This window comes from Phoenix dactylifera, chromosome 14 (genome assembly GCF_051530095.1).
Source record: "Phoenix dactylifera cultivar Ajwa chromosome 14, Ajwa_hap1_PhDact_Kaust_v1.1, whole genome shotgun sequence".
NCBI classification, from domain to species: Eukaryota; Viridiplantae; Streptophyta; class Magnoliopsida; order Arecales; family Arecaceae; genus Phoenix; species Phoenix dactylifera.
In genome coordinates, this window is record NC_143203.1 from 13,742,125 (window position 1) to 13,813,405 (window position 71,281).

At 41.1% G+C, this 71,281-nt stretch overlaps 3 protein-coding genes, 2 long non-coding RNA genes, 1 other non-coding gene and 2 pseudogenes across 12 annotated transcripts; 6 read left to right on the forward strand and 2 right to left on the reverse strand.

Annotated features, from left to right (window-relative positions):
* Positions 1-9,888: 9,888 nt before the first annotated feature.
* On the forward strand, positions 9,889-10,934 carry LOC103695522 (putative germin-like protein 2-1). Its single transcript, XM_008776882.6, has 2 exons — positions 9,889-10,085; positions 10,176-10,934. The coding sequence occupies exons 1-2, from the start codon at positions 9,920-9,922 to the stop codon at positions 10,730-10,732; spliced, it is 723 nt and encodes a 240-aa protein (XP_008775104.3). The 5' UTR covers positions 9,889-9,919; the 3' UTR covers positions 10,733-10,934.
* A 6,994-nt stretch (positions 10,935-17,928) lies between these two features.
* On the forward strand, positions 17,929-20,478 carry LOC103697358 (putative germin-like protein 2-1; annotated as a pseudogene).
* An 8,587-nt stretch (positions 20,479-29,065) lies between these two features.
* LOC120111505 (putative germin-like protein 2-1) lies at positions 29,066-30,105 on the forward strand. Its single transcript, XM_039128619.3, has 2 exons — positions 29,066-29,258; positions 29,399-30,105. The coding sequence occupies exons 1-2, from the start codon at positions 29,147-29,149 to the stop codon at positions 29,950-29,952; spliced, it is 666 nt and encodes a 221-aa protein (XP_038984547.1). The 5' UTR covers positions 29,066-29,146; the 3' UTR covers positions 29,953-30,105.
* Positions 30,106-40,816: 10,711 nt separating this feature from the next.
* Positions 40,817-44,986, forward strand: LOC120111504 (E3 ubiquitin-protein ligase RHA2A-like). 5 transcript variants are annotated; one of them, XM_089927271.1, is made up of 5 exons: positions 40,819-41,536; positions 41,610-41,701; positions 41,788-41,846; positions 43,000-43,050; positions 44,731-44,986. In XM_089927271.1, exons 1-4 carry the CDS (start codon positions 41,192-41,194, stop codon positions 43,020-43,022), a joined length of 519 nt encoding a protein of 172 aa, XP_089783397.1. In that variant the 5' UTR covers positions 40,819-41,191; the 3' UTR covers positions 43,023-43,050; positions 44,731-44,986. The 5 variants fall into 5 exon arrangements, with proteins under 5 accessions (XP_089783394.1, XP_089783397.1, XP_089783396.1 ...); XM_089927270.1 differs by lacking the exon at positions 44,731-44,986 and adding an exon at positions 43,709-44,165; XM_089927268.1 differs by lacking the exon at positions 44,731-44,986 and adding an exon at positions 43,709-44,165 and having other exon boundaries at positions 40,817-41,536; positions 41,610-41,846.
* Positions 44,987-46,373: 1,387 nt separating this feature from the next.
* LOC120111455 (putative germin-like protein 2-1) lies at positions 46,374-47,190 on the forward strand (annotated as a pseudogene).
* A 2,628-nt stretch (positions 47,191-49,818) lies between these two features.
* LOC103705771 (uncharacterized) lies at positions 49,819-56,457 on the forward strand. Its single transcript, XR_005512667.3, has 4 exons — positions 49,819-49,994; positions 56,065-56,124; positions 56,223-56,291; positions 56,376-56,457. It is a non-coding gene; the product is annotated as an uncharacterized LOC103705771 (long non-coding RNA).
* Positions 50,280-56,023, reverse strand: LOC148700052 (uncharacterized). 3 transcript variants are annotated; one of them, XR_016398347.1, is made up of 3 exons: positions 54,989-55,220; positions 51,865-54,299; positions 50,280-51,213 (listed from the first exon to the last, which is right to left on the reverse strand). It is a non-coding gene; the product is annotated as an uncharacterized LOC148700052 (long non-coding RNA). The 3 variants fall into 3 exon arrangements; XR_015973156.2 differs by having other exon boundaries at positions 50,280-50,471; positions 51,161-51,213; positions 51,865-55,212; XR_016398346.1 differs by having other exon boundaries at positions 51,865-56,023.
* Positions 56,458-66,356: 9,899 nt separating the features above from the next.
* On the reverse strand, positions 66,357-66,462 carry LOC120111814 (small nucleolar RNA R71). The gene has a single exon (XR_005513208.2). It is a non-coding gene; the product is annotated as a small nucleolar RNA R71 (small nucleolar RNA).
* Positions 66,463-71,281: the final 4,819 nt, after the last annotated feature.

A 71,281-nucleotide genomic window follows, 5' to 3' on the forward strand; every position in this document is an offset into this window, starting at 1 on the left:
AATAGGGTAAAGAGATCAAGGGTTGAAAACTGGTCTGCACTAGCTGAAGGCTGAAAGTATCATCATTTGAAGGCATAGATGACTAAGAGTCCGAAAACAAAGATGACCGACAATCCAGTAGTTTAGAAGCAAGTCAATCCAACTAATCCCGGAGTTATGACTGTTGTGGTTCAAATTTGGCCCGAGGGAGACCACGCCGGTGGAGTCGAGGGAGCCGCCAATGATTGGAAGGAGAAGACGGGAGCCACCTCCTGTGCGACGGCCGTGGACCTGCACAAAGTTTCATCAGTATTTTCGGTGAGGGCCCTTCGACGATTAAGTTAGAGTGGAGTAGATTTGGTCCAGCCCAAAAGTGCTTTACAAGTTACTTGAACGAGCTATTTATAGTCTCGGTGGAGTGGCCCAGGTGGCAGAGGCACTGTCAGCCCTCATCATGAGAGGTTGGCTTGACGGGTAATGGGAGTAGCTCGGCTTCCCGGGTTCTGAGGCGTGCTCGGTGGAGCGCTCCGAGCTCGAAAGTCGGAGCGTACTGCTGAAGTAGGCGGCTCGAGCTTAGTTGGGGCGGGTCGGCGAATACCAGAGGCACCCCGCACTTGGTCGGGGGAGTCGGCGAATGTCTGAAGTTGGTGGAGCCTTCGGTGGAGTCTCGAAGTCGAGCTGACTCGGGGCAGAAGTGTGGATTCGACTGGTTGGCGTTGACGTTTATTGGGCCGAAACTGGGCGGCCTTTTAGTTGTGGGCTGGACGATCCATTTTTTCCCCTATTATTTGCCCTCCACTTCCGAGGTCGAGCTGCCTTGCAGCTCGGACGATGGAAGTAGGCAAACTTCTAATCGTCCAGTGCTTCAATCACATAGGCAAGAAGAGGTGTGTACCAAACTGGGTATGCCTTGGCATATTTCTTGGCCGAAAGCTCGACGTCGGACTTGGGAGGTTCGAGCTGCTATATTTTCTTGAGTAGAATCTGCCGTGGAAATTTTTCAGTGTTCCACGTGGGCGTTCCTTTCTGGAGGTTTCGATCATTAATTTTCCGTCCCCCGAAGCACTCCGACTGGCGAAACGTGAGAAGCCGGCCATTAATTCTCCCTTCTACGAAGCGTCTCGTCTGGCGAAATGCGAGAGGTCAGCCATCAGTATTTCGAGCTCCGGAGCGCCCTCCATAATGATCAGCATTTAGTGGGGGCGCTTTGGAGAGATTTGTTGAGGCCGTCTTATGGCCCGCCATGTGGCGGATCCCGGGTCGTCGGATCATTTAGATTGCCCGATTTGGAGAGATTTGTTGAGGTCGTCTTATGGCCCTACAGTCCCTCAAGATTTGGCCTTTGATATGATTCTGTCAGCCGAGCGACACTATTTTAGCTGGCCGAAAATAAGATATTTTTGGATATTGCAGCCATGGTAGAGATAGTCTAAGCCTCGTGCATTACCAATTTCAATCTCCAATTGTTTCACGTCCATTCAAGATCTAGAATAATTTGTTGCTTAATATAAATGAATTTTTCAAGTGATCCATTAACTATGATCTCATATATGAGAATTCTAGTGAATGCGTCCGAACACATGTTTAGTAAACTCCCAATGTTGTTATTATAAGCGCAACCAATGCTGATAACCTTGATGAAGAATTCTGTGAGATACTGGGCTGAAGCCGGCAGCCCCAGCCGACTTCAGCCCAACGCCTCTTTTGGAAGGGGCGTAGCAGGGGATCGCAGATGCGATCCCCTCCTTCTTCTTCGGGCGCAGAGACGCCGCGGGCATCCTGCGGCTGCACCGCAGTCGTCCCACGTCCACCTCGCGGCCGCACGCACGGCCGCTGATTTCGCCTACGCCGCAATTCCTGCAGTGGAGAGCCGTTGAAATGGGGTGATAAAACCCCCGTTCCTCCTCCTTCGGAGATCACCCGAGCCCTCCTCCCTCTCCTCCATCTCCTCCTCCTCCTCTTCCCTCCTTTCCTCCTCTTCCTCCTCTCCTTGGTGACCGGCGTGCCCTCCCGGCCGAGCGCTGTCCGAAACCCCGTCGCGAGTCTCCCCTATTTTGAAATCTTCTTCCTGTCGGAGAGCCCCACCGCCGTCGCCGCCACTTGACCGCCGGACTGAGCCACCTGCGGCCGGGATCCGCCGCCTCCATCGTCCACCGGTAGGCCTCTTCTTTGGCTCTTCATTTCGTTGCCATTTACCTTTGATTTCTCCTCTGTTTCGGCCCTACAAACCAAGATCATCTCGGTTGCCCTCCTCCCCGTTAGCCGTCGCAGCGGCCGGCTGGCCGTCAACCGAGGGGTGGCCTTCGGCCACCTAGCCAGCCCTCTCCCCTCTCCCCTCTCCCCTCTCCCTTCTCTTGGTACCCATCTCCCCTGTCCATGGGGAGTTTGGGGAAGATGAAGGCCCATCGTGGGCCGAACTGGGCCAACTTGGGCCTGGTTCACTGTGGGCCCAACTTGGGCCCAGTTCAATAGTGTTGGGACCAGATGGGCCATAATCTTTTGTGGGCCCAAATCGCGCCCAGTTCAGCCTAGTCCGTGCCCTATTTGGGTCGTACCCTTTTGTGGGCCCAGTCCAAATCTAAAACTCAGTCCAAACCAGAAACCCAGTTCAACTCTGAACACGAACCCGGAGCCCGAACCCGAACCCGAAACCCGAACCCAAACCCGAACCCGGAATCCGAACCCATTTGGCCAATAAATGGAATTTTGTAGATAAATATATTATATATATATGCATTCTCAGCATGGCTATGATCTGTTCTGTTCTGTTCTGGCCCTGCCAATGGGGATTATACGTTGGCCCTGTCGACTTGTATCTGTGAGGAACTGGTTTCGACACCATACCACCGGTGATTAGAATAGTGGTATTTGGACACCGTACCACCGGTAATTAGAATAGTGGTATTTGGATACCGTACCACCGATGCTTAATAATAGTGGTGTTTGGCACCTTGTGCAACCCATGCCACTCGGTTACGTGGCCGTAGCTTATCATGTTGAGATTCTGGTATCAGATTTTTTAGAAAAATGATAATAAGTTTTATTAAAATAGTAAAACGATGTTATTTATGATTTATTCCAGACATTATCCTGCATTTTGATCTGATATGCTCTGACCCCACTTTGGGGTATTTTGTTGCTTACTGGGCTAGTGTAGCTCATTATTTTATTTTCTCTATTTTTCAGATCCAGAGGCTTGATCGTGCGGGATTGGGGAGTGCGTTAGATTTTCCGATGATTTTTTAGTTATTGGCATTTTAGTTAGTTTAGTTTGGACATTTGAATTATGTTAGCCAATGTTATTTTGAAATTTTGTAAGACTGCCTTTGAATGACTTTAAGTATTTTTGTCAATTTTAAGCATCTGTGATTTACCCTCAAATAAGTTTTGAACATCCGTATTTACTTTGATGTGATCTGCTGCCTTGCACGCCTGCGCGGCCCGCCGTGCGGGCGTGCGGCATCTGACGCGCCTCGGGCTCGGGGCGTGACATCAAATGTTCTCTCACTTGGGCAAGTGTCTTCTGGTGGTTGGCTTCGATCCTCTCTAGTTCTCGATAGGGCATTTTCCATATGTTTTTTCCTTCCCTATATTTTCATTTTTCGCCTTTTTCCCCCTTGTGTGATCATTTTAATATTTTAAATGAAAGAGTGTGCATTAAAGAACCCTCATCCCCCAAAAGAGATTTCATAAAAGGAAAGAGGAAACAACAAATGATTTTGTTATTTTGCAATTTAGTTCTTTTTTCCCGTTTCCCATAAGTATAAGATTATTAGTGTATACATATATATATATACACACCAAACTAATTAGATTTATGAATATACATAGAAAATTTTTAAAATTTAAAAATTAACTATATTTTTCCTTGCAATTTTGTTTCATCTTTTTCTATAGTAATATCAAATTACCAATAATATAATCATTGTATCTCCGTAATCCATAACATCCTATACTGACTAGCCAACCCTAAGATAACCATAAAACAAATTAGGGAAAAAATGAACAAATAAAAATTCTAATTGCAGAATATATACGACATCAGCTCTTTGAGTCACATGTGTAATTATAAAAAATCATCTGACAATTGGATTGAATTCTCTAGACAAGGAACCTTCAACATCAAATAATAAATCTAGTAAATAATATGTAATTATAAAAGGCAAATAAAGAAAAAAGTTAAAGCGCCAAAGATTTTTCCTATTTGGTGTTGCCTGATCCAACCTGATCAACTATGTCAAAACCCCAATCCCATTGCTCTGCTGCACTAAAGTCAGCACCTTCGCCAACTTCACCAATCTCAAAGACTCTCCATCCTCTTCATGACCTTCATGTCTACTTCGATCCATCCATCCTTATCTGGCTAGAAATCTAGGACCACCGTGTATGCACGTGGCTGGAAGGTGACCAGTAGATATGATCGAAGTTAGAGAAGGAATGGGTATTGCTGCTACACCCACAAGCTGTCGACTATGCTCCGACGGGCAATGTGAAGAAAGAGAGAGAGAAAAGAGATGCAATTAAGGTGCTTGAAAGTAGGCTAGTGTTGGCCGCCGGCCATCCCCTATCCTTATCTGCATCGAAAGATGCCATCGAGGTGGAGAAGGAGGTGGATAGGCATCAAGGGCTTGGGAGGATGCTTCAATCAATTCAATCTCTCAAATCATAATTTTCCTTCTAAAGGAAATTCGTATCAACTAAGAACCGGCTCATTAGGCACTTGGAGTTGTTTGAATGAATTACCAATCTAACTATAGTTTTTAATTGTTTTTCTTGAACAACATAATTTATAGAGCAATCTAGTTGTTCCTCCAAATCTGGTGGATATCTGCTCCACTTGGTGCAAGTTGAAATTCTCATCCATCCTGCGATGCATTATTCTCATGCTTGTAGTAGCTATTTTATGGTCATATTGGTTGGAATGGAGCTCTAGATTCTTCCTCTACAATGTTCAGCAATTAGGTGGATAGGAAAGTTGTGAAGCTCTTCTCTGACTATTCAACCTCATTCAAGGATCGTGAACTTTTGAACTTTGCAATGGTTGTGAAGAAACTTGTCACGCCCCCGACCTAAGATTGTGAGTCAGGGATCGCAGCAGCTGCCGCATACTTATAAAAATCTCTCTCCACAAGCATGCAAGGTATCTCAATATGATATCATATACAACCAGCAGAATAAATTTAAATAATTAACATTCAAATTCTAATTTAAATGATAAAATTAAAAGTCTTACAATAAATAATATTTCAAAATTTTGCATCAAATCAAAAATAAAATCTAGTGTAAATAAAGATTGTCAAAATCTTATCTCTAGTCGCTCTTCCATGATAAATTCCGGAGTCAAGCTAATTGTTCAAATCTTTAAAAATATAAAAAAAATCTATAATGAGCTAGACAGCTCGATAAGTAATGAATACCTTAACTTGAAAATTTATGTAAAAACGTATGTGACAATAGTAAAACAAAAATTATCACAAATCGGTATAAAGACAAGCAATTCCACTCAGCCTAGCTCGACTCTAAGGAAGAGGCTCTGCCCCTCCAAGGAAGAGCTCCGAGAGTCACATAAGGATACAAAGTTCACACTACATCACCGAGATCCATATCTAATATTTGCAACCATAGAAGGATCTTTTGTCAATAAATGACATGAAGACTACTATGACTCGATGTTAGTGGTTTTGCTGGACCTGATTTAAGATGTTGTTCAATTAGGACTATGTGGCCGTATGAAGTGAACTTAGTCCGAGAGTCATTTTCAAGCTATATATGTAATAGTCCAACCCTCAGGCTTGTGGGACAGCCCGAAGAGGCCAGGCCCAAGCTCGGGCATGCCCTGTTGCACATGAAGGAGGAGAAGACTTCCGATCGGAGTCTTCTTTCTCCTCTGATAACGTCGGACTCTGAGAATCCTGAGGCAATCCCAACACTGGCCAGACTCGAGATTCAATCTATTTAAGACTCCTTCCTTCCACTTTGATTGTCATCAACGAAAATCCGAGATATCACTGCCGATTTCCAAGTTCTTCTTCCATATTTTCTTCATCGATTTGTCACCAGAAAGGCCATCGAAACCTCACTTGCCTTCTTCTCTTTTTTTTTCAAGTTTTAGAGTTGTTGCCACGCTGATTTGCACCGAAAAAATCACTAAAATTTGATCCGAAATAGGGGTGCCCTATTTCGGCATCCTTCTTCCATGTTCACCACCACCGGCTGCTTATTTGAGCCAGACTTCGCCATTTCTTGGGATCATCGATTTTGCATGGTCGTCGGTCAAAAAAGAATCCACCACGATCTATGCTGAGTTGTTCACCCCTTGCTCTTCTTGATCTTCTTCTACCCTTCTTCGTGCCGGCCGACCACTGTCGCCGATGGTGCTGCGACCGAATGGCCGCCCGTGGCTATCATCGTTGAGGCTGGGCCGACTAAGTGGCCTGCAATGCTCTGATTCGAGATGAGAGGGGGGGACTGACTCTCCCCTATTTTAAGAAGATAGAAGAGAGTCTTCTCTCTTCTTTCTCTCTCCTCTTTTCCCTCTCTCCTCTCTCTCTTAATTTCTTTTCATTATAGACTAAGGTTGACCCCAGTTAAGTGCTCTGAACTAGTATCGCTGCGACCATCCATCATGCTAGCCTTAACCCGAATATTGCTGAGTATCGTTGGACTCTATTACCATGAATCCCTATAGTGTTTTATGAACCATGGTTTGATTGTCTTTTCATGATTTGACTAGTTGGACTGGCCAGAGCCGATTGACCCAGATCGTCGGACGCTGCATCTAGTCGACCCTATTCATCCAAATTGTTAACCACCATTGGACCTCTAATTGATAACCCTTGATTTATACTCTTGATTTGATATATGATTCTTGATCAAATGAATTGGATTATATTGCACTAACCGATTCAAATAATTGGGCGTTGTTATTTAGTTGGTTTTGTATATCTTTTTATACAATTCTATTTTCATGGTCAGCCTTGGTTTTGTATGAGGTATAGTCATCCAAGCAGAAAGAAGCCCGACAAGATCTTATACTCTAGTTTCTCTGTTTTTCTATTTTTTTCTCTTGGTATTTTCTCTCTCTAGCTTGATCCGAAGAAATTTTGGTTAAAGGGACTCAAAGGGTAGTCTTAGATTACTACATGATGGAGGAGCCTTTAGTGGATCAGTAGGGAGTTCTGGGCTGTCGGATATCTTGGATAATTTTTGATGTTGATTTGGTTCTATAGGATAACAATCTTTTGGGCAAGCAGAAATTGAGCAGGATTTTGCGCACTCCAGTTTATAGATTGTGGTAGTCTGTCTGGGTTCTCAGCAAAGAGGTAAGAATTCTTGTATACTGACCTGCATGATATAGATATTTTTGTACCTATATTTATTTTATGCTAATGATCTAGATAAGTAAGAAGCAAGAATGATTTTATGATTGTTTTGGTATTTAATTTTAATTTGATCATATTTACTTGTGATTGATAGTATGATGGGTGCATATATGTATATAATTTATACTTAAATAATAGGACTAATGGATATGGTGCTTCGGACTAAGCACGTAATATTGATTGCCCCGTTACGGATGAAAAACATGACCATGGTTAGTCTAAAGCCAGAAATAAAGTTTAAAAAAATTGATGGATGGATGTGAACTTGATTAAATGAATAAAGACTTTGGGCTCATCTCTTTATCATTGGTTGCCCTATCACAGGCTGAAAATATGATACTACTATTTATGCCGTGACAGGCTAGAAATGTAAAGCAATTGTTTGTTCCATCACAAGCTATAAATGTGAAACTACTGGTTGCCCCATCAAAAGCTGAAAATGTGATATTATTGGTTGCCCCGTTACAGGCTGAAAACGTGATACTATTGGTTGCCCTGTCATGGGATGGAAACATGATCAGAATTTGGCCCAAAGTAAAAAAGATAATTTATTCACATAAAGTTAAAAAGGAATGGAACAATGTATTAAGTAAAGAAAAAAACATATGTATAAGTATTGTTAACAGACGCAATTACATGTACAATTTAAATACATATTAGACGGCAAACAGAATATTAAGGCATCAAGCAAAATCACCAGCATGGATGTATGCCGGCTGAGATCCGTAGCAGAGAAGGGCGGTCAGCCGGAGGAGGGTGGTCAGCCGGATCAGTAAATGGCTTCGACAAAAGGAGGAGAAGGAGGAGGAAGAGGGAGGGAGGAGGAGAAGGCGATACATCTGCAGGGAAGCTTTGCGGTGGGTAGGGGCAGATGGAAGGAGGAGGAAGAGGGAGAGGAGGAGAAGGAGACCGGCCAGAAGGAGGAGGAGCAGGAAGAGGGGGTGGAGGAGAAGGAGGCCATCTAAGAGAGGGAAAATGAGATGGGGACCAGCGCAGCGAGGAGGAGGCGAAGGCAGAGTTATTTGGGCTGAGAAGGGTCAATTTAGGGCTGAGAAGGGTCAATGGAAGGGGTGATCGGACTATTTGGGGATAAAACTAGCTTCCGATGATGCATAGAAGTGTCGTCCTAAGATTGGCTTTCGACAATGCTTTTAAACCTTGTTGGAAGCCAATATTAGGACGACGCTTCAAAGCGTCGTGGTTTCGACTTGGCTTCCGAAGACGCTTTTAAGCATCATCAGAGTTCAATATTAGCAGGTTGGTTTCGCACGGTGCTAATAAGCGTCGTCTTAGTGTAATTCCTGCCCCGACGCCACTAAAAAGTGTCGGCAAATTTTTGCAGGATGACTAAATTGCTAACGCTTCTTTTTAGCATTGGCGCATGAGAGTCGAATATACTATTTTTCCTGTAGTGTTGTTATTCCATTCCAGCTCTGCTTGTTCTTCCTCCAAGAGTTGTATTTCTTGACGGGTGTTGGTTTGTTCTGCTTTAAGGAATGTGAGTCGGTCCCGATGCACAATTTATCTTTTGAAGCCTTGGAGGGGTAATTGATAGAATTTCTTTTTAAGCCTAAGAAGTGGCTTGTATAAAGCAAGGATTAATGACCTCCCGACTATTTCCAATTTCAAATAATATAATTTTCTTAAAATCCTTTCTTTCTTTATAATAAAGTAGCTAGATTTGTAATAATTTCTTTACTAACGACTGAACTTTAGATCAAAGCAATTTTTTAAATTGCTAATATATAGAAAACTCCTTACTCTTTGGATTCAGAAGAAGCGCCAATGAATAAAATTTCCTCTTGACTCTAAATAAAAAGGCATCACAAATCCGATTAAGTGCTGTTGAACGGTATTTCATGGGTTTATTATGTAGGTGGATAGGGCGGTATAAAAAGGTCGGAAATGAGATAGATGTAAAGGCAAAATGGAATGGTTTCAGGGAGATAAAGAATATCTAATACTTTGAAATCTATTTCTATAGAGATTATTCACTCTTTTATAGTGTTTAATAGACACACACACACACACACACACACACACACACACACATATATATATATATATCATGTGCATGAGTGCGTAATTTTAGATTCTTTATTCTTGCTATCTTTTTCATCAGAATTTTTTAAAAATCTTTAGTTTTTTTTAAATTTATGTGTCTTTGTTTTTAATGGAGATATTCCAGAACTCAGAATTTCTGGCCTTTGTGTCGGAAAATAAAAAATTGTGAAGTATATGAGGACCCAACATGGCTCCGCCTCTAGCGAACGGTTTGTGGTTCTGGGGTCTGCCAGAGGTGGGTATATATTTATATATATTATTAAGTAAACAATGTTGATCGTACATTTTTTTGACCATGTGCTCTAACACCAAGACTATCAAACCTTTTGATCTCTATGACTGGATACACACAATAGACTGCGTCTACGGCCTGCAGAGCAAGTAGTTTGTGTGAAACCTTCATACCTAACCTCATAGACTCTTCTACTGCATTATTAGAGCATGACTGGTTCCATCTCCTGGTCTATATATACCGATCCTCTCCACGCCTTCTTATGCCGCCAAATACCCTCATTTCCTCTAAAGATTTAATTTCGTATAGGAAAGAGATGGCTTGCCATATCCTCCTCTTTGCTCTCCTTGCCCTGGCTTCCTCTCGTGTGATGGCCTCCGATCCCAGCCAACTTCAAGACTTCTGCGTTGTTGACCTCAAGTCCCCTAGTAATTACTCTTCACTCTTATCTTTTACTAGTTTCAACATAATGGTTTACGAGTTACCCTTTGTTGTTTAGCTTCTTCCTTTGGATGCAGTCCTTGTGAATGGTTTTGTTTGCAAGCCACCAATGCACGTGACAGCGGACGACTTCTTCTTCTCCGGCCTCGATATGCCTGGCAACACGTCGAACCAGCTTGGGTCTAAGGTGACGCAGGTGAATGTGAACCAAATTGCAGGGCTCAACACCCTCGGCATCTCCTTGGCTCGAATAGACTATGCACCTTACGGTCTCAACCCACCACACACCCATCCCCGGGCCACCGAGATCCTTACAGTGTTAGAAGGCACGCTCTATGTCGGCTTTGTCACATCCAACACCAACAACGGCAACCTTCTCTTCACTAAGATGCTCAAGAAGGGTGATGTCTTTGTGTTTCCCGAAGGTCTAATCCATTTCCAATTCAACTACGGTCCAACGCCTGCCGTGGCCGTTGCAGCCCTAAGCAGCCAGAACCCTGGAGTGATCACTATAGCCAATGCAGTCTTTGGATCAAACCCACCCATCTCTGATGCGGTTTTGGCCAAGGCCTTCCAAGTGGGCAAGGATACGATCAAGTATCTCCAGGCTCAGTTCTGGGTGGATAACAACTAGTGAAGAAGGCCACAAACGGCGTAGTGCAAGTGTCAGCACATATGGTTCATCTTGTGAATTGCTTCCACAAAGCGATTGTTTGGCATATGGTTAAATAGGTGTCTGTTTAGTCGACCAATAAGAACACCCGCTGGTTTAGAGGTGTTCATTTGTTTGGTGTACGTGTATCGTATTCTATATAATTTAACTTCATAAGGATTAGAAATTTCTCTTTCTTATTATAGAGTTTTTTATATAAACGTATTGTTTCTATTGAAATTTTGTATAAAAAAATAATTGGGCCCTATCGAAAGTGCAGAGCCCAGAGCCGTTATCTTCAAAGGATCACCCATCTTTCAATTCTGCAATGCATCAATTGTTCTCTCTTGCTCTGTTTGCTCGCTGGCAAGTTTGCTAGGTTCTGGCTCCAACCTTTAATGGTAGCTGCTTCCAACATACCCCATAGGGCCATTTTAACTTCTGCAATATGTCCTAGAAAGTTGTCAACTCGGTTGCATCTTGAAGTGATTAATCCAGCTTGAGGTGATAGCTTAATGATCAAAGATTGAACAAGGGAGTTGCTGGATGCTGGTTTACTTTGACTTGGTAGTCTGTTTAGTCGACTGTATCTTGATGCTGGACAATTGGAATCAACACTAGTATATCTATTTTCTAGCCATTACTTGGAGTGCTCCTGTGCCATTGTCTTCTAAAGGAAGCAGGTTGTTTGCTTCTTTCCTAGCCTTTCTCCAAATTAAGTACTATATCAATTAATGTACCATAATTCAGGACACTATCTGGTGTCCCAGTTATTTGAACTCCAAGATCAAGCTTTATTTTGATGTCCCAGTTATCACATAACATCATCTAATTTAACCTTTTATCTATTTTATAATACGAATAAATTAGATAAAGCTATTAGAAAAGTATTTTGCCAATTTTTTTTTTATGGGCCAGCCATCAACAAATTTGACAGGAAAAACTCTGTTTTAATTTGTAGTGAAAGATTCTAGTTTACAAGAAAGTCTCTCTTTTCCCTATTTTTTTCTCTTTTTTATGATAAGAGAGGTAATAACCACCCTACCTTTATTAAGGATTTGAAAAAGGAGATATAATAGATGATGCTCCTGCTGCTACACCTAAGAGGGAGGAGTAACAAAGAGTGGAGATATACAACTTCAGAAAAATCGAGATAGAGTAGGTATTACAAGCTTTCATCAACTGAAGGAAGAGAACCATCTTGACTTATAAAAGGAATAGGGTAAAGAGATCAAGGGTTGAAAACTGGTCTGCACTAGCTGAAGGCTAAAAGTGTCACTGTGAGATATGGGGCTGAAGTCGGCTGGGGTCAGCAGCCCCAGCCGACTTCAGCCCCGTTCCCATTTTTGGGAGGACCGAAACAGAGGATCGCGATTGCGATCCTCTCCGGCTCCTCCAGGGGCAAATGGGGCAAGGGCGCCGCGGGTATCCTGCGGCCCCCCCTCCGGTCACACCGCGGTCGATCACGGCCGCGGATCGCGCTCGACCGCCGCGATTTTCGCGGCGGAGGGCCATCATGATGGGGCGATAAAAACCCCATCTTCCTTCCCCTAGGGCCACCGCCGAGCTCCCTCTCCTCCCTCTTCTTCCCTCCTCCTCCTCTCCTTGGTGACCAGCGTGCCCTCCCGACTGAGCGCCGTTCGGATCCCCCTCGCGGCCATCCCCTGTTCCGAGATCCATCTTCTCAGTTTCAAGCACCGCCGCCGCCGCCGCTTGACACCGGATCAATCTTCCCTTGGCCGAGACCCACCACCTCCGTCGACCGCCGGTGAGCTTTTCTCCTCCTTGCCTTCATTCTCATGCCAAATAACATGATGTCCTCCCTCTGTTTTGGCCCCATCAAGTTAGAGTGGAGTAGATTTGGTCCTGCCCAAAAGTCCTTTACAAGTTACCTGACCGAGCTATTTATAGTGTTGGTGGAGTGGCCCAGATGGCAGAGGCACTGTCAGCCTTCATCATGAGAGGTCGGCTTGACGGGTAATGGGAGTAGCTCGGCTTCCCGGGTTCTGAGGCGTGCTCGGTGGAGCACTCCGAGCTTGAAAGTCGGAGCGTACTGCTGAGATAGGCGGCCCGAGCTTAGTTGGGGTGGATCGGCGAATACTGGAGGCACCCCGAACTTGGTCGGGGCAGTCGGCGAATGTCTGAAGTTGGTGGAGCCTTCGGCGGAGTCTCGAAGTCAAGTTGACTCGGGGCAGAAGTGTGGATTCGACTGGTTGGCGTTGACGTTTATTGGGCCGAAATTGGACGGCCTTTTAGTTATGCGCTGGACGATCCATTTTTCCCTTATCGTTTGCCCCCCACTTTCGAGGTCGAGTTGCCTTGCAGCTCGGACAATGGAAGTAGGCAGACTTCTAATCGTCTAGTGCATCAATCACATAGGCAAGAAGAGGTGTGTACTAAACTGGGTATGCCTTTGAATATTTCTTGGCCGAGAACTTGACGTCGGACTTGGGAGGTTCGAGCTACCAGATTTTCTTGAGTAGAATCCGCCGTGGAAATTTTTCGGTGTTCCACGTGGGCGTTCCTTTCTGGAGGTTTCGATCAATAATTTTTCGTCCCACAAAGCACTCCGTCTGGCGAAACGTGAGAAGCCGGCCATTAATGCTCCTTTCTCTGAAGCTTCTCGTCTGGCGAAATGCGAGAGGTCAGCCATCAGTATTTCGAGCTCCAGAGCGCCCTCCATAATGATCAGCATTTAGTGGGGGCGATTTGGAGAGATTTGTTGAGGCCGTCTTATGGCCCGCCACGTGGCGGATCCCGGGTCGTCTGATCATTTAGGTTGCATGATTGATAAATTGAAAGTAAAATATAAATCCATTGAAGGTTGAAAGATATATTAAGCCTTTAGAACCATAGCTCTAAATTTTTCTCTAACATAGGAAATTAAGAGATGCCTACACACTATGGGTAACATACCTATTATACGGTCAAATATGTTGAGTCCATTATAACAAGTGACTATTGATACTATTTCATGAGAATGATTTGTCTAGAAATGCTTTCCTCATCTTGAGGGGAAAATAAAACTAGCATGGGGGGAATTTGCAAGTCTATAATCCTTCCTTCTAACATATCTGGAACCTTACCCATCGAGAGTCTATTTATTAGCTTAGTCTGAATGCACCATAAAACTACTAGAATTATAAGAAACTCTCTCCACAAGCATGCAATGTATCTCAATATGATATCATATACAACCAGCAGAATAAATTTAAATAATTAACATTCAAATTCTAATTTAAATGATAAAATTAAAAGTCTTACAATAAATAATATTCCAAAATTTTACATCAAATCAAAAATAAAATCTAGTGTAAATAAAGATTGTCAAAATCTTATCTCTAGTCGCTCTCCTATGATAAATTTCGGAGTCAAGCTAATTGTTCAAATCTTTAAAAATATAAAAAAATCTATAATGAGCTAGACAGCTCGATAAGTAATGAATACCCTAACTTCAAAATTTATGTAAAAACGTATGTGACAATTGTAAAACAAAAATTATCACAAATCAGTGTAAAGACAAGCAATTCCATTTCAAAAAACAAATCCATTAAGATCCATTTCTTTCAAAATTCATATACACAATCATAAATCCGATTCGAAACAAATCATATTCAACTCAAGGGCCTTTAACTATGGCCATACTTATACTTGCTCTTGATTGATGGAGGGTTGCAATCTTGTAGGTTGGAGAACATTGCGATGGATGGACAAAATGGTAAGACCCAAAAGTCATTTGTGTTCACTCCCTTGTCTATTGATGTTGGCACAAGTTACTCCAAGAAAGAGGCCTCGATGCAAGCTTAGAATGGGAATCTAGATCCTCAGTCCTCCGACTAATAGCCTCTATTTGGCTTTTGGTTGGTGGGCATTAGAACTAGATTGTTGAGGCCCCTCCATTTAGGGGAAAGGGGAAAAGTTGTAGACCCTGGCCTTGCTTAGGGCACGAGTATTTTCCTATCCCAGACATCCTCCCTAGAGTTCCCCTTGGACTTTGAAGGATAGCAAAATCGGCCAAGTTTTTTAGGCAGTGGATGCTGGATTATCTAATCTCCATTGTTGGTGCATGGTCTAATAGTGGTGAAAGGGCGGGTGTGTTGATCGAATCGGATTTAGGTCAAGCTTGGGCTTGCTACTGGGTCAGACCATAGAAGGAATCGGAAGAGCCCACAATATTTGTGGGCCTTCGCCATGTGGACATCCATATGGTGCAAGCCCAATTTTCCTCGGTCCCTAGCCCTAGCTTGTTTAGGCTAAATGAAATAGATCTCCTAGTCCACAAAGTTGAGGCATGCTCCTCCCAAATCCTAGATACATGATCGGACCCAAGTCGTGGAGCCCATCAGTCCTGACCTATCTTCTCTTGAGTCTGCTTTTGAAAAAACCTCGGCCACTCAGCCTAGCTCGACTCTAAGAAAGAGGCTCTGCCCTCCGAGGAAGAGCTCCGAGAGTCACATAAGGATACAAAGTTCACACTACATGCACTACATCACTGAGATCCATATCTAATATTTGTAACCATAGAAGTATCTTTTGTCAATAAATGACATGAAGAATGCTATGACTCGATGTTAGTGGTTTTGCTGGACCTGATTTAAGATGTTGTTCAATTAGGACTATGTGGCCATATGAAGTGAACTTAGTCTGAGAGTCATTTTCAAGCTATATATGTAATAGTCCAGCCCTCGAGCTTGTGGGACAGCCCGAAGAGGCCAGGCCCAAGCTCGAACAAGACCTGTTGCACATGAAGGAGGAGAAGACTCCCGATTGGAGTCTTCTTTCTCCTCTGATAACGCCGGACTCTGAGAATCCCGAGGCAATCCCAACACTGGCCAGACTCGAGATTCAATCTATTTAAGACTCCTTCCTTCCACTTTGATTGTCATCAACGAAAATCCGAGATATCACTGCCGATTTCCAAGTTCTTCTTCCAGATTTTCTTCATCGATTTGTCACCAGAAAGGCCATCGAAACCTCACTTGCCTTCTTCTCTTTTTTTTTTCAAGTTTTAGAGTTGTTGCCACGCTGATTTGCACTGAAAAAATCACTAAAATTTGATCCAAAATAGGGGTGCCCTATTTCGGCATCCTTCTTCCACGTTCACCACCACCGGCTGCTTATTTGAGCCGGACTTTACCATTTCTTGGGATCATCGATTTTGCATGGCCGTCGGTCAAAAAAGAATCCACCACGATCTATGCCGAGTTGTTCACCCCTTGCTCTTCTGATCTTGTTCTACCCTTCTTCGCGCCGGCCGACCACTGTCGCCGACGGTGCCGCGATCGAAGGGCTGCCCGTGGCTATCATCGTCGAGGCTGGGCCGACTAAGTGACCTGCAATGCTCTGATTCGAGATGAGAGCGGCGATTGACTCTCCCCTATTTTAAGAAGATAGAAGAGAGTCTTCTCTCTTCTTTCTCTCTCCTCTCTTCTCTCTCTCCTCTCTCTCTCTTAATTTCTTTTCATTATAGACTAGGGTTGACCCTAGTTAAGGGCTCTGAACTAGTGTCGCTGCGACCATCCGTCATGCTAGCCTTAATCCGAATATTTCTGAGCACCGTTGGACTCTATTACCATGAATCCGTATTGTGTTTTATGAACCATAGTTTGATTGTCTTTTCATGATTTGACTAGTTGGACTGGCCAGAGCCGATTGACCCAGATCGTCGGACGCTGCATCTAGTCGACCCTATTCATCCAAATTGTTAACCACCGTTGGACCTCTAATTGATAACCCTTGATTTAAACTTTTGATTTGATATATGATTTTTGATCAAATGAATTGGATTTTATTGCACTGACTGATTCAAATAATTAGGCGTTGTTATCTAGTTGGTCTTGTATATTTTTTTATACAATTCTATTTTCATGATCAGCCTTGGTTTTGTATGAGGCTATAGTCATCCAAGCAGAAAGAAGCCCGACAAGATCTTAAACTCTAGTTTCTCTCTTTTTCTATTTTTTTCTCTTAGTATTTTCTCTCTCTAGCTTGATCTGAAGAAATTTTGGTTAAAGGGACTCAAAGGGTTGTCTTAGATTACTACATGATGGTGGAACCTTTAGTGGATCAGTAGGGAGTTCTGGGTTGTCGGATATCTTGGATAATTTTTGATGTTGATTTGGTTCTATAGGATAACAATCTTTTGGGCAAGAAGATATTGAGCAGGATTTTGCGCACTCCGGTTTGGATTGTCGTACTCTGTCTGGGTTCTCAGCAAAGTGGTAAGAATTCTTGTATACTGACCTGCATGATATAGATATTTTTGTACCTATATGTATTTTATGCTAATGATCTAGATAAGTAAGAAGCAAGAATGATTTTATGATCGTTTTGGTATTTAATTGTAATTTGATCATATTACTTGTGATTGATAGTATGATGGGTGCATATATGTATATAATTTATACTTAAATAATAGGACTAATGGATATGGTGCTTTGGACTAATCACGTAATATTGATTGCCCTGTTACGGATGAAAAACATGACCGTGGTTAGTCTAAAGCCAGAAATAAAGTTTAAAAAAATTGATGGATGGATGTGAACTTGATTAAATGAATAAAAACTTTGAGCTCATCTCGTTATCATTGGTTGCCCTGTCACAGGCTGAAAATATGATACTACTATTTATGCCATGACATGCTAGAAATGTAAAGCTATTGTTTGTTCCATCACTGGCTATAAATGTGAAACTACTGGTTACCCCATCAAAAGCTGAAAATGTGATATTATTGGTTGCCCCGTTACAGGCTGAAAACGTGATACTATTGGTTGCCCTGTCATGGGATGGAAACATGATCAGAATTAGGCCCAAAGTAAAAAAGATAATTTATTCAGATAAAGTTAAAAAGGAATGGAACAATGTATTAAGTAAAGAAAAAAACATATGCATAAGCATTGTTAACAGACGCAATTACATGTACAATTTAAATACATATTAGACGGCAAACAGAATATTAAGCATATAGAGCAAGTTTAAATATTAAGCACAAATTAAAGCTATAAACAGAATATTAAAGCATCAAGCAAAATCACCCGCATGGATGTATGCCGGCTGAGATCCGTAGCAGAGAAGGGCGGTCAGCCGGAGGAGGGTGGTCGACCGGATCAGTAAATGGCTTCGACAAAAGGAGGAGAAGGAGGAGGAAGAGGGGGAGGAGGAGGAGAAGGCAAGCGGAGATGGGGATGAGGAGAAGGCGATACATCTGCAGGGAAGCTTTGCGGTGGGTACGGGCAGACGGAAGGAGGAGGAAGAGGGAGAGGAGGAGAAGGAGACCGGCCAGAAGGAGGAGAAGGAGCAGGAAGAGGGGGTGGAGGAGAAGGAGGCCATCTAAGAGAGGGAAAATGAGATGGGGACCAACGCAGCGAGGAGGAGGTGAAGGCAGAGTTATTTGGGCTGAGAAGGGTCAATTTAGGGCTGAGAAGGTTTAATGGAAGGGGTGATCGGGCTATTTGGGGATAAAACTAGCTTCCGATGATGCATAGAAGTGTCATCCTAAGATTGGCTTTCGACGATGCTTTTAAACATTGTTGGAAGCCAATTTTAGGACGACGCTTCAAAGCGTCGTGCTTTCAACTTGGTTTCCGAAGACGCTTTTAAGCATCATCAGAATTCAATATTAACATGTTGGTTTCGCACGGTGCTAATAAGCGTTGTCTTAGTGTAATTCCTGCCCCGACACCACTAAAAAGTGTTGGCAAATTTTTGCAGGGTGATTAAATTGCTTACGCTTCTCTTTAGCATCAGCGCATAAGAGTCGGAATATACTATTTTTCCTGTAGTGTTGTTATTCCATTCCAGCTCTGCTTGTTCTTCCTCTAAGAGTTGTATTTCTCGACGGGTGTTGGTTTGTTCTGCTTTAAGGAATGTGAGTCGGTCCCGATGCGCAATTTATCTTTTGAAGCCTTGGAGGGGCAATTGATAGAATTTCTTTTTAAGCCTAAGAAGTGGCTTGTATAAAGCAAGGATTAATGACCTCCCGACTATTTCCAATTTCAAATAATATAATTTTCTTAGAATCCTTTCTTTCTTTATAATAAAGTAGCTAGATTTGTAGTAATTTCTTTACTAACGACTGAACTTAAGATCAAAGCAATTTTTTAAATTGCTAATATATAGAAAACTCCTTACTCTTTGGATTCAGAAGAAGGGCCAATGAATAAAATTTCCTCTTGACTCTAAATAAAAAGGCATCACAAATCCGATTAAGTGCTGTTGAACGGTATTTCATGGGTTTAATATGTAGGTGGATAGTGCGGTATAAAAAGGTCGGAAATGAGATAGATGTAAAGGCAAAATGGAATGGTTTTAGGGAGATAAAGAATATCTAATACTTTGAAATCTATTTCTATAGAGATTATTCACTCTTTTATAGTGTTTAATAGACACACACACACACACACACACACACACACACATATATATATATCATGTGCATGAGTGCGTAATTTTAGATTCTTTATTCTTGCTATCTTTTTCATCAGAATTTTTTAAAAATCTTCAGTTTTTTTAATTTATGAGTCTTTGTTTTTAATGGAGATATTCCAGAACTCAGAATTTCTGGCCTTTGTGTCGGAAAATAAAAAATCGTGAAGTATATGAGGACCCAACATGGCTCCGCCTCTAGCGAACGGTTTGTTGTTCTGGGGTCTGCCAGAGGTGGGTATATATTTATATATATTGTAAATAAACAATGTTGATCGTAAATTTTTTTGACCATGTGCTCTAACACCAAGACTATCAAACCTTTTGATCTCTATGATTGGATACACACAATAGACTGCGTCTACGGCCTGCAGAGCAAGTAGTTTGTGTGAAACCTTCATACCTAACCTCATAGACTCTTCTACTGCGTTATTAAGCATGACTGGTTCCATGTCCTGGTCTATATATACCGATCCTCTCCACGCCTTCTTATGCCGCCAAATACCCTCATTTCCTCTAAAGATTTAATTTCGTATAGGAAAGAGATGGCTTGCCATATCCTCCTCTTTGCTCTCCTTGCCCTGCCAACTTCAAGACTTCTGCGTTGCTGACCTCAAGTCCCCTGGTAATTACTCTTCACTCTTATCATTAATTGGTTAATTTCACCGTAATCCTTAGTTGCTTAGCTTCTTCTTTTGGATGCAGTCCTTGTGAATGGTTTTGTTTGCAAGCCACCAATGCACGTGACAGCGGACGACTTCTTCTTCTCCGGCCTCGATATGCCAGGCAACACGTCGAACCAGCTTGGGTCCAAGGTGACGCAGGTGAATGTGAACCAAATTGCAGGGCTCAACACCCTCGGCATCTCCTTGGCTCGAATAGACTATGCACCTTAAGGTCTCAACCCACCACACACCCATCCCCGGGCCACCGAGATCCTTACAGTGTTAGAAGGCACGCTCTTTGTCGGCTTTGTCACATCCAACACCAACAACAACAACCTTCTCTTCACTAAGATGCTCAAGAAGGGTGATGTCTTTGTGTTTCCCGAAGGTCTAATCCATTTCCAATTCAACTACGGTCCAATGCCTGCCGTGGCCGTTGCAGCCCTAAGCAGCCAGAACCCTGGAGTGATCACTATAGCCAATGCAGTCTTTGGATCAAACCCACCCATCTCTGATGTGGTTTTGGCCAAGGCCTTCCAAGTGGGCAAGGATACGATCAAGTATCTCCAGGCTCAGTTCTGGGTGGATAACAACTAGTGAAGAAGGCCACAAACGGCGTAGTGCAAGTGTCAGCACATATGGTTCATCTTGTGAATTGCTTCCACAAAGCGATTGTTTGGCATATGGTTAAATAGGTGTCTGTTTAGTCGACCAATAAGAACACCCGCCGGTTTAGAGGTGTTCATTTGTTTGGTGTACGTGTATCGTATTCTATATAATTTAACTTCATAAGGATTAGAAATTTCTCTTTCTTATTGTAGAGTTTTTTATATAAATGTATTGTTTGTAAAGAATATCAGGCAAGAAGAAGTCTGGAGACAGAGGAGAACAGATGCTACTGACTTCCTTTGAATGAATGAATAAAATACATGCCTACAGTTACGATATATATAAGACGATCTGTTACAACAGTTTAACGGAACTGATAACCAACTAACTGTGATGAACAGTATTAACTAACTGCAGAAAACCCGGTTAACCATCAGCTGAAGATCAGTTCGGCAGTATCTTGAAGCTTTGAATCTCAACACTCCCCCTCAAGATGGAGCATACAAATCATGAATGCCCATCTTGCGAATCAGGTTATGGAATCTGGCAGCTCCAAGCGGTTTCGTAAGTAGATCAGCAAGCTGAATTGTGCTGGATACATGAAATGTTTGAATTGTTCTTGATTGAATCTTCTCTCTTACAATATGGCAGTCGATCTCAATGTGTTTCGTCCTCTCGTGAAACACTGGATTAGCGGCTATATGAATCGCTGCTTGATTGTCACAAAATAGTAATGCTGGTTTTGTATGTTCCACATCCAGATCCTTTAGAAGATTTAATAACCATGTAATTTCACAGCAGGTAGATGCCATGGAGCGATACTCTGCTTCGGCTAAAGACCTTGAAACTGTGCGTTGTTTCTTTGACTTCCACGAGATGAGTGATTCACCAAGAAAGACACAGAAGCCTGTGACAGACTTTCGCGTATCCGAGCAAGCTGCCCAGTCTGCATCACAAAAAGCCTTCAAATGAAGTTCAGATGTTGATGGTAAGAATAACCCCTGCCCTGGTGTGGCTTTCAAATATCTTAGTATATGATAAGCAGCTTCTAAATGTGGTTGTTTAGGTGAATCTAGGAATTGACTCAACACTTGCACAGAATAATTCAAATCCGGTCTTGTTATGGTGAGATACAACAATCGCCCTATCAATCTTCTATAAACGGCAGGATCTTTAATCGGTTCTCCCTCGAATCGACTTAATTTCAAGTTTTGCATCATTGGATATCTGGCTAGCTTTGAACCGAGGTATCCTGCATCTTCAAGAACTTCCAATGCATATTTTCGCTGACAGATTGATATGCCATGTGAGCTTCTAGCAATCTCAAGTCCAAGAAAGAATTTTAAGGTCTCCAGATCTTTGAGTTTAAACTGTGCATCAAGAACCTGCTTAAGATGATTTATGTAGACAAGATCATTACCTCCAATTATTATGTCATCCACATACACAAGTATAGCAGTATATAAGCAGCCATTTCTCATTGTAAACAAGGAGTAATCAGCCTTAGACTGAGTGAAACCATGGGAAGTAAAGAATGATGATAATTTTGCAAACCATTGGCGTGAGGCTTGTTTTAATCCGTATATGGATTTATTCAGTCGACAAACCATGCGCTTTCTTTTCTCCCCCTGCTGCTCATAACCAGGAGGCAGATTCATGTATACCTCCTCTTGTAAATCACCATGTAGAAAGGCATTGTTAACATCAAGTTGAAACAAATACCAATTCTTGACTGCTGCAACAGCTAGAAGAGTTTTGACAGTCACTAATTTTGCAACCGGGGAGAATGTGTCATGATAGTCAATACCAGCTTGTTGGGTGTACCCTTTGGCAACTAAACGTGCCTTCTTCCTCTCTTCAGTGCCATCAGCTTTAAACTTACGTTTGTAAACCCATTTACAATCAACTGGTGCTTTTCCTGCTGGTAATTCAATGATGGTCCATGTATTATTGACTAGAAGTGCCTTTATTTCAGCATCCATGGCTTCACGCCACTCGGGAGACATGGAGGCTTCAGCATAATCCTTTGGTTCAGTTGAGGAGGAAATGGACAAGGCAAAAATCCGATGTGGTGAAGAAAGCCTTGCATAACTCAGGAAGTCTGAAATGTCATGAGCTGTTCTTGATTGTGCAGTGGGCATTTGTTGTTGAGTGGACGATTGAGAATAAGGAGTAGATGATGCCAAGCTGCAATGATACTCCTTGAGATAGGTAGGAGGATGCTTTAGTCTAGTGGATTTTCTGACCTGCTGATTTGGAGAATGGAAGAGAGAATGGACTAATGAAGGGTGTAGTCTAGATGACTGTCTAGGTATTTGGGTAGGAGGCTGAGCATGAGGTGGAATTGAAGGTTGATTTGTGGGTATGGTAATTGTAGGAGAGTGTGAAGAGGGAATTGAAGGAGAAGAGTTGATTTGGAATGTGCCATTGGGCGTGCCAGTGGGCGTGCCAGTAGTTGTACCGAGTGCTGAAACAGGGAAACTAGAGGTCTGTGTGTTGTATTGTTGAAGAGCTGCAGGCATATTTGCATTTGATGTAATGAAATGGGGACAAAAAATAGTATCATGAGATGAGGAATGCAGTGTTGAAGGAATGAGGCTGTGCTGAAAGGGAAACACAAACTCATGAAATACAACATCCCGGGAAATGAGCATTGTTTTGGTCTGAATATCATAAACTTTATAGGCCTTCATACCATGAGGATACCCAATGAGTACACATTGTTTGGCTCGAGGATCAAATTTTGATCGATGTCTACGTAGAGTAGAGACATAACACAAGCAACCAAACACTCTTAAATGTGTGTAAGATGGTTTTGAAGAAAACAACACTTCATATGGAGATCGGTTGGAGAGTTTAGGTGTGGGAATTCTGTTTATGAGATAAACAGTAGTGAGGATGCAATCACCCCAAAATTGTAATGGTAAATTTGCTTGAAATCTCAATGCTCTAGCAACATTAAGAATGTGCTTAGGTTTCCTTTCCACTACACTATTTTGTTGTGGGGTTTCAACACAACTAAGTTGATGAGTGATTCCTTTTGTGGCATAAAAATTTATCATGTTAGATTCTTGTCCATTGTTTGACCTGATGACCTTGACTTTGGCAGAAAACTGTACTTCAACTAAAGTGCAAAAGGATTGAATGATGTTTTGGGTTTGGTACTTGGACTGCATAAGATATACCCAAGTAGCTCGACTGAAATCATCCACGATGGTGAGGAAGTATTTGGAACCGTCAAGTGAAGGTGTGGAAAAAGGTCCCCATATGTCACAATGGATCAATTCAAAAGCAACATTTGAAACATGGCTTGTGTGTGGAAAGCTTAGTCTCTGTTGTTTAGCAAGAGGGCAAACGACACAGTGATTATTCATGCCAACATGTATTTCAGGTACAGATTTATTTAGCATGGTAAGGCGAGGAAAAGATAGGTGTCCTAGCCGACGATGCCATAGATCAAAAACATAGGAACTATCAGTCAAACTTGCATAGGAAGATAATGGGGAATACATGGAGGTGTTGGCAACAGGTAAGGATTTCGGTGCTGTTCCAGCAGCAGAAGAAGGAATCGTTGCATGATTGTTGTCTACTTGAAGGTGGTAGAGGCCATCTTCAAGTTTCCCCATTCCAATCGTCGTCCAACTCAACAAGCCCTGTATAAAACAGAGATTCGACAAGAAAATCAGGCAACATTGATGCATTTATGTTAGTTTGCTGGCTGAAATGAGATTGAAAGAGAAGCTTGGAACACAAAGAACATCCTTCAAAGTGAGGAATTTGGAAATCCTGACTGATCCTGTATGAGTTACAGGTACTCTCTCTCCAGTAGGAAGTCTAACAGTAGCACTTACTTGAGATTCGATGGTAGAAAAGAAGGAGGTTGAACACACCATATGATTCGTGGCACCGGTATCAATGATCCAAGGAATATGTGCTTGATTTTGAGCTAAGGTGCTCATCGAACAAGTAGAATTACCTGAGAAACCAGCTGCTGCAGATTTGATCTGTAAATTCCCGACCTGATTTACTGATGGTTGTGATGACTTTTGCACAGCAGTGCTTGGATCATGGGATTGCAGTTGAGGCTGTAGGATGGAAAGAATCTTGTGACACTGCTCCGGGCTAATCGTGACCTTGGAGAGGTCAGGCAGGTATTCTGGCATCGAGGGGTATGAGATCTGGTTTGCCACAGAAGGTGTTCCTCCTTTTCCTTTTGTGAACTTGAAGCCGGGTGGAAATCCATGAACTTGAACAAGGGAGTTGCTGGATGCTGGTTTACTTTGACTTGGTAGTCTGTTTAGTCGACTGTATCTTGATGCTGGACAATTGGAATCAACACTAGTATCTATTTTCTAGCCATTACTGGGAGTGCTCCTGTGTCATTGTCTTCTAAAGAAGGCAGATTGTTTGCTTCTTTCCTAGCCTTTCTCCAAATTAAGTACTATATCAATTAATGTACCATAATTCAGGACACTATCTGGTGTCCCAGTTATTTGAACTCCAAGATCAAGCTTGATTTTGATGTCCCAGTTATCACATAACATCATCTAATTTAACCTTTTATCTATTTTATAATACGAATAAATTAGATAAAGCTATTAGAAAAGTATTTTGCCAAATTTTTTTTTATGGGCCAGCCATCAACAAATTTGACAGGAAAAACTCTATTTTAATTTGTAGTGAAAGATTCTAGTTTACAAGAAAGTCTCTCTTTTTCCTTTTTTTTTTTTTTTATGATAAGAGAGGTAATAACCACCCTACCTTTATTAAGGAATTGAAAAAGGAGATGTAATAGATGATGCTCCTGCTGCTACACCTAAGAGGGAGGAGTAACAAAGAGTGGAGATATACAACTTCAGAAAAACCGAGATAGAGTAGGTATTACAAGCTTTCATCAACTGAAGGAAGAGAACCATCTTGACTTATAAAAGGAATAGGGTAAAGAGATCAAGGGTTGAAAACTGGTCTGCACTAGCTGAAGGCTGAAAGTATCATCATTTGAAGGCATAGATGACTAAGAGTCTGAAAACAAAGATGACCGACAACCCAGTAGTTTAGAAGGAAGTCAATCCAACTAATCCCGGAGTTATGACTGTTGTGGTTCAAATTTGGCCCGAGGGAGACCACGCCGGTGGAGTCGAGGGAGCTGCCAGTGATTGGAAGGAGAAGACGAGAACCACCTCCTGCGCGACGGCCGCGGACCTGTACAAAGTTTCATCAGTATTTCCGGTGAGGGCCCTTCGACGATCAAGTTAGAGTGGAGTAGATTTGGTCCAGCCCAAAAGTCCTTTCCAAGTTACCTGACCGAGCTATTTATAGTCTCGGTGGAGTGGCCCAGGTGGCAGAGGCACTGTCAGCCCTCATCATGAGAGGTCGGCTTGACGGATAATGGGAGTAGCTTGGCTTCCTGGGTTCCGAGGCATGCTCGGTGGAGTGCTCCAAGCTCGAAAGTCGGAGCGTACTGCTGAGGTAGGCGGTCCGAGTTTAGTTGGGGAGGGTCGGCGAATACTGGAGGCACCCCGAACTTGGTTGGGGGAGTCGGCGAATGTCTGAAGTTGGTGGAGCCTTCGGCGGAGTCTCGAAGTCGAGCTGACTCGGGGCAGAAGTGTGGATTCGACTGGTTGGCGTTGACGTTTATTGGGCCGAAACTGGGCGGCCTTTTAGTTGTGGGCTGGACGATCCATTTTTTCCCCTATTCTTTGCCCCCCACTTCCGAGGTCGAGCTGCCTTGCAGCTCGGACGATGGAAGTAGGCAGACTTCTAATCGTCCAGTGCTTCAATCACATAGGCAAGAAGAGGTGTGTACCAAACTGGGTATGCCTTGGCATATTTCTTAGCCGAGAGCTTGACGTCGGACTTGGGAGGTTCGAGCTGCTAGATTTTCTTGAGTAGAATCTGCCGTGGAAATTTTTCAGTGTTCCACGTGAGCATTGCTTTCTGGAGGTTTCGATCATTAATTTTTTGTCCCCCGAAGCACTCCGACTGGCGAAACGTGAGAAGCCGGCCATTAATGCTCCCTTCTCCAAAGCGTCTCGTCTGGCGAAATGCGAGAGGTTAGCCATCAGTATTTCGAGCTCCAGAGCGCCCTCCATAATGATCAGCATTTAGTGGGGGTGATTTGGAGAGATTTGTTGACGCCGTCTTATGGCCTGCCATGTGGCGGATCCCGGGTCATCGGATCATTTAGGTTGCATGATTGCTAAATTGAAAGTAAAATATAAATCCATTGAAGGTTGAAGGATTTATTAAGCCTTTATAACTACAGCTCTAAATTTTTATCTAACATAGGAAATTAAGAGATGCCTATAGCACTATGGGTAACATACCTATTATACGGTCAAATATCTTGAGTCCATTATAACAAGTGACTATTGATACTATTTCATGAGAATGATTTGTCTAGAAATGCTTCCCTCATCTTGAGGGGAAAGTAAAACTGGCATGGGGGGAATTTGCATGTCTATAATCCTTCCTTCTAACATATCTGGAACCTTACCCATCGAGAGTCTATTTATTAGCTTAGTCTGAATGCACCATAAAACTACTAGAATTATCCCTTTGGCAATCTCTTCTTCCACTTGGGTCATGGCCGTGAAAGTTCTCAAATTTTCATCCATGTTGAGATGCTTGTAAATCCAATGTGAGAAGTGGATATCTCACGGATGTTGTCTTCTTGAACTTCAATATTTTTTCTTCCCCCAACCATTTCAAGCGCTATCATCCCATAACTATAAACAATGGATTTGCTAGAGATGCCTCTAAAATTCCTTGAGAAGACCTCAAGGGCAATAAATGTAGCCTACAGTCCCTCAAGATTTGGCTATTGATATGATTCTGTCAGCCGAGTGTGAGGACCCGTGCGGGCGTGTGTTTAGTCCTACATCGGTTATTCGCTGGGTAGATCTTGGTTACTTATACAGGATCACGGAATCCAAATAATACCTTCCGGCTAGCCATTTTGGGTGAGATCCTGGGTTGTTACAAATGGTATCAGAGCGTTCTCGGCCCATAACCTATGTGTACTAGGGGATACTGCAGCACGGATCCATTGGGGCTGACCATGGGCCAATCGTGGTGTTTGTAACTAGATTTGAATAGATTTGAACCCTTAGCCTGACGAGGACGTCAGGGCTTGAATGGGGGGAGTATGTGAGGACCCGTACGGGCGTGTGTTTAGTCCTACATCGGTTATTCGCTGGGTAGATCTTGGGTTCTTATACAGGATCAAGGAACCCAAATAATATCTTCCGGCTAGCCATTTTGGGTGAGGTCCTGGGTTGTTACATCGAGCGACACTATTTTAGCGGGCCGAAAATAAGATATTTTTGGATATTGCAGCCATGGTAGAGATAGTCTAAGCCTCGTGCATTACCAATTTCAATCTCCAATTGTTTCACATCCATTCAAGATCTAGAATAATTTGTTGCTTAATATAAATGAATTTTTCAAGTGATCCATTAACTATGATCTCATATATGAGAATTCTAGTGAATGCGTCCGAACACAAGTTTAGTAAACTCACAATGTTGTTATGATAAGCGCAACCAATGCTGATAACCTCGATGAAGAATTCCCTGTATTTGCATTTAGAACTATTCAAGTTCTTCGCTGCCACCATAACTACATTGACCTTTTCTGTGACGGAAGGAAGAGGTCATCTTGAAGTTGCTAAATCTCATTGTGGCCAAGTATCCGAACAACTTCATGAAGGCTCCCAGCTTTGGATCTTTCTTTGAACTGTTCAATTTTCTATGGCAACAAAAATAAAGTTGGAGGGGGAATGTCTCAATACACAATTGATGACCGTATCTTTAAATTTATTAACTTTTTTCATGTTCATCACATATGTCCATACTAGCATAAAATTAAACAAATAAGTAATTGGTTAAATTATAATAAAAATGGCTGGACTAGTTCGTGATTAGACTACGAAACAAGCCTTATTATCTATTTAGCTGGCCGAACCGTTGTACCGTCAAAGGCGGCGAATATTGATCTATTCCATCTGCTGTTTCTCACCTACCATCAATATGGTTATAGATCAAGTTATACTTCATCTTCTTTTTTTTTTTCCTTTTTTTTTTTTGGTTAAAAATAGGAGGGAGGGGGAGGGACCAGCCCACCCGCATAGCAGCACCCACTGGGGCCCCCTTCCACCCGAAAATGTTCGATACAGGTCGCAGGTTTCGCGTGCCTTCCCCGACCCGTGGGCTCACCCCACTGGGCTCACCGCCTCACGTGTGGGTACGTCAACCCAGCGCCACCTTGGTACAAGTGGAAGGAAAGAATAACGGCCAGCAAGCCATCCGGGCGTGGAGCATCCGGTCCCCTAATTTAATCGACGTCCGTGCGTTTCGAATCCAGGCAACTTGGGCAGAATTATCGCCTCCTTACCACTAGGCTACCATTTTGGTGGCAGTTATACTTGTCTTTGGGAACGTTGCCTTTGGCCACGGTCTACTGGAATTGGTGGACAACTGAAACCATTTTATTACTACTTTATAAAACAATACAAAGCAAATCACGATCACCCTTCCTGACTACTTCAACGGTCTAAGCATCGCATAAACCGGGTCCCTCATCCCTCCACTCTCTCTATATATACCTATCTACTCCAAGCCATCCCAGCGCATCGAGCTTCGATCTAGACTCTCGAGTTCCATTCCTCCTGCACTCTCTCCTGCTTAACCGAACAGACATGGCTTCACGCATCCTCCTCCTTGCTTTCCTTGCGCTGGTTTCTTCTCACGCAATTGCTTCTGATCCTAGTCCCCTCCAGGACTTCTGTGTTGCTGACAAAACGTCCCATGGTAATTATATATATTCTTCCTTTTTTCAAGTTGAGCAAAATTTCTTACTCATCCACAAACTTATAAGTAGGCTTTCGAACGAGGTTCTTCTCAAGTTTTTCTATCAACCTTGGTGAATTATGTTAATTTTTATTGTGCAGTATTTGTCAACGGTCTTGTGTGCAAGAACCCAAACGATGTCAGAGCTGATGATTTCTTCTTCTCCGGCCTCGACAGGCCTGGCGACACTGCAAACAAACTTGGATCGAATGTGACTTTAGTTAATGTGGAGAAAATTGCAGGGCTCAACACCCTTGGCATCTCATTGGCTCGCATAGACTTTGCTCCATATGGCCTGAACCCACCTCACATCCACCCTCGGGCGACAGAGATTTTGACGGTGTTGGAAGGCTCACTCTATGTGGGTTTTGTGACTTCCAACACGGACAACCGTCTCTTTGCCAAAGTCATCAACAAGGGTGATGTGTTCGTGTTCCCCCAAGGTCTTATTCACTTCCAGTTCAACTACGGGACGAAGAATGCTGTTGCTATTGCCGCATTGAGCAGCCAAAACCCTGGTGTGATCACTGTAGCCAATGCGGTGTTTGGGTCGAAGCCACCCATCTCTCGTGACGTTCTTGCAAAGGCCTTTCAGGTGGACAAGAAGACTATTGACTGGCTGCAGGCTCAGTTCTGGATGGACAACAACAACTGATAACTCTTTCTTTGCTACAAGGATTGCTCCGCTGATTCATTTGTATTATTTTGATTGTTACACTTATTCATTTGCATTCTTTAGCACAAATAAGCAAACAATGAGTTGACAATTCTACAGCAATAAAGGCAATTTATTTCCCAGTAGGAGAAAGTGCTTCTTGCTTCTGTTTTTATTTTTCTTTTTGCTGTAACATTAGGTCAAGATGTTTGTTGGACTTGATATCACAAATTGCTTATTCCTTTATTTTTATGTTTGTGAGCGGATAGGATGAATTAAGCCATAGGCATCATAGAGGAAAAGATGGATTTTACTGAATGGAGGACTGAAAAAGGAAAAGTATTTGGATCTGGATTGTCTTTCAGCAGCCATGGCTTCAAAAGTTTGGCAAAAACAGAATAGTGGTGTATGACATCCTCCGCACAGGTTTGAGAAGCACCTACTTCTAAGCTTCTGTCTGGACTCAGGCTACTTCTAATTTTGACTATTAGGAAAACAGCTATTCCTATCTCTCTCTCCTCTATCCCTGGCTGGAGGAAGAACAAAGTTGAAGGGATGCAACAGGCGTAGCAAACCTATATTTTTAATACAAATCAAATTGGATTATTGATCCAATATCTTGGTTAAATCGATCTCCATTTAAGTTTTTAATAATTATATCTTAGACTAGTGGCTGGTTATGGTGCATTATTTGCAATATTTCCGAACCCAAACAACTTCGAATTATTTACCTGAGTTGGCTGATCATGTGACTTGTTCGGTAAGTAGTTCTGGCCAGATAAAGTTGAAAATAACTTGATGAACTCATCAAAAATTGTTAAGTACAACTAGAATACATAATAGTCGATTTGAAACCTTATTACTTCAAAAATTTATTAGATTAATATAATATCTATTTTGAAAATTATTTAAAGACATACTTACTAATGAGATGCTATTGTTGCAGAAAATCCAAATTAATTTACAACCATACTAATTTGTCACACAAATAAATCATAAATAAATATCAATATTGAAAACTATTGGTTATACAATAATGTATAGGTGATATAATTTATCTTATCGATAAATAGCCTGTATTCTATAATAAAACTATATATATTACCAATAAAGTTTTATTTCACTAGTAATTGTTGTACTTATCTGATACCATCGTAACATAAAATTTTTGAAACATTCATTTATAAACATTACAATATTATAGACCTTTTATGATAATATTTGAAACTATTACTATAGAATACAATTTCTTATAGTGGTTATAAGATACCCTCGCTATATAATAACTTTTAATAACTCTCACGATGAAACTTTGTGAAATTATATATCTGTTTTCATATTTCTTAGAATCATTACTAGAGAACATTTATATTGATGGATTTTGCTAAGTGTTACTAAAGTTCTGTCACTAGACATTGTTTGTTGTAGTAGAGGCTGGAATTTCGGTCCTCTACTTTGTTTTGTTTGTTGCTCTATTTCACTATTGCATCTTTGTTCCTAATGTTGTGTTGTCTGTAATATTATTTGCTCTATGGCCCCACTTCCTCACTATTTTCAGCATCGTCAAATGTGAGATAATGCCTCTTTTGGAAAGGGCCAGAGCAGGGGATCGCAAACGCGATCCCCTCCATCTTCTCCGGGCGCAGAGACACCGTGGGCATCCTGCAGCTGCATCGCGGTCGTCCCACGTCCACCCCGCGGCCGCACGAGCGGCCTCTGATTTTGCCCCACCGCCGCAAAAATCGCGGCGGAGAGCCATTACGAGGGGATAATAAAAACCCCTCTTTTTCCTTCCCAGATCACCACCGAGCCCCTCTTCTTCCTCTCCTCCCTCTCCTCTCCCTCTCCTTCCTCTGCTCCTGCTTCCCAAGTCACCGGTGAGCCGCCTCGGCCTACCACCACCACCACCCGAGCCTCCTCTGTTTCGAGATCTCCTTCCTCTTCGGAAAGCACCGCCGCCACCGCCGCTTGACCACCGGATCGAGCACCCGCGGCCAAGATCTTCCTCCCACTGCCTCTGCCACCACCGGTAAGCTTTCTCTGCTCTTCGATCTCAACCTTTATTCCATGTCTTTTTTTTCTCTGTTTCGGCCCCACAAACCGAGATCATCTCTTCGGTTGCTTCTCCTCCCCATCAGCCGCCGCAGCAGCCGGTTGGCCGTCGACCGAGGGGTGGCCTCCGGCCGCCCATGCCAACCACCTAGCCAGCCCTCTCCCCTCTCCCCTCTCCCTTCTCTCGGTTTCCATCTTCCCTGTCCATGGGGAGTTTGGGGAAGATGAAGGCCCATCGTGGGCCGAATTGGGCCAACTTAGGCCCGGTTCACTGTGGGCTCAACTTGGGCCCAGACCCGAATCCAAAATCTGAAATCCAAACCCAAAACCCAGTTCAGACCCGAAACCCGGAACCCGAAACCCAAAGTTGTTTGGCCAATAAATGAAATTTTGCAGTTAAGCCCTTGACAGTATATTATTTCACAAAAGGATCTTCTGTAATTTATGTTTGATCCCTAAAAGAAAAATTTATTACATAAAGATCCTCAAATATAATTATTTGGTCCTTTTACCCAAGTTTTATTATGGAACGGTGCTATGTAATTAGACATTGGTCCCTGAAACGAATTTTTATTGCATAAATGAACAAATTAGAGGCCAACCTTGGGAGGGCCCTATTGGGCCGAGTCTATGCGGGCCCATTGGGCCGTGTCCGATGTGGGCCCTATCGGGCCATGTTCATTATGGACCAACTCTAGGCTCTGTTGGGCCGTGCCCAGTAGTATTATTTCTGGATTTTGCTTAGCTCTAAAATTAACAAGAAATTAATTAAATTTAAACAGGTGAACCTGATCCGCCTATCTGAAGTAGGGACTAAGCGAGAAGAGGTAAGTAACTTAATGCTTCAAAGTGCATTTTTTAAATTATTTGGTAAAATAATTATTAGTGGTTTAAATTTCGAAATATGTTTTGTATTTAGTAAGATGGGTCTGGCATGTTAAATTTTATTTAAAAATTATGCTCTGAAATCCATAAATTATGACTGGGCAATTTATGAAATATATTATATATATATATATATGCATTCTCAGCATGGCTATGATCTGTTCTGTTCTAGCCCTACCAATGGGGATTACACGTTGGCCCTGTCGACTTGTATCTGTGAGGAACCGGTTTCGACACCGTACCACCGGTGCTTAATAATAGTGGTGTTTGGCACCTTGTGCAATCCATGCCACTAGGTTACGTGGTCGTAGCCTATCATGTTGAGATTCTAATATTAGATTTTTTGGAAAAATGATAATAAATTTTATTGAAACAGTAAAACGATGTTATTTATGATTTATTCCAGACATTATTCTGCATTTTGATCTGATATCCTCTGACCCCACTTTGGGGTATTTTGTTGCTTACTGGGCTAGTATAGCTCATTATTTTATTTTCTCTATTTTTCAGATCCAGAGGCTTGATCACACGGGATTGGGGAGTGCGTTAGATTTTTCGATGATTTTTCAGTTATTGTATTTTAGTTAGTTTAGTTTGGACATTTGAATTATGTTAGCCAATGTTATTTTGAAATTTTGTAAGACTGCCTTTGAATGACTTTAAGTATTTTTGTCAATTTTAAGCATCTGTGATTTACCCTCAAATAAGTTTTGAACATCCGTATTTGCTTTGATGTGATCCGCTGCCTTGCACGCCTGCGCGGCCCGCCGTGCGGGCGTGCGGCATCTGACGCGCCTCGGGCTCGGGGCGTGACATCAAATGTTCTCTCACTTGGGCAAGTGTCTTCTGGTGGTTGGCTTCGATCCTCTCCAGTTCCCAATAGGGCATTTTCCATATGTTTTTTCCTTCCCTATATTTTCATTTTTCGCCTTTTTCCCCCTTGTGTGATCATTTTAATATTTTAAATGAAAGAGTGTGCATTAAAGAACCCTCATCCCCCAAAAGAGATTTCATAAAAGGAAGAGGAAACAACAAATGATTTTGTTATTTTGCAATTTAGTTCTTTTTTCCCATTTCCCATAAGTATAAGATTATTAGTGTATACATATATACATATATATATATACACACACACCAAACTAATTAGATTTATGAATATACATAGAAATTTTTAAAATTTAAAAATTAACTATATTTTTCCTTGCAATTTTGTTTCATCTTTTCTATAGTAATATCAAATTACCAATAATATAATCCTTGTATCTCCGTAATCCATAACATCCTATACTGACTAGCCAACCCTAAGATAACCATAAAACAAATTCGGGAAAAAATGAACAAATAAAAATTCTAATTGCAGAATATATACGACATCAGCTCTTTGAGTCACATGTGTAATTATAAAAAACCATCTGACAATTAGATTGAATTCTCTAGACAAGGAACCTTCAATATCAAATAATAAATCTAGTAAATAATATGTAATTATGAAAGGCAAATAAAGAAAAAACTTAAAGCGCCAAAGATTTTCCCTATTTGGTGTTGCCTAATCCAACCTGATCAACTATGTCAAAACCCCAATCCCATTGCTCTGCTGCACTAAAGTCAGCACCTTCGCCAACTTCACCAATCTCAAAGACTCTCCATCCTCTTCATGACCTTCATGTCTACTTCGATCCATCCATCCTTATCTGGCTAGAAATCTAGGACCATAGTCTATGCGCGTGGCTGGAAGGTGACTAGTAGATATGATCGAAGTTAGAGAAGGAATGGGTATTGCTGCTACACCCACAAGCTATCGACTATGCTCCGACGGGCAATGTGAAGAAAGAGAGAGAGAAAAGAGATGCAATTAAGGTACTTGAAAGTAGGCTAGTGTTGGCCGCCGGCCATCCCCTATCCTTATCGGCATCGAAAGAAGCCATCGAGGTGGAGAAGGAGGTGGATAGGCATCAAGGGCATGGGAGGAGGCTTCAATCAATTCAATATCTCAAATCATAATTTTCCTTCTAAAGGAAATTCATATCAACTAAGAACCGGCTAATTAGGCACTTGGAGTTCATTGAATGAATTACCAATCTAACTATAGTTTCTAATTGTTTTGCTTGAACAACATAATTTATAGAGCAATCTAGTTGTTCCTCCAAATCTGGTGGATATCTGCTCCACTTGGTGCAAGTTGAAATTCTCATCCATCCTGCGATGCATTATTCTCATGCTTGTAGTAGCTATTTTATGGTCATGTTGGTTGGAATGGAGCTCTAGATTCTTCCTCTACAATGTTCAGCAATTAGGTGGATAGGAAAGTTGTGAAGCTCTTATCTGACTGTTCAACCTCATTCAAGGATCGTGAACTTTTGAACTTTACAATGGTTGTGAAGAAACTTGTCACGCCCCCGACCTAAGATTGTGAGTCAGGGATCGCAGCAGCTGCCGCATACTTATAAAAACCTCTCTCCACAAGCATGTAAGATATCTCAATATGATATCATATACAACCAGCATAATAAATTTAAATAATTAACATTCAAATTCTAATTTAAATGATAAAATTAAAAGTCTTACAATAAATAATATTCTAAAATTTTACATCAAATCAAAAATAAAATCTAGTGTAAATAAAGATTGTCAAAATCTTATCTCTAGTCGCTCTTCCATGATAAATTCCGGAGTCAAGCTAATTGTTCAAATCTTTAAAAATATAAAAAAAATCTATAATGAGCTAGACAGCTCGATAAGTAATGAATACCTTAACTTGAAAATTTATGTAAAAACGTATGTGACAATAGTAAAATAAAAATGATCACAAATCAGTATAAAGACAAGCAATTCCACTCAGCCTAGCTCGTCTCTAAGGAAGAGGCTCTGCCCCTCCGAGGAAGAGCTCCGAGAGTCACATAAGGATACAAAGTTCACACTACATCACCGAGATCCATATCTAATATTTGCAACCATAGAAGGATCTTTTGTCAATAAATGACATGAAGACTGCTATGACTCGATGTTAGTGGTTTTGCTGGACCTGATTTAAGATGTTGTTCAATTAGGACTATGTGGCCATATGAAGTGAACTTAGTTCGAGAGTCATTTTCAAGCTATATATGTAATAGTCCAGCCCTCAAGCTTGTGGGACAGCCCGAAGAGGCCAGGCCCAAGCTCGGGCATGCCCTGTTGCACATGAAGGAGGAGAAGACTCCTGATCGGAGTCTTCTTTCTCCTCTGATAACGCCGAACTCTGAGAATCCTGAGGCAATCCCAACACTGACCAGACTCGAGATTCAATCTATTTAAGACTCCTTCCTTCCACTTTGATTGTCATCAACGAAAATCCGAGATATCACTGCCGATTTCCAAGTTCTTCTTCCAGATTTTCTTCATCGATTTGTCACCAGAAAGGCCATCGAAACCTCACTTGCCTTCTTCTCTTTTTTTTCAAGTTTTAGAGTTGTTGCCACGCTGATTTGCACCAAAAAAACACTAAAATTTGATCCGAAAATGGGGTGCCTTATTTCGGCATCCTTCTTCCACGTTCACCACCATCGGTTGCTTATTTGAGCCAAACTTCGCCATTTCTTGGGATCATCGATTTTGCATGGCCGTCGGTCAAAAAAGAATCCACCATGATCTATGCCGAGTTGTTCACCCCTTGCTCTTCTTGATCTTCTTCTACCCTTCTTCGTGCCGGCCGACCACTGTCGCCGATGGTGCCGCGACCGAAGGGCCGCCCGTGGCTATCATCGTCGAGGCTGGGCCGACTAAGTGGCCTGCAATGCTCTGATTCGAGATGAGAGGGGGGGATTGACTCTCCCCTATTTTAAGAAGATAGAAGAGAGTCTTCTCTCTTCTTTCTCTCTCCTCTCTTCTCTCTCTCCTCTCTCTCTTAATTTCTTTTCATTATAGACTAAGGTTGACCCTAGTTAAGGGCTCTGAACTAGTATCACTGCGACCATCCGTCATGCTAGCCTTAACCCGAATATTGCTGAGTATCGTTGGACTCTATTACCATGAATCCCTATTGTGCTTTATGAATCATGGTTTGATTGTCTTTTCATGATTTGACTAGTTGGACTGGCCAGAGCCGATTGACCCAGATCGTCGGACGCTGCATCTAGTCGACCCCATTCATCCAAATTGTTAACCACCATTGGACCTCTAATTGATAACCCTTGATTTATACTCTTGATTTGATATATGATTCTTGATCAAATGAATTGGATTATATTGCACTAACCGATTCAAATAATTGGGCGTTGTTATCTAGTTGGTTTTGTATATCTTTTTATACAATTCTATTTTCATGGTCAGCCTTGGTTTTGTATGAGGCTATAGTCATCCAAGCAGAAAGAAGCCCGACAAGATCTTATACTCTAGTTTCTCTCTTTTTCTATTTGTTTCTCTTGGTATTTTCTCTCTCTAGCTTGATCCGAAGAAATTTTGGTTAAAGGGACTCAAGGGGTAGTCTTAGATTACTACATGATGGAGGAGCCTTTAGTGGATCAATAGGGAGTTCTGGGTTGTCGGATATCTTGGATAATTTTTTATGTTGATTTGGTTCTATAGGATAACAATCTTTTGGGCAAGAAGAAATTGAACAGGATTTTGCGCACTCCGGTTTGTAGATTGTGGTAGTCTATCTGGGTTCTCAGCAAAGAGGTAAGAATTCTTGTATACTGACCTGCATGATATAGATATTTTTGTACCTATATGTATTTTATGCTAATGATCTAGATAAGTAAGAAGCAAGAATGATTTTATGATCGTTTTGGTATTTAAATATAATTTGATCATATTTACTTGTGATTGATAGTATGATGGGTGCATATATGTACATAATTTATACTTAAATAATAGGACTAATAGATACGGTGCTTCGGACTAACCACGTAATATTGATTGCCCCGTTATGGATGAAAAACATGACCGTGGTTAGTCGAAAGCCAGAAATAAAGTTTAAAAAAATTGATGGATGGATGTGAACTTGATTAAATGAATAAAGACTTTGGGCTCATCTCGTTATCATTGGTTGCCCTGTCACAGGCTGAAAATATGATACTACTATTTATGCCGTGACAGGCTAGAAATGTAAAGCAATTGTTTTTTCCATCATAGGCTATAAATGTGAAACTACTGGTTGCCCCATCAAAAGCTGAAAATGTGATATTATTGGTTGCCCCATTACAGGCTGAAAACGTGATACTATTAGTTGCCCTGTCATGGGATGGAAACATGATCAGAATTTGGCCCAAAGTAAAAAAGATAATTTATTCACATAAAGTTAAAAAGGAATGGAACAATGTATTAAGTAAAGAAAAAAACATCTGTATAAGCATTGTTAACAGACGCAATTACATGTACAATTTAAATACATATTAGACGGCAAACAGAATATTAAGCATATAGAGCAAGTTTAGATATTAAGCACAAATTAGAGCTATAAACAGAATATTAAGTCATCAAGCAAAATCACCAGCATGGATGTATGCCGGTTGAGATCCGCAGCAGAGGAGGGCGGTCAGCCGGATCAGTAAATGGCTTCGACAAAAGGAGGAGAAGGAGGAGGAAGAGGGGGGGGAGGAGGAGAAGGCAAGCGAAGATGGGGATGAGGAGAAGGCGATACATCTGTAGGAAAGCTTTGCGGTGGGTACGGGCAGATGGAAGGAGGAGGAAGAGGGAGAGGAGGAGAAGGAGACCGGCCAGAAGGAGGAGGAGCAGGAAGAGGGGGTGGAGGAGAAGGAGGCCATCTAAGAGAGAGAAAATGAGATGGGGACCAGCGCGGCGAGGAGGAGGCGAAGGCAGAGTTATTTGGGCTGAGAAGGGTCAATTTAGGGCTGAGAAGGGTCAATGGAAGGGGTGATCGGACTATTTGGGGATAAAACTAGCTTCCGATGATGCATAGAAGTGTCGTCCTAAGATTGGCTTTCGACAATGCTTTTAAACATTGTTGGAAGCCAATATTAGGACGACGCTTCAAAGCGTCGTGGTTTCGACTTGGCTTCCGAAGACGCTTTTAAGCATCCTCAGAATTCAATATTAGCATGTTGGTTTCGCACGGTGCTAATAAGCGTCGTCTTAGTGTAATTCCTGCCCCGACGCCACTAAAAAGTGTTGGCAAATTTTTGCAGGGTGACTAAATTGCTAACGCTTCTTTTTAGCATCGGCGCATGAGAGTCGAATATACTATTTTTCCTGTAGTGTTGTTATTCCATTCCAGCTCTGCTTGTTCTTCCTCCAAGAGTGGTATTTCTTGACGGGTGTTGGTTTGTTCTGCTTTAAGGAATGTAAGTCGGTCCCGATGCGCAATTTATCTTTTGAAGCCTTGGAGGGGTAATTGATAGAATTTCTTTTTAAGCCTAAGAAGTGGCTTGTATAAAGCAAGGATTAATGACCTCCTGACTATTTCCAATTTCAAATAATATAATTTTCTTAGAATCCTTTCTTTCTTTATAATAAAGTAGCTAGATTTGTAATAATTTCTTTACTAACGACTGAACTTTAGATCAAAGCAATTTTTTAAATTGCTAATATATAGAAAACTCCTTACTCTTTGGATTCAGAAGAAGGGCCAATGAATAAAATTTCCTCTTGACTCTAAATAAAAAGGCATCACAAATCCGATTAAGTGCTGTTGAACGATATTTCATGGGTTTAATATGTAGGTGGATAGGGCGGTATAAAAAGGTCTGAAATGAGATAGATGTAAAGGCAAAATGGAATGGTTTCAGGGAGATAAAGAATATCTAATACTTTGAAATCTATTTCAATAGAGATTATTCACTCTTTTATAGTGTTTAATAGACACACACACACACACACACACACACACACACACACATATATATCATGTGCATGAGTGCGTAATTTTAGATTCTTTATTCTTGCTATCTTTTTCGTCATAATTTTTTAAAAATCTTCAGTTTTTTTTTATTTATGAGTCTTCAGAACTTAGAATGTGAGGATCCGTGCGGGCGTGTGTTTAGTCCCACATCGGTTATTCACTGGGTAGATCTTGAATACTTATACAGGATCAAGGAATCCAAATAATAACTTCCGGCTAGGCACTTTGGGTGAGATCCTGGGTTGTTACAAATGGTATCAGAGCGGACCCGGCCCGTAATCTATGTGGACTAGGGGACACTGCAGCACGGATCCATTGGGGTTGACCACGGACCGATCGTGGTGTTTGTGATTAGATTTGAATGGATTTGAACCCTTAGCCTGACGAGGACGTCAGGGCTTAAACGGGGGAAGTATGTGAGGATCCGTGCGGGCGTGTGTTTAGTCCCACATCGGTTATTCACTGGGTAGATCTTGGATACTTATACAGGATCAAGGAACCCAAATAAAATCTTCCGGCTAGGCATTTTGGGTGAGATCCTGAGTTGTTACATAGAATTTCTGGACTTTGTGTCGGAAAATAAAAAATTGTGAAGTATATGAGGACCCAACATGGCTCCGCCTCTTGCGAACGGTTTGTGGTTCTGGGGTCTGCCAGAGGTGGGTATATATTTATATATATTATTAAGTAAACAATGTTGATCGTACATTTTTTTGACCATGTGCTCTAACACCAAGACTATCAAACCTTTTGATCTCTATGACTGGATACACACAATAGACTGCGTCTCCGGCCTGCAGAGCAAGTAGTTTGTGTGAAACCTTCATACCTAACCTCATAGACTCTTCTACTGCCACTACAACAAAAGAGATGTTTGCCGACTCTAAATTGCCGACGCTAGATAAAAGCGTCGGCAATTTTTTTTCTTGCAACAGTAAATGCCGACGCTTTGAGAGAGCGTCGGTAAAAAATCTTTTGCCGACGCTTTGGATGGATTCACCGACGCTAAAAAGCGTTGGCATAAGCGAGAAATGCGACGACGCTTATAAGCGTCGTCGGACTTCATATCTCCCACCACAAAACCCGATCGACCCTCTCCCTCCGCAGCCTTAAATCCCTTATAGCTCACGCCGACCGACTCCCCCCTCCCTCCGCCGATCTCAGCCATTCCCCTCCTTCGAGCGACCCCAAATCGCGTTCCTCCGCCGCATCTCCTTCCCCTCCTCCCCCTCTCCGTTGGCCTCCTCTCTGTGGATATCTCCCGCCTCCTCCGCCGCAGATAAGCCCAAATCCCCTTCCTCCTCCTCCTCAATGCCCCCTTCAAAGCCCTCTCCCTCTCCCCCGCCGCCGCCCCAGACGCCCACTGCCTCTTCTCCCTCTTTCTTTCTCCCGATTCTTCACTCTGTAATAATTATTAAATTAAGAAAGGAATTAAATTAAAAGAAGGAATGGAGAAGGGGGAAAGAAATGGGGCTCCCGAACCGACTCCACGACGCCTCCAGCGACTCCATCCCGATCCTTCTCGTCGTGGCGGCCGCCGGGTGGGTCTCCTACCTCCGCTCCCTCCTCCTCTGCCTCCTCCACTCCCTCGGCCTCCAACGCCTCCACCCCTCCTCCGCCGCGGCCGACGATCCCCTCTTCTCCGCTGCCGCGTCCGGCCTCGCCGGACTCGTCGTCGTGGCCTCCTCCGGACGCCCCTTCGCCTACGAGGCCTTGCCGTCGGCGGCCGCGGAGGGGGAACGAGATGAGCCGGGCTGCGTGGTGTGCCTCTGCGAGCTCGCCGACGGCGACCGGCTTCGGCGGCTGGATTTGGTGAGGGAGTTATTTGATCTAATGGCAGAAAGAGGTGTGGTTTCTTGGAGCTGCATGATTTCGGGCTATGCAGAGTAACAGGTTCATGAAGGCACTGCACCTCTTTAAAGTGATGCAACTGGAGAAGAGTGCAAAGCCCATTGGGTTGGTGGATGAAGGGTGCAGGTACTTTGTGAATATGTCAAAAGTTTATGGGGTTCAGCCTGAGATGAAGCATTATGGTTGCATGGTTGATTTGTTGATTCGAGCAGGGTTGTTGGAAGAGGCAGAAGGGATCGTCAGAAGCATGACAATGAAGCCAGATGTGATGGTATTAAACAATGCTGCTATAGTTTTTGTTAGCTGATGGTGCTTTAATATTAAAGTTTTACTACATTTAAATGCCCTAGTGGTTGCAATTAGATTTATTGTTTGGTGATTGAGTGATTCTATGCCAAATTAATGTCATTCGCTTGAACCTTGGCTGATGCTTTCAGCACAGTCTTTTAATAAATCAAACATGCCACTGATATGCAACCTGGCCTATCTGCTTGGAACTTGCTGGTTTGATCTGTTCATATGGATTACTAGAAGAACCAACCTTGCCAAACAATGTCCTGGTGGTTCCAATCAGACCTGATTTAATCAGCTGGTCTGCCAGCTCCTAAACTATTGATGCTCAGAGAATGTCGTTACACATTCAGTGAGTAGACAGACACAATTTATGTTATGTCAGTGGTTCCATGTTTAAATGATAATTTTACAAGGTTTGCTGCTAATGCTTGTGCCGAACTTTTGATTGCTTATTACCACCAATCAGATATTCTTAGAGTTCTACACTTCTAAACATCGGTGTGGCAATGACTATTCTCATAGGCTGCATTTCACACTCTCATAGCTCCAACGATGGATATTTTTCTCTGTGTTCACCATTTTCATTTAGTAAAATGATTTCCTACTCAAAAGAAAGCAGCACAATTACAAGAACAAAATATCAAAAACATATCATTGTCATAGGCTATACTTTTTTTATTGATGGAAATCTTTTGCTTTCACCTTTTGCACTTTGTGGTGAAGGGCATATTCTAAGATAAAATACCTGGTTTAGCTGGCACTGATAGCACTTTCAAAGTACTTTTCCATCATTTTGAAGGATAAGTCGGCCATCATTGAGACTTCCATTGGATCTAGGTGTCACATTATATGTAGCCTCCCCCATGAGCCTCAAGGCATTTTCAAAGAACTTTGCCTCAAGGCATGAGGCAAGATGAGCTTCCAGCCTACCAAAAAAATGTCTTGACCATGTTATCGTTACAGAATTTAGGATTTATGGTATGGATACCATAAGGAAGCCATGAATTTTGAAGGCTTAATTATATTCCAACGATTACCTTAAATAGGGATTAGTACTATGGATCTATTACCGATCACATTATTGCTCCCAAATTAAAATATGCTGATACATTTTGTTTATCCTTTTTCAGCAGAAGACATTAGAGAATTTTAAGAACATTATCCTATTATCTTCGCCACAGGTATCGTTTCTTTCTCCATTAATAATAATGGCTTCTTCTTTCTCAGATAGTTTTAGTTTGCAGTGAGAGATATGGGATGATTATGCTGTTAACGTACTCTTGAAGGCATGCCATAATACACAGAAATATTGATGCAGACCTGGAAATCTTGTTCTTCTTTCCTTCACCTTTCTAATTATATTTCCTTTCCCCACCGGGATTCTTCAGTTACTTTTTGTAATCAAGGATAAACAAATTTGGATGAGACCTACATGATTTTTCTTTAATTCCTTATTTCCTTTTGAACTGTCTTATAATCTTTTAGTCCTCTATTGCAAATAATCTAAATTGAATTACATATTAACAAATGCATATGATCAGGCAATGGGGCATTAGCTTCTGTAAAAAATTGTATGTCTTTTACTTTCAAGGCTGATCACATTCTCACATGTTCATATTCTAATTAAAATTTCTGCTGTTATTTGATAGTTACTTCTTCTGTAGAGATGGCTATGTCAACAAAAAACAATTGAATGCCTAGATATTGTGATGTTCTAGAACAACTCAAATAGATAAACTTGGAAACTTCTGCTAGAGAAAATGTTTTGATCCATATGAATTTAATGCAGTTCTTAAGTATATCTTTATTTTTACCCATACTTACTGAATTTAATGTTAGCTTGAAGAGTGGGATTTATGCCCAAGTTTCATTCCTCATCATCCACAAATATTCCCAAGATCTCATCAGCACAGCAAGAGGCTAAGATGGCTGCAAGTATGATTCAGATGGTTGTGAAATGGGTCCAACTTTGGTACCATTCTGTTTAGTTCATGTGTAAATCCCTTACTGCATTCTATCCAATATAAATGTCCGGTATTTACACTTGACCTGGTATAAATAATTGAGATGCTTGTTTTTGGTAATTTGGAAATTGTTCCATGCTTGGACTGGTTAATTCTTATGCAGCCTCTGACAGTACACTTACAGGAAAGCACAAGGCACCGTAAGCCTGACTTTCCCACCTCTGAGGCTACTGAGCATCAGTATTTGGCTGCAGAATAAATTTTAAGGGGATAAGAAGAACTCATCCAGATATTGTTGAAATGATGCGACTTATTTAATAGGACAGAATTTTTTTGGCATTGGATTAGAGGGATAAATACAAGAAATAAAGTATATTTAATGCTGCATAGGATGATGATTTGGATTTCTATTACAAGGTTGAATTTATCCTCTCATTCTTTTTGTTGTGTTTAGAGAGTGGTTAAGAATAAAAAAAGTAACTGGAGGGATAACTTTCCCTTTTCTATGTTGTAAGAATAAATTCCCATATGAGGAATTTAATGCAGTTCTTAAGTATGGGTTTGTGATTCATCCACTGTTTTTAATATTTTATGATTTATACATTAGTTACTCTTGCATTTTTAACATTTGGGGATTCTACAGTTATTAATACTTCTTCTAAATTCTCTTTTCTTTCAAAGAATTTGTTATGGCTTTGGCATGTGGTGCATGGGAGAGCATGTCATGCATTACTGTTGTTTGCATCAAGTTTTTGTCGAAAAAAACTTCATTGATCTGGCTCAGTCCCATGGACAGAAATTAGTGTTTAAAAAGAAAATCCTTTCAGACGAACGTATTGCATACTTAACATTGCTTGGGTTGAGTTAAGAAAGTTTGAATGTGTTGTTGTGTTTCAGGTTTAAGACTTGGAGGAAGGATACTTGCCGATGAAACTGGGACAGAGTTAGTATTGAAAGAGAGACCTGGATTTTGACTTCAATCCATTTACAGAAAATAGAATTTTCTTCAGCCATCTTGCTTTCTCTTAGTGCTGGTTATTTTATCCTCCCTTCTTGATCTGGCCATAGCTGTGGACATGTTGTACTCCTAATGTTTATAGTCATCATCTGACCAAAGATATTTATATACTACAAACAAGAGAAGTTCATGGTTCTGTTGGTTCTTCTGGTGGTCCTGATGTGGTGCTGACGGTCCTACTATAGTTCTCAAAAAGTAATTGATCCTTAGGTCTACCTAAACCATCTTTTTAGCTTTATAATTAGCATCTAATTTTGCAATTATCATCTGACACAGGACATTTGTACTAATGCACTATAAAGTAATGTATGAGAGAACTCTCATGTAGCAATGAGTTGTTGATGCTCTGCACATTGCTATTGATGCTTGCAGTGATTGCTGGATTTTTATTACCTGTATGATTCAACAACTGTTTCTTGATCTCTTTATTACCGCTGCTTGCCTCGGCTTTGTTGTTGTTAAGCCTGCGGCCTCTGCGAGTGTGGAGGATGCCTTGCATGTTTGCGGTCTCATGTCCTATTAACATGGTAGCCCCTTTGTTCTCACCTGCTAAGGTTATGATTCTTGTTGTGCCCTCGCTTCCCCAGCTGCTGCAACTTCCCAAGATTCAGCTTTTGGACCAATTTGGGCTCCTGAGTTGTTGCTTCTTGTTGTGGCTCGGAGGTTTCTTGGGGTGGTGAGGGAGATCTTGACCTTGTTGGAGTTGGAGATGGCTCTGAAGATCTTCTAGAAGATGGTGATGGTTGCTGCAGCTATGTTTGTTCTGCTGGCTGCTTCTGAGATGATTTCTGTGACAGCGACGGTGAGGGCGATGGTGGTGGAGCTCGAATCCTCCTGATCGGTATTTCTGTTGGAGTGGCTGATGGGGATCGGGATGGTGATGGACGCCTTGATTGAGGTGGGGATGGGGGCTGAGGCTGGGTTGCGGTGGAGCATGAGCAGCTGGCCATAGCGTAGCCACTGGTGGACGTGGAGGTGGTGTGGGATTCTTCAGGGACTCGTGGTAGTTTGATTTCTAGGCAAGAATTAATATTAAAAGCCTTTTATTTTTTTAAAAAAATTAATATTCTAACGACGCTTTAAAGCGTCGTTAAAATTTCGACCAGAAATCAATTAGCGACGCTTTAAAGCGTCGCTAAAATGTCGACCAGAAATCAATTAGCGACGCTTTAAAGCGTCGTTAGCTACCGACGCTTTAAAGCGTCGTTACATTACAGCTAGCGACGCTTTAAAGCGTCGCTAAGTTTGCAATTGCCGATGCTAAAAAGCGTCGGGAAAGCCTCGACGCTTTTCAATGCGTCGAAAAAAATTTCTCCACTGTAGCATAGGCGACGCTTTGCCGACGCTGACGAAAGGGTCGGGATGGTTTTTAGCGACGCTTAAAAGCGTCGTTAAAGGCCAAAAAAAGCGTCGCTAATGACCATTATTCTTGTAGTGTGCGTTATTAGAGCATGACTGGTTCCATCTCCTGGTCTATATATACCGATCCTCTCCATGCCTTCTTATGCCGCCAAATACCCTCATTTCCTCTAAAGATTTAATTTCGTATAGGAAAGAGATGGCTTGCCATATCCTCCTCTTTGCTCTCCTTGCCCTGGCTTCCTCTCGTGTGATGGCCTCCGATCCCAGCCAACTTCAAGACTTCTGCGTTGCTGACCTCAAGTCCCCTTGTAATTACTCTTCACTCTTATCTTTTACTAGTTTCAACATAATGGTTTACGAGTTACCCTTTGTTGCTTAGCTTCTTCCTTTGGATGCAGTCCTTGTGAATGGTTTTGTTTGCAAGCCACCAATGCACGTGACAGCGGACGACTTCTTCTTCTCCGGCCCCGATATGCCTGGCAACACGTCGTACTAGCTTGGGTCTAAGATGACGCAGGTGAATGTGAACCAAATTGCAGGGCTCAACACCCTCGGCATCTCCTTGGCTCGAATAGACTATGCACCTTACGGTCTCAACCCACCACACACCCATCCCCGGGCCACCGAGATCCTTACAGTGTTAGAAGGCACGCTCTATGTCGGCTTTGTCACATCCAACACCAACAACGGCAACCTTCTCTTCAGTAAGATGCTCAAGAAGGGTGATGTCTTTGTGTTTCCCGAAGGTCTAATCCATTTCTAATTCAACTACGGTCCAACGCCTGCCGTGGCCGTTGCAGCCCTAAGCAGCCAGAACCCTGGAGTGATCACTATAGCCAATGCAGTCTTTGGATCAAACCCACCCATCTCTGATGCGGTTTTGGCCAAGGCCTTCCAAGTGGGCAAGGATATGATCAAGTATCTCCAGGCTCAGTTCTGGGTGGATAACAACTAGTGAAGAAGGCCACAAACGGCGTAGTGCAAGTGTCAGCACATATGGTTCATCTTGTGAATTGCTTCCACAAAGCGATTGTTTGGCATATGGTTAAATAGGTGTCTGTTTAGTCGACCAATAAGAACACCCGCTGGTTTAGAGGTGTTCATTTGTTTGGTGTACGTGTATCATATTCTATATAATTTAACTTCATAAGGATTAGAAATTTCTCTTTCTTATTATAGAGTTTTTTATATAAACATATTGTTTCTATTGAAATTTTGTATAAAAAAATAATTGGGCCCTATCGAAAGTGCAGAGCCCAGAGCTGTTATCTTCAAAGGATCACCCATCTTTCAATTCTGCAATGCATCAATTGTTCTCTCTTGCTCTGTTTGCTCGCTGGCAAGTTTGCTAGGTTCTGGCTCCAACCTTTAATGGTAGCTGCTTCCAACATACCCCATAGGGCCATTTTAACTTCTGCAATATGTCCTAGAAAGTTGTCAACTCGGTTGCATCTTGAAGTGATTAATCCAGCTTGAGGTGATAGCTTAATGATCAAAGATTGAACAAGGGAGTTGCTGGATGCTGGTTTACTTTGACTTGGTAGTCTGTTTAGTCGACTGTATCTTGATGCTGGACAATTGGAATCAACACTAGTATCTATTTTCTAGCCATTACTGGGAGTGCTCCTGTGTCATTGTCTTCTAAAGGAAGCAGGTTGTTTGCTTCTTTCCTAGCCTTTCTCCAAATTAAGTACTATATCAGTTAATGTACCATAATTCAGGACACTATCTGGTGTCCCAGTTATTTGAACTCCAAGATCAAGCTTGATTTTGATGTCCCAGTTATCACATAACATCATCTAATTTAACCTTTTATCTATTTTATAATACGAATAAATTAGATAAAGCTATTAGAAAAGTATTTTGCCAATTTTTTTTTATGGGCCAGCCATCAACAAATTTGACAGGAAAAACTCTGTTTTAATTTGTAGTGAAAGATTCTAGTTTATAAGAAAGTCTCTCTTTCTCCTTTTTTTTTTTTTTTTGTTGATAAGAGAGGTAATAACCACCCTAAGAGGGAGGAGTAACCAAAGAGTGGAGATTTACAACTTCAGAAAAACCAAGATGGAGTAGGTATTACAAGCTTTCATCAACTGAAGGAAGAGAACCATCTTGACTTATAAAAGGTATAGGGTAAAGAGATCACTTCCAGAAAACACGCGCATAGTGACGGAAAATTAGTGACGACCCATTATCAGTCACTATTTGTGACGGATTAGTGACAGAAAGAAATTTGGTCACCATGCTGTGAACTTAGTGACAGATTAGTGACCGACCGGTCACAAAATACGCGGGTAGGGTGGGCGCCAAAACTTAGTGACCACCGTAGTGACGGGATATCTGTCAGAAAACTGGTAACTGAAATTGCAACGAGACAGTGACAAATTCACCCGTCACAAAAATCGTAACCCAAATATTTATAAATCTTTAAAAGATTATTTTTGATAGTGACGGATTATTGACAGAAATTTTCATCACCAAATTTACTTTCTAATTCCAAAAATATTAAAAATAATATTTTTGAGTAATTATAAATTAAAAAAGAAAAAAAGATGAAAGGAGGAAATCTAAAATGAACTAAGTGTGCCGCGCTTAATTTCTAATCCCCCCCCACCCGCCCGCCCGCCCGGCGCCAACACCAAAATTCTAATCCCCCCAAACCCTAGCCCCTGCAGCCGCCCCTCAACCCCCCACACCCCGCCCTCCTATCCTCCCAGTCCCAGTGCCGCTTCTCCGCTGCCGCCTCGAGATCCTCCATCTCGGCCAGGCGGAGCTGCTTCGATGGCCACCGGAGACCTCTCTGGTTCCGCCGCCTAGGGTTCTGCTGCTCTTCTTCTTCTTCGAGGTTTCGCAAACTCGATTCCAGAAGGGGAGAGGTACCGGTTGGTCTAGTTCTCTTCCAACGTAGGCAAATTTCTCCTATTTCTCTCTCTCTCTCTCTCTCTCTCTTAATTTCTGTTACATCATAATTTCCTCATTGTAAAGATTCTTGAGTCACAAAGAGATGCTTTCTTCAAGTAGGTAGTGTAATATTGAAATAAAGAAAAAATTTCTCATATGTTGGATAATTAATGCTATTTGTTTCCTCGCAGGAGGAAATGGGATTATTTTTTTATAATCGTATCATATGTTCTGTGGAAATCACCTTTTGAATAGTCCCATTCGGTAAGAAGGCTGAGATTCTTGGATTGATTTTCTTCTCCACGATGTAAATCAAAAGTGACTGACGTAATTGAAGTATCTGACTTCTTCCATTTTCTTCTACAAGTTGTTAGAAAAGAGATGGGAAAAAAAGAAGGGTTGAAGAGTTACTCTTCTTTTGTTGCAACTCTTGCTAGGAACTCAATTTTCACTCCTTGTAATTTCCCCATGACTTGAAACTAAGGACACAAGAAGTCATCTTATTAATCTGTGGAGGATTCACAAAGCTGACTGCATATGCATGGGTCAACCGAGGCATGCTCTTTGCGCCCAAAAAAAAAAAGTTAAATCTTATGCTGTATGTTAAACATTTGAAAGCTTGCTGCAGACTGTTTCCTCTACTGTAAGAGTTTGATAACTAGGTGTCGTTTAACTTTAATCCAACAGGGGTTTCTCTGGATTTATTTCAGGTCATATACTTTAACACTATAATTGTGCTGAAATTCTTTCATATGCTTACTGCACTCCTTTTGTTCTTGCAGCATTTTGGGATGCTGTTGTAACATGTTTCTTCCTGGATACGGCACATAACATTGTTGAATACATTGAAATAATATCAAAAATTCTCAAAAGTGGAGGAGTAAGTTTTTTTGAAACTGTTTAGAATAAACTTCTGCATTTAGTAACTTTTCAGAGATTCCTGCACCTTACCAACTTTTTCTCAAAATTTGATTTGTAAGCAGATCCAAGTTTTTAATCAATGGTTTTTGTGCCTTATTTCTTGGTAAGTGATAAGTATTATTGTCACGCCCCCGGCCCGAGATCGCGAGCCGGGGGTCCGCGCCAACCGCCGCACACCCATAGGGAACTCTCCCTACAAGCATGCAAGACATCTAAACCAAATATCTCAAATATATAACTAAAATAATTCAGCTGAAATAAATGCAATCTTATTCCATTGACTAACTCAAGTCATAGGGTTTCACAAGTCTAAATACGCAGCGGAACAATAAAGATAAAACATCAATTTAAACAAAGCCTAATCTAGGATAACTTGTGCTTCAGTTCTTCTAGTCGCTCTCCCATTTTAAATCTCCGATAGGTTAGTTCTCAGAATCTGTAAAACAACAAGAAATTGTATAATGAGCTAGACAGCCCAGTAAGTAATAAACACCTTAACTAGTCAATTCATATAATAACATAAAATATAAATACAAATTACGATGAATCAACATAATAACATAATCAATTCCTTTTCAAGCACAAATTCATTAAAATTCGTATTTTTCAAATATCTATATACATAATCATAAATCTGATTCGAAACAAATCATATTCATCTCATCAGCCTTTAGCTACGACCACACTTATACCCTATGGCTAGGCCAGAAACAGAACCGCACTTATACCCTGCGGAGTGGGCCAGAATACCGCACTTATACCCTGTGGAGTGGGCCAGAATACCACACTTATACCCTGTGGTGGGGCTAGAATTGCCAATGCATAACCCCCTATTGGCAGGGTCCAGAACATAGCCAGGCTGAGAGTTCTAAATCTGATGCACATCAAAATTCTTTTGTAACATAATAGATATATCATAATTCGATCTAAATATGCATATACGATAAAAAAAAAGTAATATAACAATAGTCCGAAAAATATTATTCCAATTCACATATCCATTTTTCATTCAAAGCATCATCTCGTAAAATTCATAAATCACATATAATATTCATTAACAATTTATTCGATGCAAAAATAATATTATATAAATGAAGAGTCTAGAGAAGGCAGTTCATTACTTACATTGAACGCGATCCACAACAAATCCAATTAATCTCACAAATTCCTCGCAGAACCTAATATCCAAAAATCATATTTTCTTTTAAAATTAATCACAATATATATAAAACTTAAATTTTAATATTCTTCCAGGGCCGACCCTGCAGAAGTGTCTAGCCCCCCCCAGGTTCAGGTTCGGATTCGGGTTCATACCCGTAAACCACCCTTTCCTTTTATTTGTTTATTTATTTTTTTTTCTTTTCTTTTTCTTGCTTTTCTTTTCTTTTATTTTCTTTTTCTTTTATTTTCTTTTTCTTTCTTTCCTTCCCTTCCCTTTTCTTTTTCTTTTTCTCTTTTTTTTTCTTTTCTTCTCTTCTCCAGAACCTTCTCCCGACTTCTTTCTTCCTTCCCCTCTTTCTTTCTTCTTTCTTTTTCTTTCTCCTCCTCCTCTTCTCCCGACTTCTTCTCCTTCCCCCCCTTTCTTTCTTCTTCTTTCTTCTCCCGCGAAGGGAGGTCGCGAGCTCGGGAGAAGCCAAGTCGAGGCCGGCGGCGCCCGCGACGGCCGGCCCTCTCCTTCTTCCCGCGGAGGAGGCATGCGGACGGGAGAAGAAGAAGATCCCACGACGGTCGGCCTTCTCCTTCTTCCCTCTCTTCTTTCTTTCTTTCTTTCTTTCTTTCTTTCTTTCTTTCAATTGGTATACAAAGAAATGAAGGGTAGAAACCCTTACCTCAGCCCCGGCGAAGATCCGGCGGCTCCTTTCCGGCGGCAAACGGAGGAGGAAAGGGTCGTCCGTGCTGTGGCTGCTCGGCTCTCTCTCTCCCCCTCTCTCTTGGCCGGCAGTCCAAGGAAGAAGGATCCCCCCCTTCTCCCTCTTCTTGGTGTGGCGGCTCTCCTCGGTGGCCTTAAGGAGGAGAGGAAGCCCTAAAAACAGGGCTTCCTTCTTCTTCGGGATGGAACCAGTCCATCCCGTCGCCTCACGTGCGTCGCACGTGAGGCCGGGGTTTTGGGACTGGGCCGGTCATTTGGATCGGGCCCAGTTCCGGGGTCTTACATCCCACCCTCCTAAAAAAAAATTTCGTCCCCGAAATTTGCGTACCTGCAGTTTTAAAAAGTTGAGAATACTTCTTCCAAATCAAGTCATAACACTCTTCAAATCCAAGTCGTCTTGTCTGACCAATGTCAAATAATTCTATTCACCATACTTTCTCTGCACACTCTGATTTAAACCTCAACATACCCGTGTCAAGTCTAGATTTTTTTTTTCTAGAATTACTTGCTTGTTGGTACATTCATTATTATGTCTTATTCCGTGTGAACACTTTCGAAAGTTAAAAGTTTATATTCTTCTTTTGACAATCAATCAAACAAATGTTATGTAACTATTTAATCTTTTCTAGCAGCATAATAAGTTGTCTAACAAAGAGCAGTGGGCATGGCAAAACAATAAATAGAAATAAATATTGGGACTAGATTAATACCTGTCGTCAACACATCAGAAGCCTGTGCATCTTGCTGTGTAAGTGCAAATACTCTTCCTTGAGTCTTTGGCCCCTGGCTTCCTTCCATTGCCTGAGTAGATCTATTCTCGTTTCTTTGTGGGCAGTCTGCAATTTTATGACCTATCTTACCACATCTAAAACAGGCACCGGTGTTCCAATGGCAATCCTTGTCAGCATGAGCCTTACCACATCTGGAACATTTATTGATATTCATCTGCTTAAGGTTGTCACTCGTGGATTTCTTGTTTGAACTTTCGACGTTTTCATTGCTCTGCCCCTGAAATTCATTTGACCTGTTTCTCTTCTTTTGGTTTCTTTCCCTTTCCAACCGTTCATCAATAACTTTCCTTTCAATTATTAAAGCCTTATTTACCACAGCTGCATAGGTAGTCAATTCATAAGGTACCACTTGTTTTCTAATTTCAGTCTTTAGTCCCATCTCAAATTTATGCGTTCGATCTAGTTCATCTTCGACTAACTTTGGAACAAATTTCGCTAGCTCGGTAAATTTAGCTTCATATTCTGCAACAGTCATATTTCTTTGCTTTAGGTGAATAAACTCCTGCTCTTTCTGCGTTCTTACACTCCGAGGAAAATACTTATCATAAAATGCTCCTCGAAATCTTTCCCAAGTGAGTGGCTCCCTATCCTGCTCATATTTATGTTCCAACGTCCGCTACCAGTTGAATGCCTCACCTTGCATCATGTATGATGCAAACAAAATCTTTTCATCATTCTGGCATCTCAAGACAGCAAATGCTTTTTCCATCTCTATAAGCCAATTATCTGCTTCCAACGGTTCTGTAGTCCCCTTGAAAGCTGGAGGAGCCAGCCTCTTAAATTCAGCTATACTGCTGCGTTGTTCACACTGTTCCCCTCGTTCTTGCTGTGGCTGTGTCTGGGGCAACTGTGCTTGTTGTTGGAGCAACTGCTGTTGCACTTGCTGTTGCATCTGCATAAGGCCCACTATGGTCTGCATAACTTGGCCTAGGCCTGGCTCTTGTTGTCCTGTCTGAGTATCACTAGCAGGATTGACGACTCTCTCCTGCTGAGGGGTGTTACCAGCTTGTTGGGGTGTACTGTCATTTTGCGGGTTGGGTGCCTTATTAGTAGCTCTGCGAGTAGTCTTTCTCATCCGACGTGGAGGCATCCTGATCTATGTCTATCAGATAGCAGCATACCAATAATAAGCTTACCAGTTCATTACAAGTACATAGAATGGTTGTTACAATCATCATAAACTAACGTTCCAATGTCCCTAGTGTCTACCCACCTACACTCATGTTATGTCAGAGTTTTTTTTTTTTATCTTAGAATTTATCCATTCATGCTCTGATACCATAAAATTTGTCACGCCCCCGGCCCGAGATCGCGAGCCGGGGGTCCGCGCCAACCGCCGCACACCCATAGGGAACTCTCCCTACAAGCATGCAAGGCATCTAAACCAAATATCTCAAATATATAACTAAAATAATTCAGCTGAAATAAATGCAATCTTATTCCATTGACTAACTCAAGTCATAGGGTTTCACAAGTCTAAATACGCAGCGGAACAATAAAGATAAAACATCAATTTAAACAAAGCCTAATCTAGGATAACTTGTGCTTCAGTTCTTCTAGTCGCTCTCCTATTTTAAATCCCCGATAGGTTAGTTCTCAGAATCTGTAAAACAACAAGAAATTGTATAATGAGCTAGACAGCCCAGTAAGTAATAAACACCTTAACTAGTCAATTCATATAATAACATAAAATATAAATACAAATTACGATGAATCAACATAATAACATAATCAATTCCTTTTCAAGCACAAATTCATTAAAATTCGTATTTTTCAAATATCTATATACATAATCATAAATCTGATTCGAAACAAATCATATTCATCTCATCAGCCTTTAGCTACGACCACACTTATACCCTGTGGCTAGGCCAGAAACAGAACCGTACTTATACCCTGCGGAGTGGGCCAGAATACCGCACTTATACCCTGCGGAGTGGGCCAGAATACCACACTTATACCCTGTGGTGGGGCCAGAATTGCCAATGCATAACCCCCTATTGGCAGGGTCCAGAACATAGCCAGGCTGAGAGTTCTAAATCTGATGCACATCAAAATTCTTTTGTAACATAATAGATATATCATAATTCGATCTAAATATGCATATACGATAAAAAAAAAGTAATATAACAATAGTCCGAAAAATATTATTCCAATTCACATATCCATTTTTCATTCAAAGCATCATCTCGTAAAATTCATAAATCACATATAATATTCATTAACAATTTATTCGATGCAAAAATAATATTATATAAATGAAGAGTCTAGAGAAGGCAGTTCATTACTTACATTGAACGCGATCCACAACAAATCCAATTAATCTCACAAATTCCTCGCAGAACCTAATATCCAAAAATCATATTTTCTTTTAAAATTAATCACAATATATATAAAACTTAAATTTTAATATTCTTCCAGGGCCGACCCTGCAGAAGTGTCTAGCCCCCCCCAGGTTCAGGTTCGGATTCGGGTTCATACCCGTAAACCACCCTTTCCCTTTATTTATTTATTTATTATTTTTTCTTTTTTTTTTCTTGCTTTTCTTTTCTTTTATTTTCTTTTTCTTTTATTTTCTTTTTCTTTCTTTCCTTCCCTTCCCTTTTCTTTTTCTTTTTCTCTTTTTTTTTTCTTTTCTTCTCTTCTCCAGAACCTTCTCCCGACTTCTTTCTTCCTTCCCCTCTTTCTTTCTTCTTTCTTTTTCTTTCTCCTCCTCCTCTTCTCCCGACTTCTTCTCCTTCCCCCCCTTTCTTTCTTCTTCTTTCTTCTCCCGCGAAGGGAGGTCGCGAGCTCGGGAGAAGCCAAGTCGAGGCCGGCGGCGCCCGCGACGGCCGGCCCTCTCCTTCTTCCCGCGGAGGAGGCATGCGGACGGGAGAAGAAGAAGATCCCACGACGGTCGGCCTTCTCCTTCTTCCCTCTCTTCTTTCTTTCTTTCTTTCTTTCTTTCTTTCTTTCTTTCAATTGGTATACAAAGAAATGAAGGGTAGAAACCCTTACCTCAGCCCCGACGAAGATCCGGCGGCTCCTTTCCGGCGGCAAACGGAGGAGGAAAGGGTCGTCCGTGCTGTGGCTGCTCCGCTCTCTCTCTCTCCCTCTCTCTTGGCCGGCAGCCCAAGGAAGAAGGATCCCCCCCTTCTCCCTCTTCTTGGTGTGGCGGCTCTCCTCGGTGGCCTTAAGGAGGAGAGGAAGCCCTAAAAACAGGGCTTCCTTCTTCTTCGGGATGGAACCAGTCCATCCCGTCGCCTCACGTGCGTCGCACGTGAGGCCGGGGTTTTGGGACTGGGCCGGTCATTTGGATCTGGCCCAGTTCCGGGGTCTTACAATTATCTTCTAATGGTATGAACGATTCATACTCGTTATATGAACAGGTCTGGATAAATTTGGGCCCTCTACTTTATCACTTTGCAGACTCATACTCACCTGATGATGTATGTATATATAATTTCAAGCGCAGATAAGATATATAATGGGTTGATTTTTTTTTACTTAATGAGCTAGCTGTAACTTGTTCTCCTCTGACATCTAGGAGATGTCCATTGAACTCAGTTTGGAAGATGTGAAGAAAGTTGCTTTCCACTATGGATTTGAATTGGAGGTATCTACAATTAATTTTTAACCTCATAGATTTTAGAGAAGTTCAGTGATTCATGTTTCCACATATTTGTTCCATGAACCACAGATGGAGAAAATCATTGAGACGACTTACACTGCAAATCCTCGGTCAATGATGCAAGTAAGCTTGTTATCTTTTTGGTTAATTTGCACATGATCGTATATCATCAAAGCCAAGCCTACACTGACTTACACTGACTTCTTCCATTTCTTTGCCCTTTTATTTTTCTGTTCTGACATTCATCTAAGCGTGCCACATGAAACTATATGTCTAACCATCTCCTTATGAAACTTTGAGTTAGTTCAATGTATCACTATTCCATCAATTCTAATGCTTCTTGCTTTAGATGTGTCTTTGCCCTGTTTTCCCCCCTTCTTTCCATGAGAAGCACCTAATGGAGCATGTTATTGCAGGTCCCTTTGGACCAGGGCTATTTGAGGATGAGAGTGGATCTTGAGTTGAATGTTACATCAAATTGGACTATCGATGTTTCAGATGTGAGAGATTTTTTTTTTTTTAACAATCTAATTTACTGATGTTAGTGAAAATAGTGCATAATGTCTCAGCTAACTACTGCTAGATAGTCCATGTAGATCCATCTCTTGTTCCTCAACAAAGCATGGTTATTCAAATTGGCGCCAACGAGTAGGATCTTTTAGTAAGAAGGATATTGTGTCCTTTTTTACTGAAATTTGTATTTGATCTTACATTATATCTATCAGTTCCCTATGACTTCCCGTCACTGTTTTAATAATTTTCCCCAAGAAAGCTCCTTTTCAATAGTTTTTAATTTACCTTTTTGTGTCACTGACACATATAATTTGCCTTTGATAGGATTCCTATGGCACAACCATTCATGGCATGTGCACTTCAATGTGTGCTAAGTTAATTGGTTGTGAGATAAATCAAATTGGTTGTGAGATAAATCAATTGCGTGGTGGATAACTGCAGCGTTCATGAAATATTGTCCTTGTCTCCTATTGCAGGTAAGAACAGTGAAAGTTAGCAACATTTTCCTAGCTGCATCAGAAAGGGACATCAAGGAATTCTTTTTCTTCTCAGGGGACATTCAATATATTGAATTGCGGAGGTCATTGTCCTTCTAATTATGTCTTATGCATTTCTCTTGTGGAAAATCATTATCAAAATCATGTTGTTTTCACTTCGGCAGCGAATCTGAAACGTCTCAGATTGCTTATGTCACTTTCAAGGAGTCATAGGGAGCAGATACAGCAATGCTTCTCTCAGTGAGTTAAATTTTAATAATGCAAATTACTCGCTAACATGTTCCAATCTCAGGAAAAAAATTTTACAAATAACCTTCATGTCCTTCATGTTTTTCTAATATACAATCTGGAAGATTTTGGGTGCACCATTTCAGTTCTTTATGGATGCAGGAAGCAACTATAGCTGATCTTTGTGTCAGCATTACGCCAGTTGAGGATTACCAGCTTCCTCCTGAAGCTTACAAAGAGATACCGGTAAATCTGACTCCTTGATATTTGTGCAGATTATGCTCTCAGGTTTCTGCATGACATGAAAGCCATATTGTGACTTTTTGCTTTTAATTTTGGATACGTGGTGGTTTTCTCCTTGAAAAAAGAATGAATGAAAAAACAAAGCCGCATGGGCCACGTTCATTAGCATTTCATCGTTCGAGTGTTACTTTATAATTGTACCAGTAGGTTGTGGTGATAATTTTCAAAAACAAAAGTTCTGAACTAGTGGACCAAAATTTTTTCTGTGTCTTTCATTTTTGGGATTATAGGTCTTGCTCGCATGTTATGTTTCAACAAGAAGGAACATGTCAGAGATAACAACCTTTTATATATTACTGTCTTACGGATTGGGAACCATTTAGTGAGATTATCAGGCTTGTAATTGTTGGTTCTTTTGTTTTGTTTTGTTTTTCCAGTTCCAGTTTTGTAATTTCAACCTACTTATATTAATTCAAAAGGTTTCACTATTTTTGTCTTCCCATCTTCTTTTTTTTCTGGTGCTGCAGAAGGAAGGGAAGCTCTCGTCAACTGAGTCTGCAGTGAGGAAGGCAGAGGATGTGGTGAGCAGCATGCTGGCCAAGGGTTTTGTCCTGAGCAAGGATGCCCTCAAGAGAGCCAGGTCCTTTGACGAACGACACCATTTTATGTCCGGCGCCTCAGCTATGGCTTTAGTCCCTTGGAGGATCTCACTGGAATTATTGGGCAATCATCATTCTCTTCTACCTCTACAAGTCAAGCCCCAGAGCTGTACACGCGTGAAGACCTTCTAGGTATTTTTGAGCACTAAAAGAAAAAATGGCAAGAGGAGGTTTTTCAAAAGATGAGAGAAGAGATTGGCTTTGGACCAAGGCATGCAGATCGGGGGGGGGGGGGGGGGGGTAATGGTGATTCTGGTTCTGTTGATCATTCTTCATTATAATTGCTTTTGCCTTGGATGATAGGTCTTTGCATTCCTAGGAGGAATGAAATCTCTGTTATGACATACTTTTTGTACTTTGATTTTGATGGATTTAAGACATGTTGGTGCCTATTTTGAATGACATGTTAAAAAACTTTTGCGTAATGTTGAATGCCTTTGCTATTAATGAAATTATTATTATTATTATGAGCCAATCAATGTACCAAATGTACCAGATTATTGGAATGTGATCAGTGACTAAATTTGGTTACTGAATTGTTTACCAAGTATTGTGACGAGTAGCCATAAACTTAGTGACAGAATTTTGGTTACTAAAAATTGATTTTGCTCAGTGAGTTGTGATAAATTAGTGACGATAATCTTGTCACTAGATCAGTGACGGAATTAATAACAAATTTGGTGACAAAATTTGTGACCATGTCTGTGACGACTAAATTTGTCACTGAGGGTTGTGACAGATCAGTGACCAAATTTGTGACCGAATTCTGTGACAAAATTAGTGACCAAGTTACCTTCTGTTGGAAATTGTATCCTAAATGTCAATCGTCAGCATATTGCTGATTGAATTTTGTAAATGAATTGACAAAACAATAAAGTATTTTTTGGCATTATTCATCATTTTAAATCTTCAAATGAATTCTTATATGATGAGGTCCTTAGGACTTGTTAATGATAAAGGAGGATTTATCTTCGAATCCTTAAACTAGTTCACGACCAAATGATATGTTGTTACAAGGACGACAGCATTATCGAGATTAGGTCGTTGTGTGACATATACGTTGGTTGTCTTCTTAACCAAAGAGTGTAGAGACACTGGTATGCCACACAGGTGAAGTGTAGGAGTACATTTCACTGAACGTGACCAATTCCGAAACGCTCTACTGTCAAGAGATGTTCCGAGTGGATATGGGTATAAGTTTGGCCCTCTGACCTGAAACCGCAACCTGGACTAGTAAGCAACTCATTGTACTTTGGTATCGGACTACCTGGATTTCTAATTCAGTGACGGAAGGTCACTGGGTGCAGTCAAGTACTTGCGTAGTCAGTTGTGAGTCGAGATGGAATTGATCCCTCCTGAAAATAGGAGATAATGTCTTGTGATTAACTTAGCAAAATCTTGGCCAGGGTAATCCCAGTGAGGAGTCACGGGATATCTAAAGTTAATCACATAATGGATGTACTAATTATAGGGTTGACAGTGAGCTCTAAGTCATCCTGGCATTAGGAGTCAAAGGGATTGAATTATACAGTAACTATAGTTCAGGGTTCCAGAATATTTACTTTGCATATATTCGGCCTATCCGGACGTCGGGTACCATTGCTAGATGGTCACATCGATTAGTGTAGGAAGTCGTTTCTATACTACCGGCTTAGGTTCGAACCTATGAGGTCACACGCATAGAAGACTCCTGATTGATCAAGAAGGCTGATGAATGATTAAGAATCATTAAGGGATAATTTGGTCAATTCGATTGGCAAATTATCTTATAAAATAATTAAAGTAATTATCGAAGGATTAATTAGTAATTAGATTGCTAATGAACTCAATTGGATTGAGTAATTAGACTAAGGATGAGCCAAATTGAATTAAATTCAATTCAGGGCTCAATTAGGGTTTTTGACCTGATTGGATTAGGTCTGAATCAAGAGGACTTAGGTTGACCAAATTAAATTAGATTAAATTTGTGCTTAATTAGGGATTGACCTAATTGGATTAGGTTCAAACCATGGTAATTGGATCATTCTAATTGTTAGGATTTAATTAAATTAAATGGGTTTGATTTGAAACTGTTTGGATCTTGAAATCCACTTGTCACATATCCATGCATGGCGCCATAAATTGATTTTTAATATGATTAAAAATTAATTTAATTTATTTAATGGTGCCATGGGATGGTTGGCATGAAGTTAGAGGGGATAGCAACATTAAAAGGACCTTCATCAGCTGGTGGTCGAATTCAAGGAAAAAGAGAGAAAAAGAAGAAGAAAAAAGGAAAAAGAAAAGAGAGGAACCCTAGTTCATGTATGGAAAAATTCTGCATTCAATCTAGCCGACTTCTTCCTCCTCTAAGTCCATCACGCCGTTAGTGTTAGGGGTCCTTGATAAGAGTCTTTAGATCAGATCTAAGTCCTCTTCAATCCCTCCAAACCTTTCCTCCAAGTTCTTCCAAGAAGGCGGTTCAAAAGTTGATAGCGTTGGGAAGATCAAATTTCAGCCTCAAGAAATTCTGCGCAAGCTAGCACTTCCGCAGGATTGGATCTCTTCAGAAACTTCGCGTGTACTTCTCGTAGAGGCCATTCGTGTGCGTGGCTGCAAAGTCAAGGATCAGATCCACAACTTTCATCCATCATAAAAGGTATTAATCTAGCATTAATCATTTATTATGGTGTCAAGATCTAGGTCCGATTTTCCGAGGTTTTACCCTCTTTTGGGGCTCCTCATGGAGATATCTCCAAAATCCATTCGATGGATATTCGGAGATTAATTGGAATAGAGTTCTTAAGTTTCAGATCTGATAGTTAATTATGCATGAAAGTTTTAGCATAATTGTTTAAACGATTCCGGCATAATCCTATGTATTCTTAAGGTGCTGATTTCTAGATTTGATCTTGTAAGCATGCATGAATTAAATTGTTTGATTCATTTTTTCCGCTGCATTTTAAAACTTAAAAAGAACTACGTATGGCTTGATCCCCCTTATGAAGGGGTACGTAGGCAACCCGATCAGGTTCAGCCATAGTTTTCAAAAAAAAAAAAAAAATCAGCATGCTAAACGCTGAAGAACCTAGGATTCACTTTCAGTGGTATCAGAGCCAGGTTCATGTTTAAACTTTTATATTTTAATTTTTATAATTAAATCTGAAATCATGAGCATGCTTAGATTAGATCTAAAGTATTTTTATGATTGATTTAATTGCTGATTATGCATGATTAACTAGATCTAAAATTTTGGATGCATATGATGCATGTTTGTGTTAAGATTTGTAACATAAATAAATCTGAAATCATAATATTGTATAGATTAAATCTAAATAAAATTTATGATTCATATGATCTCTGATTTTAATGAACAAATCAGATCTGAAAATAAAAGTGAAAAAACAAATACATAAGATGTATGTTGTTTGTATTAATTCATGTTGTTATGCATATGTGATGCATGAAAATTAAATATAATGACTTAAACATGAATTAAATTTGATTACATGTGATTAATTACAAAAGCTCAGATCTGAAAATATGTTTTAAGAACTGAAAGATTGTAAATAATATGTAATTAAAAAGAAATATGCAATGATCAAAACTTTCATAGGTCTAAACTTAATTGAGAATTAAGTGTTATGAAATAGAATTGTAACTCAATTAATTGACATTGCATAATTCTTTGGACATATCGGTTAGCTTGAATCAAGTTCCTAGGATTGGGTTAGACCTAAGGTTAGAATCATACATGGACAAATAGAATTAATTGATCAAATCTAATTAAGTAGTAACTAGATTAGGTCCAGAAAATTCTAGGTCAATTTACAATAGTTGTAGATGGATCAAGTCTATGTCTTTGATTAGACCAAGATGGAACTTGATTTAGGCTCAGAGGTGTAGCCCAAGTCATTTGAGTAATCAAATCAAAATTGATTAACCAGTCGGTGTCTAAGGTAAGTTTGGTAGTTTTGACCGATGGTTTTTAATTGGGAGCTACTTGCACTGATTCGTCTTTGTCGAGTTAATGGCATATCCCTTCCACCGATCTCACTTACCTGGCCGACATGGTCAATCACATTTTGATTGGATCACTTAACGATTCGAGTTAGCCCATGCCTATAAGAAAAATTAGTTTGACTGATTTAGGTGCCTCCTTAACCGGTTTGAGTCTAATCTGATTTGTTGAAGTCAGTGGGAGAAATTAGACTAACCGGATCTTCTCATCTATCCTAATTATGAAATTCTCTAAAATTATTAGGTCCTTAAAATGAAATGGTTATGGGGATAACTAGGTCATAGCCTCCCATTAAGTTGGGTGATAATGGGTCCAATGTTTTGATAATTATTGGAGGCGCGACACGCTTGGTACTTATCAAGTATTGGAATTGTCATTCAATATATGATGAGTTAAGTGTACCTTCAATAGGCGGTCAGGTGAGCCGAGCCACACTCGGGCTTGGTCGTCTATTAGTTGATTAGACTTAACCCTATCATTTAATGGTTGGACCTGACTAGGGTATTCGGTGGAGGCGCCATACGCCTGCCGAAGAACCTAGGGCAAAATTATCACTAGAAGTTGCTTAGTGAAGCAACTGGTTTAGAACCTACTGATAAGTGCTTGATAATCTATAATTTAGTTATCTTTCCATAGCACTTATCAATGTTCTTAAACTGATAAATACGTATTTTACCATGAAATTGAATGATCATTGAAATAAATTTAAAATATGGTAAAAAGCAAATAATTCTTTTCTTAAATCAGACTCTGAACTTGTCTCTCTCTTGTTTGCAATCTTTCATAAAAATTACAGAAAAACATATAAGAAGGAGATTGTGTTGATCCGGTTTGGTAACCTGATAGAATTGTAGTCAAGCTAAGGTTATAATTAAATAGGTTTTAGTCCTGATTTGATCGAAAGTTATAATTAATTTTGTATAGGGCAGAGGTTTGATTAACCCTTTTTATTAGGTCACGGTCCTGTTTTTAGTCTTGTCTGGTCAAGTTCGATCTGAAGCAGCTTAGCAAGAATTAAATTTAAATGACAATGGGCTCAAGGACAAGTCAACCATCATGACCCACCTCAAACCCAAAGTCAATTCCCAACCAATTCCTTACCTGCCTTCATATAAAATTTATAAATTTAAAACAAAAAAAGGGAAATAATGAATATAATAAAATAAATAAAAATAATTCCGGAGAGAATCACTTATTCACTGTTCATATGAATAGTGTCCCGTAAAAACACTGTTCATATGAACAGTGAGAAATAATATAATAATTAAAAAAAAATATTAAAATTGTTTCACTGTTTATCTCCTTCCTCCTATCCTTCCCGTGATCCCGCCTCACATAGCGCCCCCCTGCCCGTTCCAGCCACGCGTCACAGCCGACGCTCCAATCCTCCACGCGGTGCAGCCGGCGACCAGATCCTCCGCCTCTTCATCCGCTTGCATCCCCGCCTCCACACAGCTGCCGTTCCGGGCGTCCGAGACAAGCTACGCATGCTCCCAGCGTATCACGCGATGAACCAGGCCGCCTTCCGTGCACCCAGCTATCTCCCAGATCTCCTCTCATCCTGCGGTGCAGCCGGCGACTAGATCCCCCCCAGCTCCATTCCGCTGATCCCGCGGCCCTTCATCCTCTTCGTCCGCGATCTGCCTTCCGGCATCACGCCTCGGAATCAGCCGGCCGTGATCTCTTCTTCCTTCCCGAACGAGCACTCCGGACAGCTATAAAAGGAGGAGGGTGGCCATCGATGAGGGGGGCGGAGAGCTCGGTTTGAAGAATGGGGGAGGGGAGGCCACGGTTTGAAGAACAGAGGAGGAGCCTCTGTTCGGAAGAGAAAGAAATAAAAAAAGAGAGAAAGGAGGGGGGGGAAAGAGAATAGTTTGTGATATTTTGGGAATGATGGGAGGTGAAGGCTTTCATTTGAAGATGGGAGGTCGTCCGGAAGCCATGCTCGGCTAAACGTCTAGTCTAGGGCTGGATGAAGCCCTAGCAATGTTATAGGGCATTATTTTCTTATTTTCTTTATTATTTTGGAGCTTGGTTTAAATTCTTATTATCAATGAAAAATTCTTTTATGATGTTTAAACTTTGAGCATGCTATTTATTATTCATGTTTGCTAAAGTAGTCTAAGATGATCCATGCTTAGAAAGATGAGGTGTACTGCACCCTAGATTAGCATAATTAGGTAGACACTTCTTGCTATACCGAAGATGGATTTTCTTAATACTCTTTATGCTTTTATTTTAAAAGGCTTGTAGCCAATATTGCATGCCTCTCCAAAAGATAAAAAAATAAAGAATACAAACCCTGATGCAATGCTATGTGGTGGACTCCAAACCCTAGATCCATTTATTCTGATAAATTCAAATTCGCACTCATAGTTTAATTTAGTTAAATCAAGTTAGCAAATTCTTCTTCTTGATTTATTTTTTTAAAAAAAGAAAAATTACTTATTCTTCAATCCCTGTGGACCGACACCCATAATCACTATCCTACAGGATACGTGCTATTGCATGGTTTATTTTTGAAATTAAAATAACCGATCAATTTTTTTGCGCCGTTGCCGGGGATTGCTAGCATAGTTATTTTTCCTATCATTAAAAAAAATTTAATTAATTAAAAAAAAACTTTCAAAAATATATATATATATCTAAAATAAAATAAAATTTTTTTTTCTATTATTGCAATTTTTTTATCTCCTTTTTCTCTTCTACTAATTTTTTTTATTATTATTTTTCTTTTGGTCTTATTTGATCAGGAATCAAAGAGGAGATCTGGGCTATCAAAAAGGAATGCTTTAGAGGTTTGCTTAAAAAAATTTAAATTGCTGGGGAAATTCCCTTTGGTAACCTCTAAACCTTTCTTATTTAAATTAATTATTAGCTTGAAATTTTGTGGTGATTGTTTGATTTTAATTTCAGCAAAAGTGTGAATGCATGCTTGATACACATACACAAATTAATCCGCACATAGTAAGGGCAATCACCCCAACAAGATAAGAGCCGGATTTCATCACCGGACTCTTGCCCAACTTAGGTGAACTCAATCTCACATAGTGTCACTTTAATTAAAATCAATTAGACGTTGGCTCCTAGGGACATTCGAGCTCAATAGGACGAAGATCACCAAAAGTTGCACCAATTTCGCTCTGTGGCTTAGTTGATGTCTAGGCAAGCTTAGTCCCTATAAGGGAGACAATTCATCTGTTCGAGGCAAGTGGGTTTTAAGTGGGACCTTTGCGAACGCATCGTGACCCCTCCACTTACATGGGAGCTTACCTGGTCAACTCGGTTCATTAGACCGGATTGGAGGCTTAGGTGCCCTCTTCAAACCAGTTGGAAGCTGTCTAGTGATTTTAGGACAAATACAAGGATTGATGTGTTTATCTTTTATTGCATGCTTGACTGATCAAGTACTAGTGTATGCAAGGAAGTCGTTCTAGAGTACGTGACCTATTACCTTTTGATCCTGAAATAGAACGGACCCTTAGAAATATTCGAGCTAAGATCAGAACAATAGAATCATCCCCACCTCCTGAGATGGCTGAAGAACAACCCAAACTCCTGAGGGAGTACTTTACTCCCACCATTTACACTTCTCCATCTTGCATTCGATTACCTGAAGTAGCAGCGGTACAATATGAAATAAAGTCTAGTGTGATCCAAATGCTCCCATCTTTTTATGGGCTCACCAACAAAGACCCATATAAACACTTAGATGAATTTCTTGAGATTTGCACCACTGTCAAGATTCAGAACTTCACTGATGATGCTCTGAAACTTAGATTATTTTCCTTCTCCCTTAAAGATAGAGCCAAACAATGGCTGAATTCTTTAAAAGCTAACTCGATTCGTTCTTGGGATCAAATGCAACAAGAATTCCTTAAAAAATACTTTCCTATAGGAAGAACGAACCAGTTTAGACGTGCCATTACAAGCTTCTCCCAAACCGAGGGAGAAGAATTTCATGAAACTTGGGAGAGATTTCGGGACCTAATCCGTAAATGCCCTCATCATCAAATACCTAAGTGGCAGCTAGTGCAATATTTTTATGACGGTTTGACTGAACGAAACCGTCAGATGATCGATGCTGCATGCGGGGGGACTTTCATGCTTCGAAATGAGCATGAAGCATGGCAACTATTTGAAAATCTTAATAAAAACTCCCTCCACCATGCTTCATGTTCTCGTCAAGCACCCCCGAATTTTCAAAGAAAAGGGGCCATTTGTGAAATAAGTCGTTCTATGGACCTGTCTAGCAAGGTAGATGCATTGTCCCATAAGATTGACTAACTAATGATAGGAGGACATGTCGTTAGCTCTTCCCAAGCACAAGTATGTGCTATCTGTTCTAGCCCATCGCATCCTATTCATGAGTGCCCCTCAGCACCCCAATTTCCCGAACTCGTGCAAGAACACATCAATGCTGCTCAAACACAACCCAGACCGGGTAATGATCCATTTTCCAATACATATAATTCGGGATGGCGGAATCATCCAAATTTTTCTTGGAGGCAGCAAGCTTCGAATATTACCCAACCCTACTCCCAAAATTTTCAAAACCCTCAGAATTTTCATCTCTACCGTCCCTCAAATCATTTTCAACACCCTCCTCCTCCAACCCAAAGAAATACAGCCTTTGAGGAGAAGGTGTTGACTGCCCTTTAAGGTTTGGAGGCAAACACACAACTATTGCACTCTCACACGCAATCAATTGCTAAGCTAGAATCCCAAATGGGTCAACTAGCCAATGCATTAAACAAGCGAGAGGAAGGTAAGCTTCCAAGTCAACCAATGAGTAATCCTAGGGGACAATACGTGGCTCAAGAAACTCGACTAAATCATGAGCAAGCCAATGCTTTGACTACCCTAAGGAGTGGACGTATAATAGATAATAAGGTTGGGGAGGGTAACAATAAGGAAGGTGAAGAAGAGGAGAGGAATGTATCACATGAAAACCCAAAACCTTCTTCAGCTAGTCCACCATCTGCCACAACCCACATTCCAAAGGCTCCATTCCCTGAAGCACTTAATGCACCCTCTCCCTTTGGCAAGAAGGGAACTTCATTAGAAGAGATGATGGAGGTCTTCAAACAAGTTAAAATCAACCTCTCACTCCTTGATGCCATCAAACAAGTTTCCTCCTATGCCAAATTTCTCAAAGACCTTTGCACCCAAAAGCGGAAATCTAGAATACATGTGCCTAAAAAGGTCCTCCTAATTGAGCAGGTAAGTTCCATTCTCCAACACAACACCCCTCCAAAGTTCAAAGATCCTGGTGCTCCCATTATTTCCTGTGTCATAGGAAATAACTCCATCGACCGAGCACTCTTAGATCTAGGGGCAAGTGTGAATCTTCTACCCTATTCAGTCTATGAAAAATTTGGGTTGGGTGAATTGAAACCTACCTCGGTATCTTTACAATTGGCTGATCGATCGGTGAAGATGCCAAGGGGGATGATTGAAGATGTTCTTGTCAAGGTAGACAAATTCTATTTTTCAGTAGATTTTATCGTCCTTGACATGGAACATGTGCCCAACCTTAAAAAACAAATCCCTGTGATTCTTGGTCGTCCCTTTTTAGCTACAGCCAATGCATGTATCAACTGTAGAACTGGGGTAATGGATATATCATTTGGGAACATGAAAATTAAGTTGAATGTGTTTTATGCTGCTGACCAACATGTGAAGGAAGACGAGTGTTGCCTAATTGATGAAATGGATGATCTTGTAGAGAACGCTCTTCCCTATATCTTAGCAAATGACCCCTTAGAGGCATGTTTGGCCCATTTTGACATTGACAACTTTGATATAGACAAGGACGTAGAAGAAGTTAACATCTTACTCGACAATCAATCTCCTATGAGTTCCCTTCCTTGGAAGATCCGACCTGAACCCCTTCCCCCCATTGCTAGCACACCACTTTGTCCTTCCATTGATTCTCCACCTAAACTTGAGTTAAAGCCACTTCCGACAACTCTTAAGTATGCCTTTCTAGGACCAGAAGATACCCTCCCTGTAATCATCGCGGCCAACTTATCTACTGAGCAGGAGGGTAAACTTTTAAGGGTGCTAGAAGAGAATAAACATGCCATAGGATGGTCTGTAGCCGATTTGAAAGGGGTTGACCCCTCTATTTGTATGCATCGAATTCATCTCGAAGATGATGCAAAGCCCACCCGAGAAATGCAAAGAAGACTCAATCCTAACATGAAGGAGGTAGTCAAGAAAGAAGTGGTGAAGTTATTAGATGCCGGAATCATTTATCCAATTTCTGATAGTAAGTGGGTGAGTCCGATACAAGTGGTACCCAAGAAATCAGGTATCACTGTGGTTGAAAATACGGAAGGAGAATTGATACAAACACGCACAACTACGGGTTAGCGCGTGTGTATTGACTATAGAAAACTTAATTCGATGACTAGAAAAGACCATTTCCCTCTACCTTTTATAGATCAAATTTTGGAACGGTTGGCTGGTCAAGGTTTCTACTGCTTCTTAGATGGTTATTCTGGATATAATCAAGTACCTATTTACCCGGACGATCAAGAGAAAACCACTTTTACTTGCCCATTTGGGACATTTGCATATAGGAGGATGCCTTTTGGACTATGCAATGCACCCGCAACTTTTCAACGATGCATGATGGCCATTTTTTCAGATATGGTGAAAAACTTTCTAGAAGTGTTCATTGATGATTTCTCAGTTTTTGGCCTATCTTTTGACGATTGTCTGAATAATTTGACCTTAGTTTTGAAAAGATGTAAGGAGACCAACCTAGTATTAAGTTGGGAAAAGAGCCATTTCATGGTTCAAGAAGGCATAGTTTTAGGACACGTCGTGTCCAAGAGGGGCATTGAAGTAGATAAAGTCAAAGTCTATCTTCTTTCCAATCTTCCCCCACCCAAAACTGTGAAACAAATCCGATCATTCCTTGGCCATGCTGGTTTCTACCGTCGCTTCATTCAGAATTTCAGTAAGATTTCCAAACCCTTGTGCAATCTTCTGGCCAAGGACACTCCCTTTGTCTTTGATAAAGCATGCGAGGAGGCATTTGAAAATCTTCGCTCGATATTGACCACTGCACCTATCATACGACCCCCTAATTAGACCCTTCCATTTGAATTAATGTGTGACGCATCCGACTATGCAATTGGGGCAGTTTTAGGGAAACGGCTAGATAAAGTACCTCATGTCATCTACTACGCTAGTAAAGCACTTTCAGATGCACAATTGAACTACACCACCACTGAGAAAGAGTTACTAGCTATAGTATTTGCGCTAGACAAGTTTCGATCTTACCTGTTAGGATCCAAGGTTACCGTATTCACTGATCATGCTGCCCTTCGACACCTTCTTGCAAAGAAGGACACCAAACCCCATCTGATTCTATGGATTCTTTTACTACAAGAATTTGACCTAGAAATTCGTGACAAGAAAGAAACTGCAAATGTCGTAGCAGACCACTTATCTAGGATTCTTCTTGAGCCCTCTAAGAATACCTCACCCTTACATGATGCTTTCCCAGATGAACAATTATTTGGGGTACAAGGAATGAAAACGCCATGGTTTGCAAACATAGTAAATTACCTTGCCATAGGACGAATTCCTGATGATTGGTCAACTCAAGACAAGAACCGATTCTTTTCACAAGTAAAGTTCTATTATTGGGATGATCCCGATCTATTCAAGTATTGTCCCGATCAAGTAATCCGTCGATGTGTCCCCGAATGCGAATTTCAAAGTATTCTTTCATTCTGCTATTCACAAGCTTGTGGGGGACATTTTGAGGGTAGAAAAACTGCAGCAAAAGTTTTATAGAGTGGATTTTATTGGCCCACACTTTTCAAAGATGCCCATAACTTTTTCCAAACTTGTGAACGGTGCCAACGGATGGGTACCATCTTCCATAGAGATATGATGCCTCTCAATCCTATTTTAATTGTAGAAATCTTTGATGTATGGGGTATTGACTTTATGGGCCCTTTCCCACCATCCTTTGGTTTCAAATATATTCTTGTAGGGGTTGATTATGTTTCAAAATGGGTAGAAGCTGTCGCCACTAAAACTAATGACCACAAGGTTGTGATTAAATTTTTACATGAAAACATATTTTGTCGTTTTGGCACACCCCGAGCCATCATCAGTGATGGGGGATCTCATTTTTGCAACCGGTCTTTTGAGGCTTTGGCTCACAAATATAACATCACCCACAAAGTTGCTACCCCATACCATCCCCAAACGAGTGGACAAGTCGAGGTATCCAATAGGAAGTTAAAACACATCTTAGAAAAAACGGTACATCCCGATAGGAAAGATTGGTCTCAAAGGATAAATGATGCACTCTGGGCCTATCGTACTGCCTACAAAACTCCTATTGGCATGTCTCCCTACCGATTAGTTTTTGGAAAAGCTTGTCACTTACCGGTAGAACTTGAACATAGAGCTTTCTGGGCTATCAAAAAGTTTAACTTAGACATGGCAGTAGCTGGTCCTCACCGAAAACTCCAACTAAGTGAACTTGAAGAATTGCGCAATGAGGCTTATGAAAATGCTAAAATTTATAAAGCAAGGACTAAGGCTTTTTATGATAAAAATATTAACCGTAAGTCCTTCGAACCTGGTCAAAAGGTTTGGCTATTCAATTCAAAGTTGCGACTCTTCCCGGGTAAACTTCACTCTAGGTGGGATGGACCATTCATAGTAAAAAAGGTCTTTCCTTATGGTGCAATAGAGATCCAACACCTCATTGGTGAACATGTTTTAAAAGTCAATGGCCAAAGGTTAAAACCTTATGTGGACTGTGTTACCGATGGGCAATTGATTGAATCCCTTAATTTG

Bases quoted from the DNA above. Each gene is read 5' to 3' on its own strand.
- LOC103695522 (XM_008776882.6), top strand. From the start codon at position 9,920: ATGCCGCCAAATACCCTCATTTCCTCTAAAGATTTAATTTCGTATAGG. The intron at 10,086-10,175 runs GTAATTACTCTT...CTTTGGATGCAG, and splicing joins TGTTGACCTCAAGTCCCCTA to TCCTTGTGAATGGTTTTGTT.
- LOC120111505 (XM_039128619.3), top strand. From the start codon at position 29,147: ATGGCTTCACGCATCCTCCTCCTTGCTTTCCTTGCGCTGGTTTCTTCT. The intron at 29,259-29,398 runs GTAATTATATAT...TTTATTGTGCAG, and splicing joins TGCTGACAAAACGTCCCATG to TATTTGTCAACGGTCTTGTG.
- LOC120111504 (XM_089927268.1), top strand. From the start codon at position 41,192: ATGGGGCTCCCGAACCGACTCCACGACGCCTCCAGCGACTCCATCCCG. The intron at 41,537-41,609 runs GTGAGGGAGTTA...CGGGCTATGCAG, and splicing joins GGCTTCGGCGGCTGGATTTG to AGTAACAGGTTCATGAAGGC. The intron at 41,847-42,999 runs GTATTAAACAAT...ATCCTTTTTCAG, and splicing joins CAATGAAGCCAGATGTGATG to CAGAAGACATTAGAGAATTT.